Source organism: Xenopus tropicalis, chromosome 2 (assembly GCF_000004195.4).
Source record: "Xenopus tropicalis strain Nigerian chromosome 2, UCB_Xtro_10.0, whole genome shotgun sequence".
Lineage (NCBI taxonomy): Eukaryota > Metazoa > Chordata > Amphibia > Anura > Pipidae > Xenopus > Xenopus tropicalis.
Genome location: NC_030678.2, coordinates 22,488,738 through 22,560,826, shown reverse-complemented (window position 1 = coordinate 22,560,826; position 72,089 = coordinate 22,488,738). Strand labels below are relative to the sequence as shown.

The 72,089-nt window shown below is 39.7% G+C and overlaps 2 protein-coding genes across 3 annotated transcripts; both read left to right on the top strand.

The window, feature by feature from the left end:
• The first annotated feature begins 33,246 nt into the window (after positions 1 to 33,246).
• znf654 (zinc finger protein 654) lies at positions 33,247 to 55,430 on the top strand. Its single transcript, XM_004912076.4, has 9 exons — positions 33,247 to 33,507; positions 38,411 to 38,556; positions 39,673 to 39,754; positions 40,633 to 40,768; positions 41,276 to 41,478; positions 43,787 to 43,926; positions 48,209 to 48,350; positions 49,599 to 51,921; positions 55,199 to 55,430. The coding sequence occupies exons 1-9, from the start codon at positions 33,376 to 33,378 to the stop codon at positions 55,207 to 55,209; spliced, it is 3,315 nt and encodes a 1,104-aa protein (XP_004912133.1). The 5' UTR covers positions 33,247 to 33,375; the 3' UTR covers positions 55,210 to 55,430.
• Positions 55,431 to 63,878: 8,448 nt separating this feature from the next.
• Positions 63,879 to 71,450, top strand: c3orf38 (chromosome 3 open reading frame 38). 2 transcript variants are annotated; one of them, XM_018091317.2, is made up of 3 exons: positions 63,879 to 63,901; positions 67,724 to 67,965; positions 69,445 to 71,450. In XM_018091317.2, exons 2-3 carry the CDS (start codon positions 67,729 to 67,731, stop codon positions 69,991 to 69,993), a joined length of 786 nt encoding a protein of 261 aa, XP_017946806.1. In that variant the 5' UTR covers positions 63,879 to 63,901; positions 67,724 to 67,728; the 3' UTR covers positions 69,994 to 71,450.
• Positions 71,451 to 72,089: the final 639 nt, after the last annotated feature.

The window sequence follows — 72,089 nt, the reverse complement described above, 5'->3', positions numbered from 1 at the left end:
TAAACAAAAAATGGCTAAAGACATCTGTCATGACAGCTGCATGGTACTTGCTGTTCTTTTGAAGTAAAAAAGCAATAAAAATTACACATGGAAGGAAATGACTGAGCAACATTGAAAATGCCAACCCTGAAGAACAATATCACACTGTATTTTTAAATGCAGTTAGACGGCATTTGCCGGCTAACTGCATTTAAAAATACAGTGTGATATGGAAATTATTGATAAATATATAAACAGGAAAAAACGAAGAAGGATAAAAAGCTGCCAGTAAAAAAGTCGATTTTAGAGACAAATAACACTATCGTATCATATGACAATGAGTTATTAAACTATTCCATGCAAATTTCCCTGCAATTATAGAAAAATAGTCATCCAAATCATTATTTCATGACATGAAAGATTAATCAAAAACCGATTAATATAAGAAATATGTATCCGTAATGCATTTGCTAATATTAGTCTAATAGTAAAACTGCCAAATATAAAATGATTCTCATTTTTATGCAAACTGACTTCTCACGTAAATAATAAGAACTGATTGACTTTTCTGAAATAGAATAGACCAGAAGTTGTTCTAGTTAATATTCTAGATTACTCATGTTTTTGCCGACTTTTGTGTATGTGGGCTAAGGCAAACCTGCTGTTATAAGGGACCCTGAATTACGTTTAGATCTTGACTTAATATCATTCTTTGTCTGGCAGGGGAGAGAGACAAACTATGGACTGTTTAAAAGACAAATTGGACTGTTTAGAATCGATATATAATCGATATATAAATAGGTAGAATGCTGAAATACACCTCCCGTTGACGTCTATATAAGCTTGCCAGGTTGTAGGTGATAACAGGATCGGATTGAGGGGTGCAGGATGCACCGGGGCTGCCGCACCCCAAGGTGCCCCCGCCGGCCGCGTCCTCTTCACCCCCCCCACCGTGATCCCATAACCCACCTGTAGGGGCCCTGCCACCCGCCCGACATCCTCCCCTGAGCGCGTGTAAGTGAAACTCATCAGGGGAAGAAAAACAGCAGGGGAGCACCAACAGGAATCGGGTCAGGGTTGCCAGGGCCCACTGGGTTTTCCTCGGTGCCACGGCAGCCCAGTCCGACCCTGGGTGATACATTTATTATTTCGAATTGTCATACATTTGACCCTCAGGGGCCTAACTATTATGCTGTTAAAAGCTGTGTAAAAGAAATGGCAAATTTATCAAGGTGTGTTTTATATTAAGCCGACTGAACTCAAGATTTGACGCCGTTATTCCCTATTCCATTTTATTGCAGCAAAACTTGCCGATCCGTGGCAAATTTTGTCACTGTTTTTTACATCGCATAATAAATCTGTACCTCAAGTGCATCGCAAGTGTTTAGGGCTGATTAACCATAGCAGCCAATGATATCTTTCCTTTTATTATGTAACTTGTTGTTCAGTCTTGCTGAAGGGTCACTATGGGTAAACTCCCTGGTAGTCATAAGCAAATCCCGTTTCTCTTCGCAGACAAATTTTAGAAACATGGTGAATTTGCCATTGGCAGATTTTTCCGTGAAACGGCATAAAAATTCGCCACAGAAAAATTTGCGCACAACAAAAAATTGACACAATGGGGCTGACACCAGTAAGTAGTGATTGGCGGAATCTTTCAGTAGGCATGGGTCGTGTTTTTAACGCGTGCAACATTTTTTGTTTTGCTGCGATTTTTTCTGCGGCAAATTTTGTCACCCGTTTCACTGAAAATCCGCCAACGCTGAAATGCGGAAATTTGACGGGAATCCGTGCCTGGCGAAAAATTTCGCCCATCACTACTCACTGGTGTCACCTTTAGTATTAATCAGCCCCATTGGGACAATATCAGTGCAGCAGCTTCTTAAATCCAGATCTAATATTTTGAGCTTTCGATAAAGCCATTTCAAAAAGATAACATTCGAATGGACATTCACTAAAAACAAGATTGTGACTTTTTTTTTCAAATTGGTATGACTGTATATTACAGGCAGTACAAGCTAAAGCATATTTATTGGTAAAAGTATTTATACATAAGGGCTCATTTACAATCGCAAGCACTGTGGAAAACAGGAAATGATGCCAGGCATATTCAGTGCATTAGCGCCGATTTGCATTGAAGCACGTGATTCTATTTTGGCAAATGGGACACAATTGCAGTAGGTGCAGGGCAATAGCATCAAGAGAATTGACCATTTGGATCAGGAATGTTGCTGGAATTCTGGGGGAAATGCTGCATTGTGGGAAAAAACAAAGCAATTGCGCTCAAAATTGTACTTTGCTCACTTTGACTCGTATAAGGATAGAAGCTCAATATAATATTACAGCTGGATATATTCTGTGTTGGAGCAGAAGGCCTGTTACAGAAAAAGATCAATATCTACTTTATCTGCCCTATGTAGGAACGTATAAAAGAATTGTAAAGGGAGATAATATGTAATTGTACCCCAGCTGAGGGTGAACAGACCTTCCAAGTCACACGTGCTCACTTTGTCCTGGTTGCGCATACTGTTGTCCACGGGATGTTTCTCCAGTTTTTATGCATTTGAGCCCATGCACTGTTGCTTAGAACTAAGGCAGGTATAATAACCAGTGAAACTTTATCCTTTTATAGCACACAGCCGGCCTTATCCTTGTCCTTTCAACACAAATGCCAGCTGTGATCTCCATTATAGTACAAGGAAAATCTTTATTTCTTTTCGGTTACATTTATTTTAACAAGATTAAAACACGTTCCTTCTTGCCTGATCTGGCCCAATATCTAGAAAAAGACCTTAAAAGATATCGATTTCATGCAGTGCATCTTGCCATTTATCATTCAATCATAGACATTTTAGCACCAGAAGGATTCACTGGACTGCACTACCTGCAGCATCAAAGAGAATGTATTAATTCAGCATTTCTACGATTTCTGCTTTAGCAGAGTAGTACGATTGGATATTAAGAAGGCAAATACACTTTTATATGGCAGTCATCTAATTAAAGTGAAAGCTTGCCTTGTTTTTAGTGTTTTTACAGAAAGACCTATCCTAGTCAATGTTCTTCACATTAATATGATTTCAGGTATCCAGGGTCAGCAACCCTAACAACCAAAATCTCACAATTAGGCTGTGACAGGGAAAGAAACAGTAATATATATGTGTGCAAGTAAGAGAAAGGGTGTAAGAGATGAGTGTCTGTGTGTAGGTAGGGAGAGGGGTCTGACTTCCATAAATACAATTACCTGCAATGTTTAGACAGCAAATTCTGGATGCAAATTGCCATGATTTTTACCCACAATGGAATATTTTCCCAGAGTTCCACTGTATTTTGTGTGTGATTAGGAAAAAGTATTTTCATACTTAATGAAATTTTACGTTCCTAGCCACTATATATGTCAACATAAACACTGGGTTGGTTCCCTGCACCCATACTCAGGCCAGAAGTCCCTCCCCCACACAAGCTATAAAACTACCCCCCTCCCCCTTCTGAAATTTCAGGAGCAGCAGGAACCAAGAGGGACAATCAGAACTGCTTCCACTGCCGCGTTTTCATAAGGACGGCTAACATGGGAAGCACTAGGGGAAAGAGGTAGACAAGGGGTAAGTCCCAACTCTTAAGCAGAGCATCCACCACTGCTGCCCAAGGGTGAAATCTCCTTTAGATAACACTGTCCCACTGCTGAAGAAATACTTACTGAGCCATTCTCATGTGTCATTGGGCCCATATTGTGACTGGAGTAGTTAAAGCCATCAGACCCAGAACAGACATTAAAACTTTGGCTGGGACCGACTCTTCCCTAAGAAGAAGCAAGACTCTTTGGATCAACTTTCAGGCCTTTCGAGTATTGAAAAGAGCCCACAGATAGAACAGCAACTGAGATGGCTTTAGTGAACTCTTTTGAACATTTATTAACCAGCCATGAGCCAAAATGAATCATCTATAGGAAGCATGGTGTTCTTAGAAAAATGAATAACCCAACCCCCAAGACAAGCTTAACCACTTTAATCAAGGGTCCTACTAGATTAAAGAAAGGAGAAACCCATTTCCTCTTCATCTTCCAAAAACAGTTCCAATGGAAAAGAAAGATCTGCTCTCTCCATTGATGTATCATGAACTAAGTCACCCTCAGAGGACACCTGATCCCAGGCAGAATCGCCACAGGGCACCGAGGAAGTAGCCATAGAGGTACCCTGAGTTACTGCTTCAGATATGCCAACAAACTTGTAAATACAGCAGAGCCTGAATCTGATGAAGGAGACAGAGTGGAAGGATTCTGCTTTAGTAGAGAAAAACTGCATGGAATTTTTTTATTAGGCGGTGTAGGATTCATGCATCCCCGGCATTCCACAGACTCCTTTCTTTTACCGCCTTTTTTTTTGGAAAACTGCACCAAAAACAAAAGAAAAGAAAACTAGTAAGAAGAGAGGAGGAAAGAGAAAAAGAAAGAAGAGAGAAAAGAAGAAGGGACCTTGTGTAGGGAAGGGGCTTTCTGGTCTATTGGCAGGGAACCTACCCAGTGCTTATGTTGACATATAGTGGCAGGGAAACATCAGTTAGGACACATAGGTGGTTATTTATCAATGTAAGAATTCAAAGTTTTGGGGAGTTTTGTTACGCTAAAACTTCCAATATTTGAATTATGGTTCAAAAACTCACAATTCTTTCTCTCATGTCTTCACTTATGACCTTGGAGTATACTCCCAGTGTGTTAACGTGGCAAGCATATTGCACAGGTCAACTTGTCTATAGATATTCGGGGCCTGCAGCCAGGTAAACAGTAAAGAGGTATTGAAAGAGTGCCCAAAGGTAAAGTCACATCATAGGCCAAGTCAACCAGGGAGACAGTCAGTGCCAAACCATTTACCAGGATAGACTACCAATGAGAATAAGGGAACTGTCAAAACATACTCTTAAAGAACTTGCTACACTAGAATTACTAGAATGCTCATTGAACAACTAGCAACACTAGGAACCAAACTGATCTGGCAAGGATCATCATCAGCTGAGAGTTTAAGAAAACTGTGCGGTGATCTGACAGGTCTTTTAAAGAAAACATGTACTGATAGACTGAGCAGTAAGGTGCATTAACTCAGGCAGCACCAGTCCACATTATCGAGGATTCCTGAGAACTGGCGGGCTGTCCAATTGAATTTTTTAAATATTCTTTTTTGGACACTCAGGCCTCTGTGGGTGGCTACATAGACCAAAAACAGTTAAAGTGCCACTTTGCATCTTAAGGCATAATCCTGATTCAAATCCAAGGTTAGTCTTAGGGGCACATTTACTAATCCACGAATCCAAATCACTAATGGGAAAAAATCGGATTGGAAACGAAAATTTCTGAAGATCGCAAATATCACGAAAATGCTTACGAAAAAATAATATCGTATTGGAGATCCGAAAGTCACAAAATTTTTGTACCGAACAATTGTAAACAGCGGTAAAACCTTTCCGACTTTTTCGCGCGAGTGTCCGAAAAAGTTGTGCGGACGCCCGAAAAAATTGCCGAAAATATGCTCAGAGCATTCGCATGAACGCTTGAGCGTTCGTGCCTTTGTAAATGTGCCCCCTAGGGTAGCACAGAGATTGTACTCTCCAGTATTTGTTCAGCCTGCATCTCCCAGCATTCCAATGAGAGCCATAGACAGCTGGGGTGGATACTGAGAGCTGAAGTGCAACAACCCCATAGCAGATAGCACATTCCTGATCAGGAAGCCCAACCGGTCAGATGGCCCAGCATCTCAGCCTCTCCACTAATTCTGGTCATTTCCAAATCACACTGTCACAATGGGGATAGAAGAGTTAATAGCACTGGCAGCCTTATTGCCAGCACCTGATAACTGTTCCCATAATACTCTAAAAGAACCATTATTATAAGTTCTATTCCCAATCTATCTTTAGCCATCATATTAACATCAGAATCAATATATTATATAATCACCATGTCAAGCTGTGCAATGTTCAGAAGGTAACTATAAAGAGTATTTGTGCTTCAGAGATAAGCCTTATGCTAATCTGGCAGTCAAGTATTGAATGAATTTGGTAGTATTAGGACTGGTAATGAATTTGTTATCATGGGAATGTTATTAATTCCAGCTAAATATGCAGCCGTCATTCATAATCATTACAAAGCATATTTTATGGTTTCAGTTGTAGTCATGAATAATGGCAGTCTCAATCAGTTGTGGGTATAGCACAAACTGATATAATATCCCCATGGTAGAAAACAAAACATATTTGTCATGAACTAATAGCTATTGGCCCTGTATTAATATTGGAAACACTATGGGGCTCTTTTTGGAAGGGATGCAAGATGCAAAGTCGAAGGGGCAGATTTATCCGAGTGTGAAATAAGAGCTCATTACAGAAACATTCACCCACTTTCTATTCATTCCTATGGGAATGAAGCCTATTTATCAAATGGTGAACTCTATAGGGGGTATTTATTAGTCTGCGACTTTTTCAGGTCTGGCTTTTTGATGCTGAAAAAGTCCCAAACCCCAAAAAAGTCCCAGATTTATTATGCATTTTTTCGCAACAATTCAGAACCCAAAAACTCTCCACCTTAAAACTGTTGTGGTCTTGTAGAAGTCAATGGCAGATGTCCCTTCGCTCCCCTGGAAAATATTTTTTTGAATGGCAATGTCTTTTGCCAACAAAACAACTAGCACAATAGCGTTCTCTGCACTGGAGGTGCGGCTCACCTTCGTCCCCCTCTGACGTGAAAAAGCTAAACGCATGAGCAGCAAGGGGGGCAGCATCAACTTGCCCACCAACCTTTGTTTTTATACAGCATAGAAGACAAATACTTATACTTACTTAAAGGGGAACTCTGGCTTCCAAATCAAAATGTATTTAATAGCCCAACACAACACAGAAACCCCAATATACCTTAAACTGTAATCTGTTTCTTCAAAAAGTATGAATAAATACCATTTTATATGCTAAAATCCAGCTGCAAAACAGTTCTTCTCTTTCTGCATCATTTGAAATCCTGGCAGGGGAGGAGGGACTAAAACACTGATGTTACAAATTGAAACAACTTCTCCACAGCTGACAGACAGCATGCAGGAACTATATAACCCACAATGCATTGCACTGCTATGTTGCTTTCCTTATTGACATCACATGAGCAGGGAGAAACATGTTTTGTCTCTTAACCTCCTGTTCTGAGTTCAGTTTAACCATTACAGGGCACAATCCAAGCAGGACTTCTACTCAGAGTAAGTTCTGCCTGTGTAAGTTTGCATTTTTCACTGCATGAACTTTACAGTGTACATGTGCTGTTTTGAGATATACATGTAACTGATGATGTCAGAGGGAAAATGGCCACTGGGTAAAAGCTGCTATTTGTTTTTGGAAAATGTAATGGTGCTTCCAAATGGATATATACAGTACAAATAGTGTGGTTTGGGTGAAGGAGATGTGCCCAACTTATATAATTGGTAGGTGGGTGGAGTTCCCCTTTAAATTGCAATTATTGAAAACTGTAAATGACGATTTCCAGTTATGGTCAGTATTCAAATTTTTTTTGATGGAGAAATAATGAATTTAATGAAATAATGAATTTCATGAAATAATGAATTTCACCAAATCCCAATATTATTTTACTAAGATAACATTGTTACTAGTGATAGTTGTAATCATTATGAGATTGTCTGACCAATAGTTTTAAAACACTGACCTAACAATGAGTCATAAAAATGTAATTTCATTCACAACCTTCTCCTTCCATGCCCTTTCATTTCTGTTATTGAGGGAATGTCATGTTGCATGTCATGAGTGATCTCTCAACAAAGTGTACATAGCAACATCAAGACTAGATTTTATTAAGTGTCAGAAGTCACAACGTATAGCCAAAGGTTTTGTATCTACTAATATTGCTATTTGAAATTCCCCAGCATGGTTTGAGTTCTGATGTATCTCTCAGGAATGTATTTTCTAGGGTGTAATTTTCTTTTCCTATTAAAAAAAAAGGAACACATCAACAATTCCCAGTCACTTGAAGCATTACAGTATATGAAAGTGACTGTGACCCAAAGCCCCTGTCTCATTCAGCAGTCAGTACTACATCCAAAACTAGATGTCCCTGGTTGAAATGAAGGTACTATAGGTGCCAGGGACCCAATCCATTTAGTAAAACGACTCCACTCCCTGGAAGAAGGAGTATAAGCTGTTTAATACAAGAGAAATAGGGGGCACAGTTGCACTGCTATGTATGTGTAGCACAACAGGGGACTATGACAATGCACAGTTGACATCCCTAGGGATACAAGCGCAATATAAGCTCACACGTCGCTGGTTATAAAAGTAGTCCTAGCAATATACTGTACGTGCAATAGATAATAGCTACACAGGTCTGTAGCAAAGAATGAGTTCACTGGGATCAGGCAATGTATTAGTCATGGAGATATTCAGAATGTCAATATATCACTTCTTTAGTTCAATCATCATAGCCTCTTAATGCCAAAAGATCTATAAATGAACCAAAAATCAAACTGTAAATTGCTTTTCTTCTCCTTAACACAAGTCCTCTCAATGCATGTCCGCAAATTCTATAAAATGTGTTCAATAGAACCTGCCAGCGAATGTTATATTATCTATGTACGAATTTCCTCCTTGTATGTATATCTTTATTTATAAAGTGCTGCTTATATACGCAGTAGAATACATTAATACACAGTTGTTTATAAAGATAATAATATATAAATATAAAGACATAAGAAGATGGAGGTCCCTGGCCCGTAGAGCTTACAATCTAGATGGGAGGGTAACTTACAGACACAAATACGCAAATACAGTATAAGCGCCAAGGACCGGTATCAAGCCCAGTTTCCAAGAACCGGGGGGGGGGGTGTTGCGCACGACGCGAATTTCAGGCGCGCTATACACGCGATGCCTTTGTGCCTTTATATGCGTGCTGCATTTGTTTGCGTCTTTCTGTGCGCATACAAACACGCCTTTATGTGCCAAGCAGTCCGCGGCCCGGCGGTTGGGGACCCCTGCTGTAGGTCACAGTGGGTGACATTGCAATATAAGTGCCAGTTCCCAGATCAGGTGTGGTGCGAGTGCTCCAAAAGTTAGTCTTTAAGTTTAGTTTTGAAAAGACTGAGGGAGGATTCTCTCCGGAGGAAATCAGGAAGAGTCAACTTCCTAAGCCATTAAATGTTTCCATGACTATTTTCGGTTTCCTTGATTATTTATGGGGTATTACCTATTGCAATGTATTAATGTATTTTGCATCCTAAAATGAAATAATAATTAAGGATCATCAACAGTTATTGACTAAGATAGAAAGGGCAGCAGATTTTTCCTGATGATGTTGAAGGTACAGTTCTTACCTGCTCCTACAATGGGTTATGTTGAAGACATTTTTGCTTTTGTCCTTTAATATTTTTTCAATGGCAGTCATATTCATGAAAAGTGATGAGGCTCTTACTGAATAATGTTCTACTCATACAAGAAGCTACGGAACTTGAGCCTTTTTTACATCAATGTTGACCAGTTGTGGGTGAGAACAATATAAAGGGTCGGTGGCTTACTCATGTTCTGTTAAGCTTCTTAAATGTGGAAGAAAAACCAATTACATTTAGATAGCATTTTCATTTACTTATAATGCACCAAACTGATTTTATAGAGTACATGGGGGGAAAACCTATGGAATTGCATACAGATATGAATGGTAAGTACCTCCTTGAACAATACATTACAATGTAGAGAGGTTCAGAGGAAATATAAGATACAAGGAAATAACAAGTATGAATGATGGTTTAGGGAAGTATAGTTTAAGATAGTAACCTTGTATTAAAAATAAGTGTTGAATACAGAATAGAAGAATGGAAGGCATTAATGATAGGCAACCATGTGACAAAAGAATATCGGGAGATTATTACAGGTGCACATCAAGTGGGGTGTATTTAGAGATCAGAAGGAAATAATAAGAAGCACATCTGGCTCTAAAATAGATTCTGAAGTATAGCAGGGCCTACAGGAATTAGCACCATTGAGTAGCTGAAAAGGAGAGTTCAGAAGTTGAATAACACTGACAGATGCATTTACAATAGCATTTTATAAATTACTACAGGAGTACCATCTAGAAGTTATCTTATAGTTAGTTGCTCGTGTTTTACAAGGTATAGAGGATCTATGGGGGTACAGATTTATCAAAATGTGAAATTCGAGCTCAGCATTCATTTTCTATTCATTCCTATGGGATTCCTAGAAGCACATTTATCAAATAGTGAATTCTAGCTTTTACCCATTGATAAATACTCTTCTAAAAATTCCATCGGAATGAATGGAAAGTGGGTGATTTTTTTGTGTTAGGTAAAAAAACATGTTTCCCATTGTTCTTCTGTAATATCTTTTGTCAACTCCTTCTTCTATGTTTTAGTATAAGATAGAAGGCTTGCCCCCATATGTAATAAAAGGCACTACGTTTGCCCAGGAGCAGTAACCCATAGCAACAAATAAGATATTTTTTAAACAGGTGACCAGTAAATTTTACCTTCTTATTGGTTGTTATGAATTACTGCTCCTGGGCATTTTATTGCAAACCCTCATAACTCTGTTGTATGTTATTTAATATCTGGGACTAAATCTAAGCATTTCTACCCCTGCACACTCCTAAGGTGGCCACATACGTTTTTTTTCCCTTGTCCTCTTTTGAGGACAGTAAGGTGAATATTTTGGACCAAATGGACAGATGGTTTGAAAGAGGCCATTTATGCCAGCCTGGAAAAACCATCCCTGAACAGAGGAGGGGGCCTGCGTCACCCCTTGCCATGAACATACAATGCCGCTTTGGCATCCTTCCAGGCATGTACTTTGAAGGATTAACACCTTCATCAATGAGAATCATGGTACCATTGTGACTGGATCATACCTTCTTACACCTGTCAGTTTCAGCCAATACCTAACTGAATATGTTCAATGGAACCATTATGATTGGATGTCTGTGACTGTACTACCCTCAAGGGTTTAAATGCCAGGGAACTCCCTACCATGTTATTTAAACTGAAGAAGTGGTGAAACTTTTTCAAGAAAAAAAAAACTCACAAAAGTCCAGTTGTTTTAGACTTAATTCTACTAGATTCTGTAGCACATGTACACTTTATTGTTATATATAGTAACTTTCATGCCCTGAGTGACATTTTTAATAAATGCATAAAATCCGTTAACATATTCTACTTTGCTGTTTAAAAATGCCTGTTGAGATCACTTAGAGATAGAATGATCCAGTTTAAGATGATTCACCAAATATACATTACCCCTCTGAAACTTAAGGCCATGGGGAAATTAGAAAAATCCAAATGTGCGAAATGTAACATGGCAGAAGTAGGATTCCTCCACTTGATCTGGGATTGTCCCAAAGTACTAACGTATTGGACAGAAGTCACCCATTATATAGAGGAACACTTGTCTCTTCCTGGCATCAGGTCCCCCGAAGTATGTTTGTTAGGAATAATAGATGAATTAGTACCCCTTCAAAAATCCAGAGCATTACTACGCTTCCTTGTGTTCTATGCAAAAAAGGTAGTAATAATGAAGTGGATGAGCCCCATTCCTCCCACAATCCAACAATGGATAGAACTAATAAATGGAACACTACCGCTGATCAAACTGACATATAATGCCCGGGGCGCACCTGGGAAATTCGAAAAAATATGGGAACCCTGGCTAGATGCCAACCCTAATATTTCTCTATCGGATGATTAATCCACAAATAACCCCTGGTGTACCTTGACAAGTTGATACCACATGGAGTCTTATTTCAAAATTGTCACCAAATACGTAACGCAAATAACTATACTCAACAATGATGTAAGTGCCAATTTACTTTAAAAATGTTGTTTAAAAATGCAAAATAAAAACCTTTTAAAAAAAAAAAAAAATGCCTGTTGAGAATTCTTAAAATCGCTTCCGCTGATCCATTTTACTGTTGTTGTTTAAAACATATCTGCTACAAACATTAATGAAAAAGCCAAGTTGAGTTCATTATTCCTTCTTCTTAGGTAACTGGCAAGATGATGCCCTTTGAATATATATTTGTTGTAGTGTTCATACTCTTGGGAAAGAAAGGAACTGAAATAATTCACTCCAGTTTTCACCTTCTTCTAAACTATTGCACATAAAACCCTGAAACTGATTATAATGCAGAAAATATTAATGATGCTCAGACATGCCTAATTTTGTTAAATCCAAAATCTAATGTATTCCAACTATTTCCAAGAGTAATTACAGCAATATGCCCAATGCTGGCAGTTAATGATTCTGTTACACCAGAACTGGAGGGAAAAAAAGAAATATACAGTACTTGCAGAACTGATGCGCTTTGCACTTAAAACCTGCAGGGAACTCGGAAGAAAACAACCCTAAATCATGTCATTCAGCACGCCAAGCTAAAGTATCTCACCCCGACCAAAACATTGTTCGAGTATAATTATTGCTACATAGCGACAGATAGAAAGATCATATTGGCAGCAATTTGTTTCCAGTTGCCAAAGTCTTATAATATTTGAATTGACTTTTAGCCAATCTAAACGAACCGAGTTGGAAAACTGGAAAAAAACACCTGATAAATCATTCACTGCAACTGCATTCAACGTTGTAAAACCTTAGCATTTTGGTTCACCAGCCCTTTGTATGTATGCTTCTACCTATAAAACTTTAGAACCCCTCCAGAACTTGAGCTTGAAGAAGATAGAAGTCATTATTTATAACCAGTGATCCCCAACCAGTGGCTCGCGAGTAACATGTTGCTCCCCACCCCCTTGGATGTTGCTCCCAGTGGCCTCAAGTTAGGTGCTCATTTTTGAATTTCTGGCTTGGAGGCAAGTGTTGATTGCATAAAACCCAGTGTAAAGCCAAACAGAGTCTTCTATAGGTCGGTCCACATAGGGGCTACCAAATAGCCAATCATAGCTCTTATTTGCACCCCAGGAAATTTCCATGCTTGTGTTGCTCCCCAACACTTTTTCCATTTGAATTGAAATGACCCCTGGGATACACCTTAGTTACACTCTCACACTGCAATGGCAAACTTCCCAGTTAAAAGTAAAAACTGATTTCCCTAGTTTAGTGGATGGCTAGATGCCCTCACCAGTCTCGATGCCATTGCCCATTTGGAAATGGTGCATTAATGAGCTCTAACTTGTTGGACAATTGCTCACAATTCTGGTCCTAGCAAGAGTTTAAATCCATTCTTGTAAAAAGCAAAACCGATGGATTACAACCCATGCACATTACTGATTCCAGGATTAAAAACAAAACTGTCTTGGTAACTTGTGCTGAAGGGCATCAGGGGAGAGATAATACTGAAGCAAGGGAGCTCTCTGAGCTTGCAGTTTCAATCGCTAAACCTAAAGAAACACTTGTGAAGTGGATTGGTGGCAAGTTGTGGAAGCACAGAGACACAATTTTACTGCAGAGCCTTCTGCAGGCTAGGAGTCCACATGGGGCTACCAAATAGCCAATCACAGCCCTTATTTAGAATTCCCAAAGAACTCTTATCATGCTTGTGTGGCTCCCCAACACTTTTTACATCTGTATGTGCCTCACAAGTAAAAGAAGGTTGGGGATCCCTGATTTATAACCACTGTCAGAAACACAGATTTAAACAAGTGTAGCTATGAGCTGATGTTGGATCAGAAAGAATTTAATCACGATAGTCAGGCCAGCTAGCTAGCCAGGCTGTTGTGTGGATCAAAATTCCACCGTTGTCTTGCATAATTATAAGCTGGTGGCTGGCATTTGCTAAAAAACTTGTTATACTGTTTGTGTTACATTACACAGTATTGGTGAGTTTACCATAATACAGGTATGAGACATGTTATCCAGAATGGCCGGGACCTGGGTTTTCTAGATAAGGGATCTCTCCTCTTGGATCTTCATACTATAAGTCTGCTAAAAATCATTTAAATATTGAATAAACCCAATAGGATTGTTTTGCCTCCAATAAGGATTAATGATATCTTACTTAGGATCAAGTACAATGCACTGTTTTATTATTACAGAGAAAAAGGAAATCATATTCAAAAATTGGAATTATTTGCTTATTCAGAACTTTCTGGATAATGGGTTTCTAGATAACGGATCCCATACCTGTACTACAGTACAACCCTGATTTTATTATTCCCAGGTGACCACATCAAAATGGCATAAATTCCTGGAAAATGTGAAATCCAGGGATTAGTCTATCTCTATGGTTGAAAACAAAGTAAAATCATATCAACTCTAACATATCATCTCTAACACCTGGGGGCTGATTTACTAACCCACGAATCCGACCCGAATTGGAAAAGTTCCGACTTGAAAACGAACATTTTGTGACTTTTTCGTATGTTTTGCGATTTTTTCGGCGTCTTTACGAATTTTTCGTTACCAATATTGCGATTTTTCCGTAGCGTTAAAACTTACGCGAAAAGTTGCGCCTTTTTCGTAGCGTTAAAACTTAAAAGGTGCAAAGTTTCGCGTAAGTTTTAACGCTACGAAAAAAGCGCAACTTTTTGCGCAAGTTTTAACGCTACGAAAAATCGCAAGATTTTACGCAACTTTCGTAATGGCTACGAAAAACTCGCGTTTTTACGCAAAAATCGTATTGGTAACGAAAAATTCGTAAAGACGCCGAAAAAATCGCAAAACATACGAAAAAATCGCAAAATACCGATCTTTACGAAAAAAACGCAATCGGACTCATTTTGACCCGTTCGTGGGTTAGTAAATCAGCCCCCTGGTATCATTCTGAAGTTGTATAAGGAGCTCATCTCCAGTGAGCTGAACTGAGACATCTAAGGCTAATGCCAGATGAGGTGTAGGGCGGATATTTTCGGCAAGCGGAAAAGCACTTGCTGAAAATTCCACCCTACACCTCCTACATGTGCCAAACTCTCGCATTTTTATGTGTATTTCGGCTACATGTGCCTACACCCAAGCGTATTCCATTCATTCGGGTGCAGGCACATGTAGGAGGCGTAGGGAGGAATTTTCAGCAAGTGCTTTTCCGCTTGCTGAAAATATCCGCCCTACGCCTCGTCTGGCATTAGCCTTACCCTTTAAAATGATTTAAATTAGAAGACAGATTGATTACAGCCCATCCCATATAACAGCTGGCGAAATTATTATTAGCAAGTAATTTAGAAATGAACTCCCCAAAATTCTTGAACTTTCTGAAACAAGCCTCTAATCAAGGTGCAAATATAGCAATATTCGAATTAGCTTTTTTCTCAGCGATTCAAGAAAAAAATGGCAGGAATTAAATAAGCTCTCGTTTTTTAAGTGCGTCCATTAAAAAAAACAGCAAATAAAACCTGTTGAGCTTCAGCAGAAGTCAATCAGAGGTGTATTTTTAACATTCAAGCTATTTTATTTAAAAATATTAACAGGCAAATGTTTTACATTGAAAATGTCATGCTATCATTTTCACTTGCAATTGGGTTTTTTTTCTGCCACTTAATGGAACTGAGTTTTTCCAATTGTTTCCTTTTGTAAATATCCAACAATTGAGAAAAAGTTTAATCTTTTTTCGGAAAAAAACTTAAAACTGATAAATCACCCTCCCAACACTTGAGTCTGTTCTCTCCAGGAGCTGAGTTCAATCATATAAAAAGAATTAATTGTGATATCTTAAAAATAAAAATCATATTCGAAACAAGCGTCTAGGATACCCCACAGCTCAAAGTATCTTTTTGTTTTCCTTTAATCAAATGAGCACTGTATACCGGTGTGTAGAAAAATATAAAGCAAATTTCTTGCTGAAAAATGTATAATAATAAAAGGAGGCAGAGTGTAGTATTCTTCATATCAATATTTGTTTTAAAGACATAGTATATTAAGGTCTAAAAGGCTTGGGAGGTCAGAGTTGCGGAGAGTACAAAGAGCATTTCAAGCAGAAATCTACAGGAATCATTAGAACTGTCAACAATCTGTCTGCTGACCCACGGGTGCTGTTCTCTTTACCAGCAGAACATAATACATTTTTTACAATAATGAACTCATGGTTGAACCCAGTCTGCTGTATTCCAAGACACAAACATCAATGCCTATAAAAAAAAACAATGTTATCAGTCACCTGTATGTGACACTACAACACTTGCTGATATTTTGCTACCAAAGTCTATTTCTTTTTACAGCAAGTCTGCTATGGAAAAGAAATATAATACAACGTGTATGTTATGGACTGTAGTGTATAGGAGCCCGTACCTGCCTGGAGTAACCTCTTAGGCGAGACAGGAGAGTCCGGCCAACCCCAGTATTCACCGACGCCCTTTTGGGACCCCGGACTTTTTGCGGCGAGACTGACAGGGATCCTACTCACGGCCAAGGTTATTTCCAGAAATGCGGTACAGAGGGGATCAGGCACAAGTACAGTAAGGTCAAAGTCAGGCAAAGGTCAGTGGCAGGCAGCGAAGAATTGTAGTCCAAAAGTCAGGCAAGGAGACAAAACCTGTAAATCAATCAAATACAGAGCTTAGTGAGGATCTAGGAACACAGACCCAGCTTGGGTAATTCGGAACAAACAGTGAACCAGTTTTAAATTTAAATTTGGCACCAAAAGTGACGTCAGCACGTCCACCAATGTCACGGCGCAGTGGTGCGCCCATGTCGGAGCGCACCTACATAGAAGACAGCAGGGACTGGCACGCGGTAAGAATGTGCGCCGGTCTTCCAGGGCTCCTTACATTGTAGTAGCTTATTTGCCGGTTCCTATACTGATTAAATTTGTAGGGAAGTCACATAGGCATAAACTATTTCCCACATAACATTCAAACTTGTTACTAATGAGCAGGTGCTTGTGTCGCTACCCACTATAACCTATAGGCATTTCGATTGTGCTTAACACAGGAGAATATACATAGCATAGTTCAAGCTATATTTCTATACAGGTTACCTTGGAATGCAGGGTTCTTGTGTTCAATCCCAACTATAATGTTTGGAGCAAAAGAACCATATTGGATCGGGGGAGAGGGGCTAAAAGAAGCCAAATGCAAGACAAGCTCTGAGAGCCTCCTTAAAACATAAGGTATTCACGTGCCTCATGCTACACACATAGCACTGCCTTAAAACAAAAATGAAAGGCTTTGACCTCCACTTTAGGGAGTGATTCCTAACTGGTGGCTCATGAGCAACATGTTGCTTACCACCCTCTTTAATGTTGCTCCCAGTGTACTCAAAGTAGGTGCCCATTTTTAAATTTCTGGCTTGGAGGCAAGTTTTGGAAGCAGAGACAGTTTAACTCCAAACAGAGCCTCACAAGTAAAAAAGGTTGGAAATCCCTGCATTATAGGAGGACACAAGCAAACGACTCCTTAATGTCCCTGTAGCCAACTATGAATTCAGAACCATTAGTTAATTAGTACATATACAGCCTTATAGTTTAGAGCCATATATCCAAACTTGGAGACAGCCTGTTTCAATCTTCGTAGATCTCATTAGTGCAAGATATTAGCACATGGCTTCTGAGGGGTCGGAATTTGGAAAGCAGCAAAGCAAAAGAACCATATGATTAGAGAAAAACTTTTCTCCTAATTTGATTTTAGATTTTTTCCATATAGTGTGTTAAGTTTTTCTGAATTGAATAACTGAAGTGCATCTCAAATTCAACTGAATCTGGCTCTTTCTTGGAAACTATTTAAAGCTTTCTAAATTGTTAAAGTTGCTGCGTGCGAAACATTTTCCACCTCCGTGTTCATGGGGTGACATTTAATTACCATATGCCAGGACCGTGGTTTCGGCCGAATCCAAACCCCGCTCAAAATACCCGAACCGAATCCTGGATTCAGTGCATCCCTACTAGGAAGGGCATTCCCCAACCTCCCTGCCCTCACCGTGAAGAACCACCAAAGCTGCTTCAAATGAAAGCTCTGTTCCTCAAGTCTAAAGAGGTGGCCTCTGGTTTGTAGATCTTTTCTATAGAAAAAAAACTTGAAAAGTACTTGTAATGTGTGTCACAAAAATGATTCATGACTACTTTGCCACATTATAGCTAATTATTTAATCCTACTTAAATAGTAAAATAATAATAGAGCTTGCATTGACATTTTTAGTCCTTTTACCAAATGCTTGCTAACATAAGATAAAATGCCTTGCTTTAGCTGTGTTTAGCATAGGGGGCAAAATGCTAAATATAGTATGGGCTTTCTACCATTATTGATGGACATGCCATATTTCCCCCTCCAGACATGAAAGCAAACTGTTCAGTTGTAATAGGACTATCACATACACAGTGGCCACAGGAAAAGGCAGCAGAAGGCTCTGCTCCAGGAGTGGAAGTACACAGGATGGAATGATTATTTTGCCGTAGGCAATGTCCCACTGGCTCGATCTTGGGGAACTAAAGCACAAGCAAATAAAATGGAACATTTCAATACAAGACAGGTCTTTCTATACACAGTTAAACCTGAAATTCTCTGAGAAGGTTGACCAAGCAGTATCTCCGACTAACAGAGCGTGTAATCTTCTGTTTTCCCCAACCATGAAATGTGCATGTTAGGATTCTCCAAGAGCAATCAATTCTTTTAGATTCATGCCTCAAGCTTGATTCTGTCCTCAGTTTTTACTGGATGTGTTTTGTGACATGATTTTCTGTCAAGTACAACAATCTGAAAACCGAGACATTTTCACACAGAGATTCTCACATGGATGTCATGTATCACTTGATTATTTGTACACAAGCGGTGCTGGGTTTTTACTTGTGCGGCTGAAGAAACTAATCTTTTTTTTTTTTTAGTTTTGGTGTTTTGTAAAAGTGTTTTTTTTTCCAAAAATGTTTATGAATTCTTTGTTCTGCAGTAATATACTTAGGGGCCCATTTATTAATTTCTTTAAATTAAAAAAACACAAATTTGTTTGCTATTTATTATGCATTAAAGCCACGAAAAATGCAAATGTAAAAATATACCATCTGAAAGCTGTCAAAGTCACGTAGAAGTCAGTCAGAGTTGTCCTAGGCAAATTGTAACAATCTTTATTTAACTTGTGGATTTATTCATTTGTAAGCGCACGAAAATTCTTACACAAATGAAAAATGTGAGGTTTTTGTGTTCTCTTTGTCGGATCTTTAGAAAATTGACTTGACATTTGTTTTGGTGGAAATTTATTCCTGGTTTCAAAAAACTCTAAAACCACTAAAATCAGAATGTTGTGCCACTAAGGGGCATATATATTATACGGTGAGAAAATCTGCGTAATTTTTTTCTGCGTTTTTTTCTTCCTCCGGAACTTACGTAAAATAACGGCGTAAAATCGTCTTCTCTGTTTATTTTACACAGCTTTTTACATCGTTTTTTTTTGGCAAATTCGTATCACGCAGCATAATAAATATGCCCCTAAATGTCTGCATTTTTAGAATATACAGTAAAATAATTAGAACAAAATATTAACACTATTATTAAAACCCATTTTAGGATCTTCCATTTGGTAGAGTCAACTAAGGTCTCTTGCAAAGGGCAACCCCTCCGCATTTTATGCGAGTGCCATTGATGCCTGAGGATATTTAGCACATATGATGGGCATTATTAACATACTTATCAAAACAAATCATTATCTTAGAGAATTTGTTAAAACCTTTGAGAAAACAAATTAAAATAACAATAGTCTACTCATCAAAAAGCTACAAGAAAAAATAGTGCAGATTCTTGGAATGTCACAATTGTTACATTTTCCTTTATCTTTACCTGACCATATCATTTGAAAATGACAGATGACATATGAAAAAGAATATAAATTTCCATGGAAGCTCTCCCCAGGAAATACTGCTTCATAAAGACGGAACGGCAATTTGAATAACAGCCGACAGTGTTATTCTATTAATAAAAAGTTAAATGCCTGCTTAAGTGAATATTAAAGAGCATTTCCCATTGTAGTTCCCAGGTTAAAAAGCATTGTAATGGTCTGCCTACTGCAAATGTGATAAAAGTAAAGTTCAAGTAGAACATGAATTTCCGTACAAATCATGCCAAGGTATTTATATGTAGATTAATCCTATGGTCAGGGACTGGGTGACATAATTACGTAGCACAAGGCAGAACATTCGTACGGCTCTAAATAAAAGGCCACATAAGTAGCCAAATTAAAATGGACAATATTGGGAAAGGCACTTATACAACAGAAATGCCTTAGCCTTTAGAGAAATATCTTTATTTTGAATGTAATTCTTAACGAAGAACATACTGAATGACAGTTCCGATTTCCAAAACCATTTCAAGTGCCACCCATGGTGAATGAAATCATTAAAATATAGCTATTCCTGATAGCTATAGCAAATAGGTCTGTCCCAGTGGATCTGTCATGTGGTTTGGTTTCCATCAACTTGAGTCTGAAGAATGACAATATTTGTGGCTCATTATAAGCACCATACACAAATGCAGGCCCGGATTTGTGGTGAGGCCACTCCGTATGGGATTTTGAAAGTTTGCTGGGGTGCGCAGAATGGGGGCGGCCTCGGTGTGCCCGAAGTTGAAATACGGTGCTGCACAAACGAATCTATAAAACCACCTATATCGTCACCACAACAACCATGGCCTTAGAAAGATATGCCTTTTCTCCTTACCCAGGTCCCAGTAACAGTTTGTATAATATATACATTAACTGTTTAGCAATGACTCCCAGCAGCAGAAGGAAGATTGTGAATGTTATAGTTTGCCCAAGTGCACAGTGTATGTAATAAAAATTCTTACAGAAAAGTTATTTCTGCTCCAAACCTCCAAAAGTTATTTCTGCTCCACCCTCAAGCATGCCTCAAAATTCTCAAATAACTGTCTATAAAGAATATTACATTCTGAAATGGGATTTTTTAATGTTGTTTTTTCAGTTTTATTAAATTTCTCCCTATATTGTCAAAAGTATAAGGATTCTCCTTCTCCTAAAATAACATGTCCTCAGTTTAAATGCTCCTTATTGAGTGCCAAACACTTGTTTCTGGAAAACTGTTAACATTGCTCATTGAAATCAGTTTTTTTAAGGCCAAGCAGCTGCTAACAAGACTAACATCACCATGTACAGGTACAGAATCCTTTATCCGGAAACCCGTTATCCAGAAAGCTCCAAATTACTGAAAGGTTGTCTCCCATAGACTCCATTTTAATCAAGTGGTTCAGAATTTTAAACCTGATTTGCTTTTTCTCTGTAATAATGAAACAGTCCCTTGTACTTGATCCCAACTAAGATATAATTACCCCTTATTGGGGGCAGAACAGCCCTATTGGGTTTATTTAATGGTTAAATGATTCCCTTTTCTCTGTAATAATAAAACAGTACCTGTACTTGATCCCAACTAATATATAATTACCCCTTATTGGGGGCAGAACAATCCTATTGGGTTTATTTAATGGTTAAATGATTCCCTTTTCTCTGTAATAATAAAACAGTACCTGTACTTGATCCCAACTAAGATATAATTACCCCTTATTGGGGGCAGAACTGTCCTATTGGGTTTATTTAATGGTTAAATGATTCCCTTTTCTCTGTAATAATAAAACAGTACCTGTACTTGATCCCAACTAAGATATAATTACCCCTTATTGGGGGCAGAACTGTCCTATTGGGTTTATTTAATGGTTAAATGATTCCCTTTTCTCTGTAATAATAAAACAGTACCTGTACTTGATCCCAACTAAGATATAATTAATCCTTATTGGAAGCAAAACAATCCTATTGGGTTTAATTAATGTTTTATTGTTTTTTTAGTAGACTTAAGGTATGGAGGTCCAAATTACTGAAAGATCCCTTATCCAGAATACCCTTGGTCCAAAGCATTCTGGATAACAGATCGTAAGGGAATCATTTAACCATTAAATAAACCCAATAGGGCTGTTCTGCCCCCAATAAGGATTAATTATATCTTAGTTGGGATCAAGTACAGGTACTGTTTTATTATTACAGAGAAAAGGGAATCATTTAACCATTAAATAAACCCAATAGGGCTGTTCTGCCCCCAATAAGGGGTAATTATATCTTAGTTGGGATCAATTACAGGTACTGTTTTATTATTACAGAGAAAAGGAAATCAGTTTTAAAATTCTGAATGAATTGATTAAAATGGAGTCTATGGGAGACAGGCTTTCCGTAATTCGGAGCTTTCTGGATAATGGGTTTCCGGATAAGTGATCCCATACCTGTAATAACAGTACCTTTTACTTTATCCTAACTAAGATATAATGAATCCTTAATGAAAGCAAAACAATTCTGTTGGGTTTAATTAATATTTAAATTTTTTTTAGTAGACTTAAAGTATGGAGATCCAAATTACAGAAAGATCCCTTATTTTGAAAACTCCAAGTCCCATTCATTCTGGATCACAGGTCCCATACCTGTACTTTCATTTTTAACTATAGGAGTCCCCTTTACTCACATACATGACCTCCTGCATACATTACAGGGGGGATGTCAAGTATGTAAGTACTAAGTTGTGAAGCCATTTTTTCTTCTAGTTATTTGCTTTGTTCTTATGGCACAAATTCATTCATTTTGATTCCTGATATGTAAGTGGGACCCCATGATGAGAAACTTTCAGTTGAAACATTATTCCTAAGTGCATGTTTTACACTGAGCATGGCTTTCATTGTATTCTCCCCACTCTCTTTATTCCATTTGCAGGGTTAACTCTAGTTTCATCGATATAGAGACCTCATTAAACATGTCCAATTAAAGTGCCGGAAGGCGTTTACAGTCATTTCTACAGTCTCTTATTATGTTGTGTGGGCTCTGAGTGAAGCTTTACACTGAGACCGCCACAGGGCTTTAATTTAAAGAGAATTCTAATTTTATGCAGGGTTGACGTAGTTTGTCTTATGGTTTTCACATCTCCCAGCTACCTGCCTGGCCAGCTGTCTATCTGAGCGAACAAGCTACATTTTTATATAAATCTGTCAGCACAAGTTAAAATCCACTTTTCTAACTGTATAAAAAAAAGATGTTAACGATCTGGTTAAACTCAGACTTGAGTACAAATCCCAAATTGATATTTCTATGATATGGCAAAGTGGCAGAATCAGGATGTGAATATTATGCAGCTGCTCCTCTTAAACCCAGTCTGCTCAGTCGTCAAATTTATGATATCTAGTAGCTGTACTTTCAGACTTCACCGTGTCCAGTCACTGGGTATACAGGTTCCCCCAAGTGTTTATTTATGTACTATTAATTTTATTGTTACAGGAGAAGCTCATTTATATAAAGGTTACCACAAGTTTTTTTCATTTTGTGGTGTTACTGGCTATGTATGGTATGCTAGCACTTTAAGAAATTAATGCCCTTGGAATGTAATTGAAAATTACTTTGAGTTATAGGTCACCATACATAGACAGACTTAAAATGGAGATTTGGGCCCATTCAGACCAGCTTAACTGTATGTGCATGGGGCCCTCTGATTGGCTAACCTGACCAATATCTGGTCGAAAATCAGCCAGATGTCAATCAGGCATGTTTGATCTTTCCGTTGGATAGAGCAGGGGTCCCCAACCGCCGGGCCATGGACCAGTTCCAGGCCGTGGACAGCATGGCAGTAGGCCGCATCAGTTCCCGCAGTGCACAAAAACCACGTGACGCACACCTAAACGAGTTAATGAATAAAAAGATTGGGGACCCCTGGGATAGAGGACTGAATCAATTTGTTGATGTGGTCATCTCCATGCCGGCCTGAATCCCTGTTGTGATCATATTGTGCGTCCCTAGGCCCAAACGATTGGATCAGTTTGATATCGGCCACCTTAAAATAATTTTTTAAAAATATGCATGCTTAAGTGTGCTTATTCCTAATGAATGTCACTAACTGCAGTGTGCAAAGTGCTCCTGTAATGCAATTGTAATGTCTGCTGGACGTTGTCCAGTTGGCATAATTTCTAAGGTTTCGGCATTAGAATGATGTATGCCTCTGATCTTTTGGCCCAAGTGTGTTGCAATGAATGACATGGATGCTGTTGGAACTAATGCCAGAGGTGGCATTAGTTCCATGGCTCCCCTGCATCAATAGGCACACTGCACTCTCTACAGGAGGCGGGATGGACCAAGCAGTGCTGAGCTTAACTATACAAATGTGCAAATAGTGAATGAATGGATTGGATGGATGTCACCTACAAGCAAAGATCTGATTGGCTGCTCTGAGCAAAATCACCAGTGATGCTGGTTCACACACACTAGTATAAATATGCCCCTATACTGAGATTATTAGGAGGACTTTTGAGAACAATGTAACTTTACAGAAATATTGAGTAATCTTTGACATTTACTGTATATCATCATACATTCTTTTTTGTAATATTTCAATACCAGGTATGGGACCTGTTATCCAGAATGGCTGGGACCTGATATGCTTTTACAAGGTACTGTTTAATTATGAAAGAAAAAATATATTTTATATATATAAAATTTAAATTATTTGATTGAAATGGAGTCTATGGGAGATGGCCTTTCTATAATCCAGAACTTTCTAGATAACGGGTTTTTGGATAACAGATCCCATACCTGTACCAACAGAGGAAAGTTAAAGTTAACCTTTTGGAACTGTCCAATGACCTGCAACAATGCCATACACAAGAAGGGTCACTAATTTAATAGAACAGCCAACTTTTGGCTCTAAACCTAATGATGGTTTCATTTGTGTCTTAGGGTATTTTACCACTAGACAAACTGTGATAATACCCTTAGGATGGCACAGTTTAAGACACATAAAAAAGTTCCCATAATAATAACACGCATAATAAAACATGAGGGGCAGCACAGCAATGTGTTCACTGCAACATAGAGGTGCATTCATTGTTTCTAGTTCAATGGATAAACCAAGAAATGTTTTAATGAACACCGGCATATATTAAGGTGCCATTAACTGCACACAGGCATTAGACAGAATTGTACTAAGGGCAGCTCAGTGCCAAGAGAATGGAGGCACTCTGGACAATGTAATGACTTGCGTGGGTGAACAGTGAGGCTAGAGGCATGGGTAGAAGCAATGTAATTAACACACAGCTTGCACAGCTTTAATAGTAGGTCAAACAATTTTCTGGTTTGGACTGATAAACCCAAGACTTTTGATAGATACGAAGCCTCTACAAGTGCCCTTTCTATCTTTAATTTACAAGCACCCTTTTAGTGCAAAGAAGCTCACAGCTGGAATGTAAAGTTCTTTTCCTTATCTTCAAAAGAATATACATTTCCAGGTGTAGGCGGCTTGCTCATTAATATTGCTTATCGACCTTTACCAGCCTGCAGGTCAGCCCTAAGTACATCTGTGTAGGCTTTTACTTCCATTATTAGTGTCATTCTTTATTTCTTATAGCACTGACATGTTATGCAGCTCTAGTGCACCTTTGTTAAGTGTTAAAAGCAAGCAAAAGTCTGATCCTATAAGGTGCCTTAAAATAGGTTCAACAAGCAGAGGTCTAGAATGTGCAAAGGTGGCCATACACGGGCAGATTTAAGCTGCCGATTTGAGTCCTTTAGACCGATTCGGCAAGTGATCTGCCTGTGTATGGGGACCCTCAAAGGGCCTACCACCGATATCTGGTCGAAAATTCTCTAGGTATTAATCATGCAGGTTTGATTTTTTTAAGTCAGATCGAGGGCACCAGCTCATTGATGCAGTCCTCGCTCCGACGGCTCCCATGCCCGTTGTTATAATTCGATCATGTGGCCCTAGAGCCAACAATCAAATTAGCCCAATATCTCCCAGGAGCAATATCGGCTCATTTAGCAACCTCGCAAAACAAGCTGGAAAATGTATAAATATTTGAGGTTTTTTTGTTCAACAATATGATTAAACTGCTGCAAAAACACGTAAGCTCTAAACTATTTAAGTGTTTACAACGGTGGTTTTCAAATAAAAAATCTTGAACATTCAAATGAAAAATTCCACAATCAAAAACTTGTTGAGATTCAATAGAAGCCAATGGAATTATCTTCAGAATTCACAGTCATGATTTTTTTCCTCCTAGTTTATTAAAGGAGAAGGAAAGGCTAGTAAAGAGTTAATTTCAAGCTGCAGGCATACCTTCAGTTGTCTCAATAGTGCCCTTAAGTCTCCCCATATTTCTCCTGTTCAGAAGCCAAACTGGAAGAAAAAATGCTGAGCTGTGTAAAGAAAGTTCCCTTAATGCCTCACTCCTGCACAGGCACTCAGACCAAGTGAACATGCTCAGTTAGTTAGACTATGGGGCTGATTTACTAACCCACGAATCCGACCCGAATTGGAAAAGTTCCGACTTGAAAACGAACATTTTGCGACTTTTTCGTATGTTTTGCGATTTTTTCGGATTCTTTACGAATTTTTCGTTACCAATACGATTTTTGCGTAAAAACGCGAGTTTTTCGTATCCATTACGAAAGTTGCGTAAAAAGTTGCGCATTTTTCGTAGCGTTAAAACTTACGCGAAAAGTTGCGCATTTTTCGTAGCGTTAAAACTTAAAAGGTGCAAAGTTTCGCGTAAGTTTTAACGCTACGAAAAAAGCGCAACTTTTTGCGCAAGTTTTAACGCTACGAAAAATCGCCAGATTTTACGCAACTTTCGTAATGGCTACGAAAAACTCGCGTTTTTACGCAAAAATCGTATTGGTAACGAAAAATTCGTAAAGAATCGGAAAAAATCGCAAAAAATACGAAAAAATCGCAAAATACCGATAATTACGAAAAAAACGCAATCAGACTCATTTCGACCCGTTCGTGGGTAAGTAAATCAGCCCCTATGAGTCAGCTTCCTGCTGATTGGCTCAGATCCACATTCCTAAGAGGGAGTGAGCAGGAGAGAACAGAGAGCAGAAAGCTGCGTGTCTCTGGCACAGGAATTACAGACACAAGAAATCTTTTTTCAGAGAAGTCAGTGCAGTGTTTCTGTGAGTGCTTATGGCTGTATTTACATAGACATTTCTGATAAAGCTTACTTAGTTTTTACCTTTCTTTCTCCTTTAAAGAAGAAGTTAAAGAAGATGTTCACCTTTGGACAAATGATTGGCTGAATTGCTAGCCAATTGCATGGCAGATATGCAAACTAATTAGAAAGGTTTTTTTAGGATAATGTAGGAGTCAGGCCCAGAAAACTAAGTGGGACAGTGACTTGGACTGCAGCTGCAGAGGTAGCTATCCTGGAAATGATTTACTTTTGTAGGCCAAGGTCAATTAGGAAAAATGTTTTAGTGGCACTGGCTGTTTACTTTCAGACATGTCTCCAAAGGTGAACATCCTCTTTTAGTTAAGACTGCTGGAGTGAGCACCCTCTCTACAACCACACTGTGCTCCCCCAAAACAACCTTGTTTGCCCTACCTGTACCCCAAAAAGCAGTAGCAAGGGCAGCTCAGTGAGGTTTGAAAAATGAAATGCCATTTTTGTTTGCGCTCAATGCTTCTAATGAACCCATTGCAATGCAGTTATAAAATAGTTATAGATAAACTGGCTTTCCCATAGGGTTGCCACCTTTTTAGTTGAATAATATCAGCCTTGGGTCAGTGGTGACTGGGGATATCACTTGTGGGGGAAATTACATCAGGGGCGGGGAAAGAGGCAGGTAAAATTGGGGGACTGGCTGGGAAATAGGTAGGGCCTAGGTGGGCCTGTCCTTATAAGGGGGAATCTGGCAGCGGAAAGGGTCAGACAAGGGAGGAATTTATAGGGTATTACAAATACAATGGCAATTACATTGCTGGTTCATTTGTAATTGTGGCCCTGGCCGTGCTGGTATTTTACTGGCTGTGCCTGTAACCCTACTTCTCCATCTTGGCATCCTGCTCAGAAATCTTTCTCTGTTCACGTCCTTCCAGCCTGTCCTGCCATGTCAGAACTCCTTATTGTGACCCATGGTCTCCTGCCTTTCTGCCTAATGATTTCCATGCTTTAGCATGTACAGATACTAGACTAGCTTTCCTTTCATTGGCTTCCATGCCTGCCACTTACTGGGGAACCTTACATCTCTTTTCACTTTTGCCTACTATTCCCAAAGGATTCCTTCTGTTGCTTCTAACAGCATTAATATTTTACATTTGCAGATTAAACATAATTTCTACTTTGCAGATATAAGGATATAATACAAAATATGCCCCTGTAAAGCACGCTTGAGTGTAAATAATAAACTAAACAATTACGGAACGGCTCTCATGAATGTCTGAATAACCCAATCTATTACACAGGCTCTTCTAAAGCATAGATGGGGCCTCCAACGAACCATTCATAGACATATGCATTTTAATAGGAAGATTACAATGCCCGAAGGGGTGGCATGTCATCATTCAAATTATTAAGCAAAAAAACACACAAAAAACTCAAATGTAAATATTCAGCATCTAAAAGCTTGCAAGGTCATGTAGAAATCAATGGAAGTGCCCATGGCAAAATTTTAACTATTTAAGTCAATTCAAGTCTTTTTTTCAAGCTTTGCCACCAATTAAAAATGACATAAGCAAGGTATTCAAGGTATTTAAACGAGAGTAATTTTAGAGATTATTTTTAAAAAGTTTTACTTATTCTCTAAAAGTATTGATGGTTATAAAATATCTTACTATACTTTAACATATCTGCCGAATGAAATGTTTCCTCTGTTGACTGCGTGCTGTATGCCCCTAAATTAAAGGGGAGGTATCGCAACAAGGAACATTTAACAAGAGCTTAGAGATGAGAAAGGAATTACACTTTAATCACACAGTATTGATTGATAGTTTAGAATCATGCTGTAGGCGGCACGTTGGGCCATGTAGCAGGTATTTGGACAAACAAATTAGCCACACAGCATGTGGTTTAATATGTGTCTTGTTATAGGGTTGAGATGGGAGCCCCAAAAAGAGAGAGAGATTTATTGAAAAGTACCGGAGTGGGTATTTCAAGTACTGAAATGGGAAATATTGCTGTGGGCAGCTTTGATTAGCTAAATAGCATGTCGAGGGCTGACGGGCATTGAGATGGTGGGAAAGGGTAAAATTGAATTCATAGAATGATTAATGCTTTTCCTTTTTCTCCCTTTCACAGAAAATTGGAACTACCAATTAACACTCAGTGCTCCCTCTATCTGTAGCAGAGGGGAAAGAAAATCTTCCCTAGAAGCAAAACTTCTTATATTCCATATATTCCGTAAAGCAGCAGTGCATGGTGTATTAAATTCATTGCAGCTGCACATCAGCTGTTTTTGTTTATATGCAGCGATGCAGGCAAAACACCTGATGGGGCTTGCACACAGTCCAGAAGAGCAGACACTACTGCTTTTTAGTGCATTATGGCACGCAGTGTGGCATTCTAGGCACCATCACTGACAGGATGCCCTCAGTGTATGCAAGTTTCCAACTCAAGGGGAGCAAGACTAGAAGCATTTGCATCTAAATAGCTCTAAACAGCTACTGGACGGATATGGAAAATGCACATAATACTGGTGTAACACTTCTGCCTCAGAAGCTTATGATGGTTAATAAAAAGAAAGGCTAAGTTTGCCTGCCAGCAGTCTCTTTCTCTTAGTTACATTTATGGCTCCAGGACTTACATTCAAGCAGGTATTAAAGTCCAAGATAAAAGGGAGTTAAGGCCAAGAAGTGCAACATAAAAGGGGGGAGCAACATGTTGGGGATCACTGTTCTGTGCTAAAGGACAGTAAACTTTGTGAATAGTGATCAACCAACAGCATAATATTGCCCTCTTGTGGTGGAGGTGGTGCACCACAGGAGAAACTGCAGCATTGAATTTTCTAAGCTGTTAGCAGTCAGTAACCAAATAAATGACAAGAGGGGGGGCCATAGGAGACATCACTGTTCAGTTATTTTGTGAGCACGCAGGTCAGATTCAAAGGCAAACTAGCTAAACAGTTATGTCCCATAAGGGCCCCCCCCTCAAGACACTAACTTGGTCACTGACTGCTAACAGCTTAGAAAGCTGTAAAGCAGAAAGTAGTGTTCAGGCTATTATCTATCACATCCGTTGACTCCAGCCTTTATAGATTTAATTTTTGCCTACTATTTTGCGCTGTCTATTTTACTCAGTTCCATTTTTACACAGAACTATTTCTTTAAAGAAGAATAATAGCTTACAAAGGCAAAACGCTTGGCTCTCTCCTTAACAGGCCATGTGAGCGCGGCTTCCCAGTTTGGATATTTCACTTTTTGCAGCAATTTTTTTTGTGTCATTTCACAGATTCTTTCCTCTATATTTAGCTCATCAGAAACCATAGGTTTAATTCTTGCACAAACAAACACTGTTGGAATTGCTCTTCCCAGGCTTGCAAGTGCTTATCCTGTGCCCTCTCCTCCTAATCTTTAACCCTTTCCATACATGCCTGTTCCTGCCCTTCCCCACATTTACATTGAGGGGCACAGGGTGAGATGACCTATGGAGACCCAAAGGGTGCAAGTGGCGTGGGCTGCATTTAGCTGACTGTGGGCCCTTTATCAGACTTGGAAATAAGAGGTTCTAAACACAATCCATTTTTTTAAGACAGTGCTGATTTTTAGCCCCTATTAGTTTTAGCCCCCTAGATTCTGCAGTATTCCACTACATCCAGTGGTATAAATAGAAAGTTTGGACCTTACAGCAAAGTCATTTTAGGTGCCTTCCCTCACAGACTTTCAGAATAAGATGTATTCCATCTGAGCCCAACAGTAGCATGCTTCCTCTATAGTGATGCCCTTGGCTTCATGTATATATAAATAATAATCATATCGTGGCACTGGGCACAGATCTAGATGAGCAGCTGCTTTTCAGGTCATCACAGGAATTTGTTCAAGCCCCCAGCATACATACGCTGTGTATAATGTATATGGAATCTTACACTGCCCCCCTGTGGTCAAATTACAAACCCCCTTCTTTCAAAAATATTAGACATCCAGACAACTTATTTCATAGAATAACCACTTACTGTATATTGGATGTTGCAAATGACGTTGATGTTAAAAACAAGAAACTGTAATTGAATAAATGCTGTAATTAAAAGTTGCAACTTTTGCAAAGCTTGCATTCCTGTACCCTGGCATTTTTAATTCATTCCGGCAAATGGGACTCCAGCATCAAACACACTTGTGCTGTTATCCATGTTTTTTGGTCAATATTCATGTAAATATTACCTGTTCTAACTTTTAAGTTAGAAATCCTACAACTTCAGTGTATCCCAAGGGAAACTGATGTGAAAAAAATTTGACAACCAAAAGGTGACTGTATATAAACACTAACCCAACAGTGGCTATAGGCAACTGTTCCTGCAGTCACAGTCTGTTCACAGAGGCTATCCCTATGGCTACTATAGGCACCATCTCTCCCTACTATACCTGCTATTCCACAGCCACAGTCCCTTCCCAGAGGCTATTATCCTCCCACTGCTACTATAGGCACCATCTCTCCCTACTATACCTGCTATCCCACAGCCACAGTCCCTTCCCAGAGGCTATTATCCCCCCACTGCTAATATAGGCACCATCACTCCCTACTATACCTGCTATCCCACAGCCCCAGTCCCTTCCCAGAGGCTATTATCCCCCCACTGCTACTATAGGCACCATCTCTCCCTACTATACCTGCTATCCCACAGCCACAGTCCCTTCCCAGAGGCTATTATCCCACTGTTACTATAGGCACCATCTCTCCCTACTATACCTGCTATCCCACAGCCACAGTCCCTTCCCAGAGGCTATTATCCCCACTGCTACTATAAGCACCATCTCTCCCTACTATACCTGTTATCCCACAGCCCCAGTCCCTTCCCAGAGGCTATTATCCCCCCACTGCTACTATAGGCACCATCTCTCCCTACTATACCTGCTATCCCACAGCCACAGTCCCTTCCCAGAGGCTATTATCCCACTGCTACTGTAGGCACCATCTCTCCCTACTATACCTGCTATCCCACAGCCCCAGTCCCTTCCCAGAGGCTATTATCCCCCCACTGCTACTATAGGCACCATCTCTCTCTACTATACCTGCTATCCTACAGCCACAGTCCCTTCCCAGAGGCTATTATTCCACTGCTAATATAGGCACCATCTCTCCCTACTATACCTGCTATCCCACAGCCCCAGTCCCTTCCCAGAGGCTATTATCCCCCCACTGCTACTATAGGCACCATCTCTCCCTACTATACCTGCTATCCCACAGCCACACTCCCTTCCCGGAGGCTATTATCCCCCCACTGCTACTATAGGCACCATCTCTCCCTACTATATCTGCTATCCAACAGCCACAGTCCCTTCCCAGAGGCTATTATCCCACTGCTACTATAGGCACCATCTCTCCCTACTATACCTGCTATCCCACAGCCCCAGTCCCTTCCCAGAGGCTATTATCCCCCCCACTGCTACTATAGGCACCATCTCTCTGTACTATACCTGCTATCCCACAGCCCCAGTCCCTTCCCAGAGGCTATTATCCCCCACTGCTACTATAGGCACCATCTCTCCCTACTATACCTGCTATCCCACAGCCACAGTCCCTTCCCAGAGGCTATTATCCCACTGCTACTATAGGCACCATCTCTCCCTACTATACCTGCTATCCCACAGCCACAGTCCCTTCCCAGAGGCTATTATCCCCCCACTGCTACTATAGGCACCATCTCTCCCTACTATACCTGCTATCCCACAGCCCCAGTCCTTTCCCAGAGGCTATTATCCCCCCACTGCTACTATAGGCACCATCTCTCCCTACTATACCTGCTATCCCACAGCCACAGTCCCTTCCCAGAGGCTATTATCCCCCCACTGCTACTATAGGCACCATCTCTCCCTACTATACCTGCTATCCCACAGCCACAGTCCCTTCCCAGAGGCTATTATCCCCCCACTGCTACTATAGGCACCATCTCTCCCTACTATACCTGCTATCCTACAGCCACAGTCCCTTCCCAGAGGCTATTATCCCCCCACTGCTACTATAGGCACCATCTCTCCCTACTATACCTGCTATCCCACAGCCCCAGTCCCTTCCCAGAGGCTATTATCCCCCCACTGCTACTATAGGCACCATCTCTCCCTACTATCCCACAGCCCCAGTCCCTTCCCAGAGGCTATTATCCCACTGCTACTATAGGCACTATCCTACAGCCAATAATAGACGAATATTAGGGGCACAATAGTCCCAAGCCACTATGACAATGCAGCTCCATCTTAGACTAAACTTTCAGCTCCCTCAACTCCCAGCCACTCACACTCAGTCAAACTGATCAACCACAACACAGCACACGTAACACTCATCCAATCAACTAATCATTTCAGCGTAATTGAGAGGCCAGCCAATTAGAAACGACTGTGACTCAATGCCACGCCTTCTGCTTGCCGAATGTTGACGGATGTAGCTGTCATCCAATCACCCTTCTCGCGAGTACTTCCTCGTTGTTTGCGGTTCTGTATGTGATTGACAGCCATTCTCGCCAATGGCGGCTTAGACCTGGGCAAGGCAGGAAAGGGTGGGAGCAGCGGTTGCCTAGCGGTAGCAGTACGCGCAGGTCGGGCATAGCAGCATGGCGGAAGACGAGAGCGATCAAGAATCGGAGAGACTGGTAGAAGAGCTGGTAGCGATCGCGGATGAAGACGTGGGGAATGGCGACTTGTGCCGTGTGAACAGCAGGGAATACTGCCGGCGCTTTTGCGAGGTGAGCACCTGTGGGGGTTCTGTTAGAAGTAATAGTTCTCTGGGGTCCTGCTTCATTCTTTCTCTGCAGCAGCTTTATGATTTCCTCCCCATACCTACTCCCATCGCGGATGTAGAACGCCAAGTACTTTTCTCCTACTAACCCTCACTCCCTATTTGTCTTTAAATATCATTCCCATAAATGGTATCTATGTTCCTATAATCCATTTCCGGGTATTATCTCTTGCCTTTGGGAAGCAGATTTGATTTATATATATGTATCTCTTTGCCTCCTTATCTCATTCACTTTAATGTTTACATCAGCAGCAGGGTGGGTGTATGTTACAGCACATACACCAGTGCTGTCCCGACTACTCCTGTGCTGGGGGCCCACACCCTGACTGAACATATACAATGGTGATGTCATAAAAAGAAGTCTGTGGGCTTACTGGGGGCCATAGGCCTTAGGGTGAAGACACACAGAGCTACTAGTAGCAGCTACTAAAACAGACAGTGCTGATCATTTACTGATAATTGTACCTACGTGTGTTTTAGCAGTTCTGAGTATTGTCTTTGGCAGGGGATTTTCTGGCATTTAGTTACCTTGACAAGTAACTTCTAATAAGTAGCTTTGTCTTGACCGTAAGGCACTCTGGTGGCCCTCAGTCTGCCCATAGATTTCTTTTTAGGACATCACCATTTTCATATCTTCAGTTAGGGCAGTGGTCCCCAACCTTTTTTGCACCACGGACCGGTTTTAAGCAAGACAATTTTTCCAAGGACCGGGGATGAGGGGGGAGGGGTTTGGCGCAACTAAACCATAGTATATAATTTAATTATTACATACATAATGTAAATGTAATTATTACATTTTATGTTATGCCCTTTATTCTTATTATTACTACATAGAGCTTAAAGTAAAAAGTATAAAGTACTTTGGTCCTTGTCCTGATCAGTAGAAAGCTTCCTGGGCTTTGCCTAGCTGTTGTCATGGCTGTGTAACACATCGGAGAGTTGGGATCACAGGTGATTGGGACCAGAGGTGGCCCGATTCAGCACAACCCACGGCCCGGCACCGGACCCCGGCCCGGTGGCTGGGGACCCCTGAGTTAGGGTGTAGTAGTTGGGACAGCACTGGTGTATCTGCAAGTGGATGGGATGCAGCCCTCCGCCTAAGGGGGAAGACACATGGAGCTACTAGTAGCAGCTACTTTTTCATGGCTACTAAACTCCAGAAAATATCTTGCCATAGACCAGGGGTGTCAGACTCAATCACATAAGAGGGCCGAAATCTAAAACACAGGCTAAGTCGCGGGCGGAATTTTTTTAGTTACTATGTAAGGAGAATGGAAATTGATCAGGCTGGATGGTCAGACACACTTGCCAAGGGCCACATAAAACAGCCAGGCGGGCTGGATTTGGCCCGCGGGCCTTGTGTTTGACATATATGCCATAGACAATACTGAGAATTGCCTCTGCTAAAACACATGTAGAGACAGTTATCAGTAAATGACCAGCATTGTCTTTTATAGTAGCAATGACAAGTAGCTACTACTAAGTAGCTCTGTTTGTCTTGACACTTAGGCGGAGGGCTGCATCCTATCCACTGGCCACCTGTTGTACAGTCCTATGTGCCTTATGCTACTGGTGTGTTTTGACCTCCACAGTGTTTAGGCAGCAAGCATTAATGGTCTGAATGCCTGACTTGTCAGCTCATGTATGTGTATTACCCTGCCTTTGGCAAACTTGGTTGAGGCTACCCTTTAGGGCAGTCACAGACGGGGAGATTAGTTGCCCCGCATCAAATCTTCGTTGCCACGGACGACTAATTTCCCCACAATATGGTTTCCAGTAGTCGCCCAAAGTTGCCTTGAGAGGAAACTTTGGGCGACTTCCAGAAATCGTAGCAACACGTATGCCATACCACCGGCAATTTACATTCTTGCCAGTGGGATGGCGTTGCAGGGAGATTAGTCGCCCGCGGTAACAAGATTTGTCGCGAGGCAACTAATCTCCCTGTGTGCCACTGCCCTTAGGGTGAAGACACACTGAGCTACTAGTAGCAGCTACTTTTTCACAGCTACTAAACTCCAGAAAATCCCCTGCCATAGACAATACTGAGAATTGCGTCTACTAAAACACACATAGAGACAGTTATCAGTAAATTATCGGCATTGTCTATTTTAGTAGCTGCTACTAGTAGCTCCGTGTGTCTTCACACTTAGAAATATCGAAGCCAACTCTTATGAGCTCTGGGCAGATTGTTTTCTCTTCATGGTTTTAGAGTAGTTAAAAATAAAAAAGTTGGACCTTCAGGTTCAGCCTTTTACTCACTCTACATAACTTGTATTTAACTGAGTGGTAGGTGGAAACTTCTAGTTTTCCTCAAAAGAGGAAATTTTCCCAATATCCAATACGGATATTGGTCCAGTCCCTGGGTCAAAACCCTGCTCAGAGTATTAGTATGTGTTGCCTTGGATTTTTTTACTTGCTAAAAGAGCATCAACACTGCTTGAAACTTTCTCATGTATCTGCCAGTACAACCACTTTAGGCAGAGAATGCCAGATTATCTCTTCTCTGGGCTTACTTTCTAAATGTAATGTCTCTTTTGAATACTTGTGTCCAAAACTGCAAAGCAAAATCTTACTGGCCTTTGCTGCCACTGACTCTCATTGCTTGCTACAGCCTACAGTACTTCATCATAGATTCACTTGTATTAGTCCAATTAAGGGTAGCTGTTGCTAGGATATTTTTAAATAGCAATTATGTGACATTACGTTTATGTATGTATAAGCCACTTAACCAGTTTGTTAAAAGCTCCCCACAAGCATATCATCTCCTGGATGGATTCAGTTGTTCTGCAGATTTGTGTGTCATTGGCAAACATAGACACTTTGCTTTTAATGCCTTCCTACAAGTCATTAAAGGGGACCTGTCGCCCAGACTTGAAAAGCTGTATAATAATGTCCTTTGCAAATTAAACATAAAACCCAAAACTATTGTTGTTTTTTTTACTTTATTAAAACATCATACCTATTATAAATGTATTTCAAAATCTGAGCTGCGCCGCCTCCATTTAGTACTTTCTAGATGTCACTGTGCTCCTCATATCCCCCCTCTCTGCTCATGGCCCATAATTATGTAGCATGGTATTGGATAGTAGGTCCCCCATTCAGGGGTACACACAAGATTTTGGGAGTGATATAAAACAGTAAATAGTAACAGTGCCCAAACCTGTTTTTTTAATATTGGCATTATATCCACTTTTCTCTTGTTTATAGCATATAAATGGCCTTTTGAGATACATAATGGCCTTGCTACATTTGTAAGGGAAATGATGACAGGCACAGTTGCAGTCAAAATGCCTGTGTGCTTTGTAGGTTTTAGGGCTGATTATTGGGCATGGAATGATTTTTTATTACTTTTCCCTTTCCATTATGTCACATAGTAGGACTAATCCTTACCACATACCGCTTATCCTTACTGATGCATCTGAGAGAAGGAACTGTATTCTAAAGTCTATGAACAAAATTCATGTTGTATAATACAAATTGCTTGTTTTTAAAGTGTATTATCAAAATATTTTCTGTCAATGTTTGGATCCTCTTTAAAGGGAAAGTTCACCTTTGATTTAACTTTATGTTCGTCATAGATTGGCCTATACTTAGCAACGTTTTACCTGGTCTTCAGTTTGTCAAAACTAGACCACATCTGCTGCAGCCCTTTTGTCCAGCTTACTACATAACTGATAGCAAATAAATGTGGGCTGATTACTAATTATAATGACATAATCCCCAAAGTGATCTATTAACACACTTTCGTATATGTTCCCCATTGCAAATGTCAAGTTTACAGGGCTATAATTGCTAGACTTAGTAAGCATTCTAATAGTAATAAATAATGGCCTTGCTACATCTGCATTGGAAATGGTTACAGGCAGTTGACTACCTGAGCACAGTGGTCTAAATGTCTTTGTGCCATGGCTAATCATTAACACCAGTGATTGGAATGTTGGACATTTCACCTCCATGACAGTGAGAAGCAGCAAAATGGGCATAGGGCACTTTTCAGCCATCTGAAGAGATCTGTCTGAATAGCAATCCATGTCCCATTAAAGGAGAAGGAAAGATACAGTCAGCTGTAGGGCCAAATGATCAAATAGCCCAATATCGCCCACCCGTAGGTTGGCATATCAGGAGAAGATTCACTCGCTTGGCGACCTCGCGAGAGGAGCAGATCTTTTAGTGAGTATGGCAACCCCCCCAATGATTGTATCTTTCCTTCTCCCTTAAGCTTAAGTTCCTGGAAAGTCAGTTTAGGAATTCATTTTCGGCTGGTGCCGCACTTGTCTTTTCCTAGCCACTTCCTACTAGTCCACAGGATGTCTTTTTTTTTTATTATATGGCTGAATATCTTTCTGCTCTTAATACTATGAACCTGCAGTACGTCACCATATCACTGGAGGCAGGAATTTTTTTACTTTTGCTTTTATGCTGTTTTGGTGAAATTACAAATGATAGCAAAAGAAAAAGCTAAAGGCTATGTGCCCACTGCGTTTCCTCATATGACTGAGGTCCGATGTATCCACTATTCATATCTGAAAGTGCTGTAAATGCAGACAATTTAGTAAGAAAAGGTGGGTAAGTAAGAGCACAGTACCTACACATGGGGCACATAAATGGACCAGCGAGTAAGAGCACAGTACCTACACATGGGGCACATAAATGGACCAGCGAATAAGTAAGAGCACAGTACCCCCGTCAGGCGCAATGTCTTGTTGGTTGTGCAACTTGTATGTTCTGAAACAGATCTGTGTAATTCTTTAAAACTGCAGTACATATGTTTTTAAAGCTCTAGGTCAAGGCAGTCCATTGGAATCTGACTTAGAATGACTGCTGACTGCTGCATCTTATTCTACCTGCAGGTTGTTGAAGATTATACTTCAAGATGCCAGGTTCCTTTACCCCAACTCCAAGTCCTCCAAACAGCTCTGTGTTGCTTCACATCTGCCACCATATCCTTCCCAGCCGAATGTGAGCACGTACAGTATGTTTTGAGTAGACTAGCTTTGTAAGTACTCTTTTCCTAATAAAATATTTTATTGTTTTTGTTCTGTTTTGCCTTGAAGTGTTCTAAAAACAGCCACCCCAAGAAGGTGACCCTTTTTTTTTTTTTTAAATGGGTTAGCTGGAGTAATGTATGCCTGTTTATGGCTGTGCCTTGCCTGATGGTTTTCTATGTTGGAATATTATTGCTCATGCATTGGACAAATCTTTTGTTGTGACGGTCAGAGCTTATTGTGAATGGGAGAGATCCTTGCTGCACAATAAGTCTTTAACCTTTAGTACTGACCGAAATTATGTAAATGGAAAAAATGCATTTCTATATGTGTTGCAATTTTATCATTATGTTTTATTTTCTATTTAGTTTCCATGAATTAAATCCCAAAGAATTGTGGCATGTGAATAGTGGCTTAATGTATATACAGAATATTATTTTTAGTCCTTAACAATTACCTTTATATACTTTAGCCAAGAATTGCTGAATTGCTTGCGTTGGCAGAAACATTTTTCAGAGCAACCCACTGTGTTTTTAAAGGACAGTAACAAAAAAAATGAAAATACTTCCTTTACATTTAAAGTTTTTCTGTTTTATCCAAGACCTGCAATTAACAATTTATTGGCAACAAGAGTACTATTTTATATGAGAGCTGCTTTTAACCTGTACTCCAGCAGAGAACCATGAATAATGTTTGGCTGTTATCCCTGTGTAAGAACTAAACACATGTTATTCTATGCAGCTTATCTGTTATCTACCATGTAACATGTGCCTTTTTGTCCAGTTTAACTTGAATTGCTGCCCCCAGCTACTTATATATATTAAATTAGTAGTTTTTACCATATGTACAGTTGTATGTAAATGCAGTTAAAACACCTTCATTGTTTTAATGGTACTGTTCCCTTAAATACATGTCACTTCTTATAATGGTAAATAACTCAACTCCCTATTAAAAAAACTTCTGATCTCCAAGATTCTAACAAGAGACATGCCAGTAAATGTGTCTATGCCCATCCTTTGCTTGTGTGTGAGTTTCTCTTTATTCAAGAAGTAACAAAACACTTTGTTAGCTTTGCGTACATGACCTTCTGTTAATCTCATGTATGTGTTTTTATTTACCTGTTTTAGGAGTCTGTTTGAATTGTTACTCTTCTTTGGAAAAGATGAGTTTTACGAGGCTCCTCTGAAAGACATTCTTGGCTCGGTGCAGGTAATGGTCTTTGTTTATGTGGGGATGGAACATCTGCAGTGATGGGAAGTAAATCAATTTAAAAAAGAGGGCGACGTTCCCTTAAGGTGGCCATACATGGGCCGATAAAAGCTGTCGATTGTCGAATTGGCAACTCACTGGCCCATGTATGTGGCAATAAGATGGGAATACTCGATCAATATCCAGCCAAATATCGGCCAGATGTTGTTTGGGCAGGTTTACATTGAACTGTTCCTTTAAAGGGATTCTGACATGATTTTTATGGTATCATTTTTATTTCTAAATTACACTGTTTACATAGCAAATAATTTACCATTTAAAGTTTTATTCATGAACCAACAAACGTATTTTTTTAGCTGTAATATTGGTGTGTAGGCGCCATCTCAGTGCATTGTGCCTGAGTCTGAGCTTTCAGAAGGAGCCAGCGCTACACATTAGAACTGCTTTCAGCTAACCTATTGTTTCTCCTACTCCCATGTAACTGGAGGAGTCCCAAGATGGACTTTAATGTTGTTTGTTGAACCAAATATAGTTTGTCTTAGATTAAATGCAAAAAACACCACAGCAAAATTAATTTAGTAGGTATGTATAAATATATAATGGTTGCGTTGTTGCTTCCATATATTATCTTGGGAATGCCAGATGTAGTGTGTGCCCCTGCAATCATCAGTGGCTTATCCTCTATGCAAAGAGCTTTATCGCAAATAGATCTAAAGAGACTGGAGAGACAGAGGCTTTATGGGGAGAACGGTTAGCTTTGTAGTTGGAAATAACACAATATCCCTATGTCCTATAGCCTATAGTGGAACATTTTCAGGGGTTTACTTTTGTATTTTCAAAGATGTTGTATTTTCTCTGACAAAATATGTGTATTGTAGGAGTGCCACGACCACCTGATCCGATATGATAATACAGATTTAAAGCTGGTCACTTACGTCATTAAGGATGGCGGGCCTTGGGAGAATCCAGTATTACAAGCTATACTCAAGGGAAGATCGGAACCACAGGATATAGGTGATTGCTCATTAACAGTTTTCTTGCTTGAAAGTTTTTTGAAATCTACTACTTTAGATTGTTAATGTTTAGGGCAACTGTTCAGCTGAGCTCTAGACTAATGTGCCTGATACATGGTAGGTGCATGGATGTAGAATTAGGACCAAAGAAGTTCTTTATACTTGAGCTTCACAGGAACTGAACTTGTGACAGCAGTGGTGTGTACTCCATTGACTGTGTTTAGTACTTTTTGTATTTTTGTTGACATCAACCAAATTGTGCAACCATTGGTCAGTGTCTGAACTAATAGAATTTAAATGAACCTGTCGGAGGGGACTGAACTGGGTGGGTTGCTTGATATCCCTTGATCGCCCCAACATAAAAGAATTGTTGCGTCGATCTTTTTTTTTGCATAAATTTCATTTTATTTGCATATACAGTTGCTTTTGTGTTAAAGGGGTGGTTCACAAAAGGTGAACTGGCCCTTTAATTGTGTTTAAACTTTCTCCCATCTCTCTTTTTATACAGTCGACAGGTATTTGAGGTCTGAGAGTGAGTTCTTCTTTGAGTTGCGAGTGAGGTACCTCATTGCCTGTGAGCGTATCCCAGAAGCAGTGGCTCTCATCACAACTTGCCTAAGTAACAGCGATGTCAGTAAAAACCTGTACTACCATCAAGCGTACTTCATATGCCTACATATGACCCGATTAACTGACCAGCTTCTGCACGAGGTTTGATACCTTTTTCCTTGTTTGTCTATGCGTTTGTAAAGTAATTCCGCAAGCATTGTTAATGAATGGTTCCTTAAGTTAAAGGGTGTGCTGTTCTTTTATTCCTCCCTCTTGTTTTTTTTTTGGTTCTTTTTGTAACTTGGTTTTAGCTTTTTATTGAAAAGTTTTATCAAAAAGGAAAAGAGAAAAAAAAAAAACATTGTAATCTGTTGTACATTATAGTCTGAGCTGTTATACAATTTTGTTACATGGTACAGAAAGAAAAATTCCCGTGCAAAATTGTCATTTTCATTTAGCACATTGTTTCATCGTATTACTGTTTTAGGTCATATAAAAGGGGATTTAGACCCGGGTAGGTCATTAACATCTATAAGAACAGGGAGGAAACAAAACACAACAGGTCTTCGTTGTAAATGTTTTTTTTTGTTTGAGGGGCTGCTGCTTCTACTTCTAGGTCCAGGTTTCACATAGTTCTTTATACACATCTGTGGTTGTAAAGATGTCCCATCTAGCCCATATTGAATCGGGGAATTGTACCTATGATTCTGGCTGTCATATGTTCCATTCCTCTCATGGCAGTTATCCTGGGTATTATCTCTGAGTGTGTTGGTGGGTGTGGGTTTTTCAACCGCTATGTGATCCCCATTCTACATGCAGTCAGGATGTAATTTGTTAATCTCTGTTCATCTGTGGTATTAAGGTCAGATGGTTTCCCAGTCAAAGTAGTTAGTGGGTCTAGAGTATACTCTCTATAAAATACTTTATTTAGGAGTCTCCACCCTTCCCCAAAATGTGGCTAGGGAGGGGCAGTACCACATTATATTGGCAATGTCCCTATCTCCCCGCAGCGTCTCCAGCATTTCCCATTTGTGTTTTTATAATGGAAATAACATGAGTGTTACATTTTCTCCTGGCTTTTATGAAGGTTTTTTTTTTTTTTTTTTTACTGTTTTAGGTTCAAAAACATTTTGTTAGGCTTGCAGATTACTGCCTTCAGCATCACCTCACTCAGTACTCCTACACTCCTGTAGTGTGCTGCTGTTCTATAGTACCCTTCCCAGCACTGTAGTGTGGTCTTGGAAGCAGTTGAAATAGCTTGTACTGATGTGTGCTGTAGAACTATGCCAGTGTAGCTGATCTACTGTACTACCCCCCAGTGCAATAGAAAGATTTAAAGAGGACCTGTCACCCAGACATAAAAAGCTGTATAATAAAAGTCCTTTTCAAATTAAACATGAAACCCAAAATATTTTTTTTATTACCACATCCATACCCATTATAAAAGCATTTTAAAATCCCAGCTGTCAATCATATAATGCCTGCCCCGCCTCTATGCCTTAGGCATAGAGGTGGGGCAGACAGTTACTTTCACTTTCAATTCAGAACTTCTTAGATGTTGCTGCTCTCCTCACATTCCCCCTCTCTCCTCACCATCTAATTGTGTAACCAGTGCATGGACATGGGCATCAGGTCCCCCCATACTGGCACAGAAACAAGATTTTGGCATAATGCAATGCCTGCTTTGATAACAGTGTCCACAAAATGGCCCCTGCCTGCAATTGTGAATTCCAAGGCTGAAGAAAATAAGATTAATTTATATAGTGTAGGTGAAGTTTATTTTGCTTGCCAAACACAATAGAAAACAATTTGAAATTATTTCTTAAGGTGACAGGTCCGCTTTAAAGGACAAGGAATCCCAATCTTACACACTTAAGATACAAAGGCATCCACCATGCCTCCACATTCATTTCCTCCAAAAACCTCCATGGCCACTTTCTTAAGTACTAAGAGTATTAAGTTTATTGCACTGTGAAGAAAATAACAAAATGCACAATTAAATAATTTGGGCAGATGCATTTGAAATATATTTGCCATTTTTACTTGAAATGTTGTGCCTATTAAAGCTTATTAACTTCAGTTCCTGTCAATTCATAAAACAGTTCTTTTTACCAACTTAATTTTTAAGCAGAAATATTGTTCCATGGGGTAACAATGACGTGAGTTTCATTTCAGTTATGATCCATGTCCCTGCTGTATGGCTGAGTTATGGTTGGACCTTCACCTAGAAATAAGGGCAGTAGAATTTTTAAAAGATAATTGTGTCACTCTGCCTTACTTATGGGTAATTTCCTTTTGATGGTGGCTGTGTGCGATGCAAGCATTCAGTTTTTGTGTGGGCACACATCCAATGAACTAAAAAAAAAAAAAAAAAAAATCATCTTCAGCTTTTTGGACTATTTTAATGATAAAAAAAAATATTTTAGCTATGCCCTCTTAATATGTAGTCTTGTTGATTTATTTAATGCAGCATGTTCTAAGGATAAATGCAAGAGATGGGGTAGAAATTATCTGCAGCACTGAGCTGGAAGGTAAAACGGTACTGGCGTTGCAGCTGAGCGAAGCTTTCCTCCTCACACAGCTACAGACTGGGGAGATGGACTGCATTTGGTAAGTACTTTAGACTCCTTGCCAGAAATATGTTCTTTAATTGGGCAGTAAAGATTAATGATATAATTGTTAAAAAAAAAAAAAAAAAACAATGTTCTGCCCTATGTTCTTTTCCCTGCTATAGACTTTGTTACATAGACTGTGCTATTGATTAATATCCTTGCAGGCTTTTGAAATGGTAACATTATACCCCATCCACTGAACTGCATCATTCTTCACCTGTCATCTCTCTTTATTTTGTTTTTGGGCTTTTGTTTAGTGTTTCTGCAGCTGAGCTACAGAAGAGATGATTTTGAGGTTAGGTTAGATTAGGGGTGAAGAACCTGCTATGGTGTTTGCCAATTGTTCAGTCAGAAAAGTCAAGAAAGTAAGGTTTCCTCACAAATGAGTTTTTCAGCAGTACAGGTATGGGACCTGTTATCCAGAATGCTCGGGACCTGGGGTTTTCCGGATAAGGGGTCTTTCCATAATTTGAATCTCCATACATTAAGTCTGCTTAAAATCATTTGAATATTAAATAAACCCAATAGTATTGTTATGCCGCCAATATGGATTCATGCAGCTCAGTTGGCATCAAGTACAAGGTACTATTTTATTAACACAAAGAAAAAGGAAATCATTTTTAAAAATTAGACTTATTTGCTTTAAAATGGGAGGTGGCCGTTACGTATTTCGTTGCTTTCTGAAATACAGATATTATGAATAAAGCTGATCCTACATGGGTAGAGATGTATCTTTGCTGGATTTGTCAACCCGCTCAGGAAAGCACAACAGTGCAGTGTAGTCTCTTCCCTTCACAATTGAGAACATGGAACAGACTTCGGCGTGAAAATGCCACTCCTTTTGTATGTACATACGTGCATTATCATCATCATCATAATTAGTATTGTTATTAATATTAACATGTATTTATAAAATATATTCTAGACATATTCTTCAGCGCTGTACAATAAATGGGTGTATACATTAAACATTCAAAAACAACCAGAAATCAATAATTGGTTCTACAATCAAATGAAATTTTCATTATTTCAAGCTTTTGTCCATTTTTAACAGTTTAAAAATACATATTTAAGGGTTTTTTTTTGTACTTATTACCTTGTCTGTTTAGTAATCCAGATTGTCAGAGCTGATTAATGTATCAATTTTAAGATTGCATTGGCTGCATCCACTACTGTGAATGTTACAGACTTTGTTAAAGAGCATATGTTGTTATGCTTTATTGGCTGTGAGACATGGGGTCTTCTTTGCATTCTCCCATAATTAAGCTGGATTGCCGCAAATGCCATCCCCTTCCGAAAGGTAAGGCAAGGTGATGACCTGTTCAGAAGATTCTACGCCCTTGGTAGCACGGAGTTACCACAGAAAATCTCCCTATGTGCCAGGAACTTTAAGCATTGTTTCCATTTCAGTTTTGGTTTTGTGTTACAAATCTTTTCTGTTAGTTCTGCGTGTTTTTGACACTGCCTGGTAGATTATGCTTTTTTGTCTGACCCAGTGTCCTGGCAGTGATTTCCGGCTCATTGCCTGGGTCTACACATTGCTGCTTTTTCCTCAGTGGCCTCTCCATCAGTGTCTAATAACTTCTGTGTGCCAGTGCTGTTTTTTGATATGGCAGTAAATTGTAGGGGACGGGGGGTCATTGATTCATTGAAGCGCGTAAATCCTTCTAAGAAGAAGAAATCGGGACAGTTGCCATTACTAGGCATTTCCTTACACAAGTTTTCTGTTGACTTTAGTGGATCTTAACTGGTTTCAGCTTGCAAATTTTATTTGGAAAACACCATTGACGATTCTTGAAAAACAACGATAAGCACCAAAATGACCAATTCGCCTGGGAATAGCATTTTTTCTTTGAAATAAACCATCTAAACCTTTGAAGATCAACTTATTGGACTGCTTTAAAACTTTCCGATCTCTGAGGAGCTTGGATGTTGGGGAAGTAATGAATGCTTTTCTGGAGGGCCTGCTAAACTTCAGAGGAATTTATTCTCAGCTTGTGGTTTTAAAGTAGAAAAAGTTGATAAAACGGAAAACCATGGAGTTATAGGATCAATGGCATGGGAATTAGCTGCCATACAATTGAAAACTCACCTGATACTGGTTCTGTGACACTTTCTTTTTAACATTTTTAGATTCCAGAGCATAATAATTAATACAGAAGAGGTCTAATTTTTACTCTTCAACAATGCCATGTAGGAAATCCCTCAAACTGAGAAGCTCAAAGATACGCTGAAAATTGAATTTTTCTGCTGTATACGTTTTATATTATTGTAATAATATAATATAAAAATATGACATCTACATAGGACAGGGACATGCATGACTACTGGGTCCCACATATGAGGAAAATTACTAAAGCCATGGAAGATATTCACCAAGAAGAGATATTATCAAAAAAATGTGGCCTAAAATATTAGGTTGTTCTTATGACACAAATCAACTGGAAAATGACTTTATTAAATGCAAGATGGTGTAGAGCATAACTGAAGGGATGGGTTGGCTGTACCAGTGCCCTGGTATGTGCATTAATGGAAACTAACAGCCTTAGGGGCTGTATAGATGGTGGCAGATACTTGGCCATTGGTCTCCTATACAGAGGGCAGCTCAGCTTAGACTACTGTCTTTGCAAATGGCTAGTACTTTCCATAAGGGTTTCATGAAATGGCTGGCCCCCAGTAATCTACCGCTAGTGTCAGTTTGGGTGAAGGAGGGCGTGCTTCCTTGAAAGTGAGCTTGAAAGTAGTTCTTTCTTCTTTTTTAGGAAGGTGAAAGTAGAGAAGAAGAGAACATGGTGATTCAAAAATCGCCTGGAACTCTGAATAGCTGCCCCTTTTCACTCATAAATCAGCATATACCAACAGAATTGCCTCCGCTAAAGGTATGCCACACCATTTTGCATTTAATAAAACCAAATTTATATTTCTTATGGACTATTTTGAGATTTTTGGGTTATAGTTTAGGTTTATTTTTTTTTTTTTGTGAAAACCCTGCCCCCACTACTGGCTAACCTTGGCAATGAGTGAGCTGGGGAGAAATACACTTTTATTGAAATGTTATGAGAAGATACAGGTGTGGGATAACATCTAAAATTTCTGGACCAGATAATGCATCATTCCTTAAAGAAATACTGTCATGTTTTTTTCAAAACGCATGCGTTAATAGAGCTTCTTCAGCAGAATCCTGCATTGTAATCTGTTTTTCAAAAAGACAAACATATTTTTTATATTTAATTTTAAAGTTTCACATGGGGCTAGCCATATTCTTCATTTCCCCAGGGTGCCACAGCCATGTGACCTGTGCTCTGATAAACTTCAGTCACACTTTACTGCTGAGCTGGAAGTTGGAGTGATAGTCCCCCCTCCCAGCAGCCAATCAGCAGAACAATGGGAAGGGAGCAAGATAGCAGCTCCCAGTAGGTATCAGAATAGCACTCAATAGTAAGAAATCCAAGTCTGGCTTGGGACTCCTCCAGTTACATGGGAGTAGGAGAAACAATAGGTTAGCTGAAAGCAGTTCTAACGTGTAGCACTGGCTCCTTCTGAAAGCTCAGACTCAGGCACAATGCACTGAGATGGCGCCTACACACCAATATTTCAGCTAAAAAATACATTTGTTGGTTCAAGAATAGAATTTGAAATGGGAGAGTGAATTATTTGCTATGTAAACAGTGTAATTTAGAAATAAAAAATATACCATAAAAATCACGACAGTATCCCTTTAATGTGAAGCACCTTGAATTAAGGCTATCAGAATACATATGTAAATAAATCTTAAATTGTCCAGTTAACACTGGAATGTACGCTGGCTTAACATCAAAAGATTATGGCACAAAAATGAAGTTCAAAAATCAACAATAGTCTGTTTAAGAATGACACAGAAAATGTGCATAGCCAGCTAATGGAGCCTTTATCAGCAACATGTTCCTGGATAACGGATCCTGAATTTTCAGGATATTTAAAATACGGATTTCTGTAGGTCTTGTTAGGACTTTGTGTACCCAGGACAAGGTTTGCATATTGCATAAATTGTGTAAAATGAATGAACAAAAGTCATCTATGTGTGTGCTTTATGCTTGTCTGCTATTCCGACCACTTGCCTTCCTTGGATACCTCTGCCGCATTAGATGTTGGATATCCTATATTTATGTATTCAAAGGTTCATTGGCTTTGCCTGTTTAACTGTGAGCTCTCGTGGAGACAAGGGAATTACTTGGAATTACTGGGGTCCTGGGTGTGAATATGAAAAAAAGACATGTCCTTTTTCTTTTTATCTTTCTCAGGGATTTAATATTTATTTGGAGCAAGCTTCAGCTGAAAATGAACTCCTCGAAGCAAGCCTTTGTTGAGCAGTGCTATCAGATGTTAAGGATAGCCACCAACATTAAAGTCATCTTCCCTTTCATAAAAACAATTTTAAATGAAGTAAGTATCTACTCACATATCACTTTATTCATCCATACTTATACATTGCTCTGTTCAGTGTTATCAGCTCCACAGATGTGAACAGAAACCAACCATGAAAATGTAGGCAGCACAGGCATTGTAACTCTTTAAAGAGAAACTGACACAAGAATAAATAATTTTTTATCATAACAATGTATTTGGATGCTATTTGATTTTGTGATTTTTACCCAATGCTTTTACATTACCTATCTGATCCGTAACAGAAGACCTTCCTCACACACCCTTGGCTCTCCAGAACGCACTTGGTGCACACTGCTGGAGGGATCGGCACCCTCACAAAATTCCAAATAGCAAAAAAAGCACTGGCATACGGAGCTGGACTAGCCCTTTAAAAAATCTTTATTGCGGAGGTGCAACGTTTCGGGGCAAAGTGACCCCTTTATCATGCCTTTACCTATCTGATCCCCCATGTTTCTCTATGTGGCGGCTGCCATATTTGTAGGCCTTTAGCGTTAGAAGTAGGAATGCACCGAATCCAGAATTCGATTCTGCCTTTTTCGGCAGGATTCGGATTTGCCTGAATCCACGCTCCTGGCCGAACAGAATCCTAAAGAGCATGTGACTTTTTGTCACGTAAAGACGGAATTTGGATGAATCCTTTACAAAGGATTCAGGGGTTTGGCCGGATCCAAAAAAGTGGGTTTTGTGCATCCCTAATTAGAAGCTGTAAAAGGTTGAGAAGGGGGATGGTCAGGTTGGCAAAACAGTCAGGAATAGGAACTTCAAGTAACAATTACCTATAACAGTAGGCCTATTGGCTAAAAATGATCAACTTAAGTAAGATTTAATGTATATTCATATTAGTAGTTTTTAGTGTCATTATCATTTTAAAGAAAATATTCTTTAGCTTCTGCATTTTCTGATATGATTATAGCATTTTCAACACTGACACGGAATTAATAATTTTCTGATAAGGCGCAATTCTGTTACATAGAACAGTTAGTAACAGTTTATAATTGCACATGTAGGCAATTCATTAGGTGTGTGTCATCTGTACAGAGTATTCCTTTTCTCTTTTGCCACCCTGATTCTATAGAAAGAAAGCCTGGTAACATCAGTTAGAATTGGATGTCCAACTTCAGCTACAGAAAGAAACTAATATATCTGTTTTTCTAAAACCATTTTGTGGGTTTGTAGCTAAGTTGGTATGTTTTCTAGTGTGATACTTAACTAGATTTTTATGCTCTTACACTTATTTCATTGCAGGTTGGAGAAGTCGCTGGGCAGTTGGCTGTAGAGCTTTGTGGATGTGCATTACAATTAGACCTTCATGATAACCCAGAAACCAAATCATTAATTTATAAAACAATTGCTTACCTTTTGCCCACTGACTTGGAGATTTGCAGGGTCTGCGCTTTATCCGTTTTCTTCTTGGAGAGGACCGCCGAATCCTATGCTGCAGTCGAACGCTTGTACAAATGTTCCGACGAGGATTACAATGAATTTTTGAGCTGTGTTGAAAACCGGGTGCGTTTTGAATTGCTTCCCATTCTGAAAAGGGGGTTAATGTTTGATCCAGAGTTTTGGAATTTCTCTATGATCGAGGAAAAATGTACTTCTCTCCTTGGGGAAGATGAGCCTCCAGCATCATGTAATGCAAGTACACTGGATACTGAAAATTCAGATACCTCTAATATGGACTTGAAAAATGGGGTCATTGACAATGGAGAGTCCAGGAGCACCAGATCAAAAATCTCTCTTGTTAAAAAGAGTATTCCTCCTATGCTTGGCTCTTACAAGATAGATCATAATGTTCCCGTTCATCAGTGTACCCTGTGCAACAAGGTGATCCTTGGTGGCCATATTTTCAGACATGCTCAGGCTCATCAAAAAAAAGGCTGCTTTTCGTGTGTTTTATGCTCCAGGAAGTTCAGAAATCGCGTTAAAATCCTTAAACATTTAAAGAACCACATAAAGAAAATGCAGGTACAGCCAATGGCTGCACTTGACGCTGCTTCTGTTGGATTAACAGACTCTGCCTCAAGTGGAGATAAAGAAACATCGTGCTTGGAAAATGGAAATTCTAGTAGTTCCACCACTGATGTTTTAACTGTTGCCCCAGCCGTAAATATGACTTATCCAGAATCCATTCATCCCATAATTCCTGTTGAAAATCACTCAGCTGATCATATTAATCAGCCTGACGTAAATGATTCAGAGGACGCAGTTGATGTCACGTCCAGTGCTAACGATGCCTCTGACTGCATTAAAATAAATGGGTCTGTTTGCCCTCTTGCAGCAAAGCAGGCTGTAAAGGAGCAAGGTGTTTATAAATGCCCGGCTCAAGGGTGTATACGTCTTTTTACAAAGATGAGGTCTCTTAACAAGCATGCCAGGATAGCCCACCCAGCGGATGCGAGAGTGCAGCAACACTTAATGAAACACAACAAGGGAAAATGCAGATTCTGTCAGAGAAGGTTTGCCGATTCCAAACACTTTTTTGATCACATGAAGAGGCACATTTATCCCGAGGTCTATTTCTGCCAGCATTTAGATTGCAGTAAAAGGTTCAAGCTAGTGACCCATCTGGCAGAGCACCTGCTAAGCCATGAATCATTCCAAGCTCAGTGTAGCTTTGTTAACTGTTTTGAGATTTTTGATAAACTCTCCTCACTTTATGAGCATGAAGCTGTGCACTATAGTCAGAATCCCTGTGAAGCTGCCACTCCATATCCTGATGTGGAGATCATGGCCGGTGTTGCTGCTTCCAGTGCTTCTGTAGGCAATGCTCATTTAGATCAGGTTCCTTCAGATGGTTGTACAAAGGACCATATTCTTGCAGAGAATTCTTCCTTGGGGGAATTGCACGACTTGATGGACAATTACAAGCACTTCTCTAGGCTTTCTAAAGGAAAGAAACCTGAGGACAACACGGAGGTAGCAGACTTACCAGTACCTGTTTGGAAAGCAAGAAAGGACACAGTTGAACCAAAGACCTATACACAGACAGAGAAAAAAGTAAATGGGGACATCCAGAACGTTAATAGAAATTCACAAGAAAGTTCAAATCTGCAAGAGATTGAGCAGCCACAGCCTCCTGAGCAAGGAAACTTGGCACAAAGTGACATTGCCGATGGAAGTAGTCTGAATAAATGTAACGTGCAGGAGCAGACTGTAGTGCAAACACCTTGCTTGTTGGATACCGCACCACCTAATACGGAGACTGTTGCAAAAGAGGGTTTGGTTATGGATGACATGCAGGACGTCTTTGAAGAAAAAGGTGCTGCTGGGTTTGCTTGCTCCAAAAGGCCTCCAGGCTCTCCTCTTACAACATATGGTAGGGCTCCTAAGGCGCCATTTATCAGACCTCAGCCTCCAAGTTACCTAGATGAACAGTATATCAGTATGCCTAAGCGGAGAAAAAATGCTGAGGAACTGACGCATGAAAACGACAAAGTTTCTAAAAAATCATCAGAAAGATTCAGATGTGGGAAGTGCCTAACTAATTACTCTAGCTCAGAAGCACTTAATGAGCACACAGCACAAAACAAATGTCAGCTTTATTTTGGGTTTGACTCCGATGATGAAAGTAAGTTGATTTTTTTTTTTTCCTCAGTTTGCCATATGTATAGTTTTCATGGGTTATCCACAGGTATTCTACCCCCATCTGCCTTATGCTGGTTTATCATGTGCTCCATGGTGGTTTGATATGGGCTATTATAACTAGTGGATAGATATGAGGTTTTAGTTGTGGCAGACCTAGTAAAACGTTGCCTTTAGAATTTTCTTCATGTACCACATGTGCAACAATTTTTTTTTTTAATTTGTTTTTTATATTTCACAAATTTTATCTGTTGTCTTCCACGCAAGTGTTGGCCAGGTACTTGTATGGCAGCTACCATAGCTATATAGTAGCTTTCTTTCTTTTTCTTTATTTCTTTTCTTTCTTTCTTCCTTTCCTTTCCTTCCTTCCATGTAGTTCCTAATACTTAAAGCTGCAGTGTGTATTGGTTAACCTCAAGCTACAGCTACATTTTTAAACCCTGTATGACTGGGACTGTGTATGTGATGAGCCTCCAAAATGGTCACACCTGATGTCTGTGGCAGCCACTGGCAAGAATAATAAAAAAAAAAAACTCTGGAGATGTATGGCAAAATGATTTTAGCTTAACTTATGTTCACAGAATATGAGATGGGGAAACATAGACAGACCTTGCCACATCATGAGATTAAGGACCCCCCACCATATTTATTTGTGCCCTATTTTAAATCCTTACTGTACCTATATATTTGTTATTTTTTATATATGGGAAGCTTTAATGTTTGCTCCCTTCTTTTGAGCTGATGTGCCCCTTAGTTTTCTTTTAATTTACAGATGCCCAGTCTACTCCTTTTTCACTAAATATCCCTCCAACATTACATTCTAACTCTTGTTCTAGTTACTCGTTTTTCACCTCAACCCAATTTCTATTTCCCATTCATATTTTGTATGTTCCTTATTTGCCCACCATCTTTTTTGCCTTTTTCCCATCCTTTCCACCATTACTTGCTTCCTTCCCACTATTAAGTGCACTCTACTTTTCTCTTAACTCTCTTTACTCTTCTTTTCATTTCTCTTTTTGCCACCCTAATCCTTATATGACCCTACAACTTTCCTTTTTCTTTTATACCCACACATCTCACTCCGTTCTGCTTTATATTCTTGCACCCTCTTTTTTTTCATTTCTACTTCTTCTGTCCCTTTATTTCCTCCACTGTTCTCCCCTTTGTATCCTTCTGTGCAGAGAACACACTGTCAGTGATCCATAAAATTATTGGACGGGGTGCGGTAGCAACACACAACATAACAGGCCACAACCGGCTAGATGCCGATGGCCTTCACTATAATTTACGGGACTAAAATTATATGAATTTTGTGTTTTTCCAGCATTCTTCACACCATTGTTTGGTGTGGGTGCCGATTAAACAAGTGATTTAGATGATAGTGTCCTATGATCAGCATATTAACTGGCCTGAAAGTAAACCATAGCAGGAATAAGTTGCCTTGTACACAGCTATTGGTCAGTCGTTTAAATCCATTTAGTGTCGGGACATTCCCGTAAAGGCAAACACAACATTTGCATTGACTATAGTGCACATATTAAATACCTGCACACCACATTAAATTGCCATAATAATGCTAAAAAAAACATTTGCATAACCATTTTTTTTGTGTCAGATGCCCGGGGGTACACTCTTCTCTTCTCTTCTCTTCTTATGAGCACGCTTTAATGTTATTAAATGTTGCAGCAGTTTATTTCCGCTATTTCCTATGACAAATGTGGTTTTATTCTGGAATATAATAATCTAAGTTTTCAGCTGCTGTTGAATGAAAACAATTTTTGATTCTTTTGATCCACCTCTTCTGTGGGATCATTTAATAGATGCTTTAGATACCCTCCTACATCATATTGAGTTACTGATGCATTGTGTAGATTGTTCATCAGAATGTATCCAACTACTTTGGGGGTGTTACAACTAAGTATTGGCACTGAGCCCATTCCTGCGGTTTTGCAGGAGTTGCCTGCTTAAAAGGCAGTCATGTCATGTATGGCACCTTCTGTAATACAGCGATTTAGCCTGTGGGCTAGTTGGTCACATACCTATGAGTATTAGCTTGTGACTACTGCATTGTTAGAAGGCAATCCCAGTACCTATCCCTAGATGCTGTAATGCTAATGTTACACTTAGGGGTACATTTAATAACCTTGAAGCTAATCAGCCATATAGATGGTGGAAAACCCAAGGGAGTTCTTTAACCCGCTTATGCTTTCTGGCATCGAATGTTCATGGATCAAGGCTTCATGGATCTTTAATAGCCCTAAGGATTTAACTTACCATTGCATTTTTGGTTGGGAACACATTCACACCATTGGAGCCACTTCACTTTAGGAAGTTTTGCTTAAAAGGCCATGTGTGACATTAGCCTAAGTGACATAGGAAACTGCGCACACATTTTTGTAGCAGCTTTAAAACATGAGCAAATCTCCCTCTAAGCCCCCCTAGTTGCCACCTTGTACTTCCCAGGCAATATACCAACCCACGTACCTGTAACATCATGCACTTTGCACGTTTGTCAGCTTGACTTTGGGTGACTCTCTCTACCTGCATGACCCTGCCTTGACTCCTGAGGGCTTTATTAGGCTGATGCCAGACAGGGCATCAGCCTTTCCCTGTGCCGGCGCTCAGAGCCATTGTGTTGGGACACACAGCAGATTTTGGCACCAAAATGTATACTCGCTTGTTTTGGTGCTGAAGTTCACTCGATGTGCATACACCTGGGCCAATGCAGTGGCTCCAGGTACAGGCACTAGGAAAGGCTGATGCCAGCATAGGGGCTTATTCTTGGTCTGAGTTTATCCACATGCCAATCAGCCACACTTGGCATTATCCTTAAGGTGGCAACACATGTGGCGATTTTCGATCTTTTTGGTCGCACGGAAGATCGTTCCCACCCTCCACAGACCTTCAGGGCTGAATCGTCAGATATGGAGTTAGAAACAATAGGATTTCTACCTCTTTCTGCCGATTCAGCCCTGAAGGTAGATTTTGCTCAGGCGCCTTCAATGGCGCCCAATCAAAATCTTTTAACCTGCCCCTTTGGCGAGTCAATTGCCATACACGCACCGAATATCGCACGAAACAAGGTTTCATAGGATATCATTGGTGCATGTATGGCCGGCTTTAGACGTGGCAGCTTTGGCTTAATAAATCATAGCATCCATACAGAATAACAATGATTCAGGTTTAGGTTGTACTCTCTATAGATGAAATTATTTCAGTTTTAGGCACAAAGATATTAATGTCATGAACTGTTTTCTTTCCAGGTGCCTGGTAATTGCACGAAGAAGGAGGCAACAGTAAAGTTCATTTTTGTTCAGATTGGCCTTAAGGAGTTGTCATCTTTCACCAGTCCACAAATATCCGTGGAGTTCTAGATGTGTTTTACAAGTCCAGAAAATTACTTGGTTTTACTGGGAACAAAAAGGTGTGCCATGTAACTTCCAGTGTATCCTGCATTCATGACTGAATCAAATAAAAATATTTTATATTTACCAACATTGTTTATGTTGAGATTTCATGTCACCATGGACTTATTTATTCAGTAATTTTGTATTATGAAAAACTGTGAGGTGGTTAAAGATGTTTGAAATGGAAAATGGAACCCCAATTCTTATGATTGAATCCCCAGTGCACAAAGCACTTGACTTGCTGAAATTTTCTGTGTTAATGTGCCTTGGCACGTGTTGCAATATACAGACAGAAAGAGTAACACAAGTGTAAGGAAATGGATTCCTCCATTAAGAAGTAATGTAAAACATTTCCTGGATTATTGTAGGCCATTCTACATGTTCTAATACGCTACAAAGTAATGTAGTCTTGAAAGAAGTACAACCCCTTTATATATATATATTTTTTTTTTTTTACTGTATCCCTTAACCATTAACCCTTTTTACACTCCATTGCCTTTAATTTTTTTGGTCTCAATGGAAATATCAATCTCTTTATATTATACTTCCCCTTGCCCTTTTTATACTAAAGTTTTGAGGATTACAATGTAGAAATCCTATGCTTAATTCCCAAACTTTTTTGGGTGCTACCAAATTTGATGCTTTGGCTGAAACATTCATTGGAGACATAAATAGAACAGCCTGAGTTTTTTGATCAAAATAAGTGAGTATTATATAGCGGTTTGTTGGGACTGTCTCGCCCCATCTAGACTGAGTGCAGTTTATTATATGGTGCTGTCCCAGCAGTATCTTAAGGTGGCCATACACTTTAAGATCCGCTCGCTTGGCGAGGTTGCCGAGTGAACGCATCCTCTCCCGATATTCCCACCTACGGTTGGCGATATTGGGCGAATTTAGGCTAATTCAGTCGTTTAGCCAAGTGATCATTTTATAACGACGGTAATGGGCGCAGTCGGTTCAGGGACTGCATCAATGAGCCGATGTGGTCCCCGATCCGACTAGATTTTTTAACCTGCCCGATCAATATCTGCTCAATTTCAGGCCAGATGTTGGTTGAGCAGGCCTGTAGTTGCTGCCCCTACACGGGCCGGTAAGCTGCCGAATTGGTTTAAGAGACCGATATTGGCAGCTACAATCGGCCTGTGCCACGTGGCCAACAATCGACCAGGTTGCCAATCCCATTGTGGGCATGCAGTTTATTACTGGTCTCCATAGGCCCTTCATCCTGATATGATCATTGGCCCATCGCATAAGCCTGATTTTGCCTAACATGTAGGTGCCCAAATCGGACCCAGTATGAGGCAAGTAGTTTGACAGCAGCCCTTCCAATAGAAACAATGTTCAATTTAAGACCCAGTCAGATACCATATACCATATACTTATACTTAAGTGTGAGGTAAAAAGAAGGGCAGATTGCTCTCGTCATGTCTAACCTAGAAGAGAAAAACAATTTCTAAATTTTAGTGGCAGATCACATAAATCATACGTAACGAAAAGTGCACTTTTAAATAACTACCAAAGCAATTGCGTCAGTCTTTTGTTTACATGTACATTTATGTGAAAAGGCCACCAACCCTGCATAAAGAAGATACCCCAAATACATGTTAATATGACTTCTGTCAAGCATGATTGTTTTGTTTTTGTTCTGTTTGTGTGTTTTTATTTAATACCAGTTGGTTGCTTTTGATTACAGCTTTTGGGGAAGGTCATAAATATTACTTTTCCAATTAATACTTTTGTGGGGGGAGAAGGGTTGTGATTCTTCGAGTTTTCCTAGACACTTGGTTCCCTGTGAGTTACAGGAGCCTTTTTCATTTTGTTTATGGATTCGTAAAATTGAATTCTATTAGGTTTTGGAATAGATTGCTTTCAAAGTTCTGAAAATGAACCCCATTATTTAAAGCTAATTTTATTTTGTACAATCCTCTTAAACTCACTGCAATGAAGCTAAAAAAATTCATAACCATTAGATTTACTGCCACAAACAAGGATTTATGCGGCTTAGTTAGGAATAAGTGCAAGCTATTGCTAGATTGTTATGGGAAAAGAAAATTTATTTTTGAAGAAATGTCTTAAATAGTATTATGGTGTGTTTTGGAGATCTCTGGATTCTAAATCCTGTACCTATAAAGTGTAAGGCATCATCAGAGCATTATAGCATCCAACTAAAAAAAATGGGGTGACCAAAAAAATAGTAGGCACCACCCAGTGATTTTAATTTTTATGGGAAATTATCTGCCTCATTGATAATTTATATATAATTCATGTATGGGATCCCTTATCCTGAAACCCGTAATCCAGAAAGTTCAGAATTACGGAAAGGCCTTCTCCCATAGACTCCATTATAAGCAAATAATTCTAATTTTTAGAAATGATTTCCCTTTTCTCTGTAATAATAAAACAGTACCTGTACTTGATCCCAACTAAGATATAATTACCCCTTATTGGGGGCAGAACAGCCCTATTGGGTTTATTTAATGGTTAAATGATTCCCTTTTCTCTGTAATAATAAAACAGTACCTGTACTTGATCCCAACTAAGATATAATTACCCCTTATTGGGGGCAGAACAGCCCTATTGGGTTTATTTAATAGTTAAATTATTCCCTTTTCTCTGTAATAATAAAACAGTACCTGTACTTGATCCCAACTAAGATATAATTACCCCTTATTGGGGCAGAACAGCCCTATTGGGTTTATTTAATGGTTAAATGATTCCCTTTTCTCTGTAATAATAAAACAGTACCTGTACTTGATCCCAACTAAGATATAATTACCCCTTATTGGGGGCAGAACAGCCCTATTGGGTTTATTTAATGGTTAAATGATTCCCTTTTCTCTGTAATAATAAAACAGTACCTGTACTTGATCCCAACTAAGATATAATTACCCCTTATTGGGGGCAGAACAGCCCTATTGGGTTTATTCAATATTTGAATGATTTTTATCAGACAAGTTATGGAGATCCAAATTATGGAAAGATCCCTTATTCGGAAAACCCCAGGTCCCGAGCATTCTGGATAACCGGTCCCATACCTGTACATGCATTATACATATATAATGTGTATGTATAATACATATATAATGTCCTAAAAATATCTCATTTTTAGAGCATTTTATGAAGACTTTACCTTGTGCCTGTTAATATATCCAGCTGTTTTATTTTGATAATTGAGTTAAAATGTCACAGATCCACTTGAGTTCTCAATATTTTCTTGAATTGATCTCAAATAAAAAGTATTAACTCATCTATGCCAGTGTTTTAGTTAATCTTATTAACATTTAGAGGTTGGTTTTTGTAAAAGTTTTCATATTGTCACACTGGCCAAGTTACCCCTCAGAGCTGAAAACTCTAGGATGTTGTAAACAATGTGACAGTTAGCTTTAAAGGGATACTATCATGAAGACAAAAACATCTTCTTTCAGGAGGGGATACTTATAAGGGTGAAGACACACGGAGCTACTAGTTGCAGCTACTTCTCGCGACTACTAAAAAAAACAATGCTGATCATTTACTGATAACTGTCTCTACATGTATTTTAGCAGAGGCAATTCTCCGTATTGTCTATGGCAGGGGATTTTCTGGTGTTTAGTAACCTTGAAAACATATAGTTGTAGCTGCTACTAAGTAGCCCAGTGCATCTTCATCCTAACAGGTTAAAAGTTCTGTACCACGGCTTTGTGTCTTTGAGTTGTTTTTTTCTGATATTTTAAAACATTGGTCTAGATAAGGGCTCCTGGAAATCTTCTTAGAACCTTTTAGAAGTATTAGAAAATGTGGAAAAACATGAAATAGTGGGTAGTTGACCCACATTATAGAAACTCTTGGACAGAACTGCTTTAGATACTGTATTAGAGCTAAGCATCTTTAAAAACAATGACTCTGACACAAACCCTACCTGTAGAGAGACAGATTACTGAGAGGGTAGCTTGATTATTTCAGAAACCATACAAATTTTAATCATATTTGGAAGGTTTCTAATTTCCCTGAGATGAGGCTTGTATTAATATCATGATAGATCAAGAAATATTAGTGATGGTTGGTATAGCATCTTCTCTGATGCCTCTGGATGAGCCTTGTGTACTGTAGAAAGTCTTTTCTTCTGTGACATTGCAAGCTTGAGGTTCTAACCTTTCAACTGTCCTTGCAATACTGTGGTGGCCCCTTACTGCTCTCCTGAGCAGCATCTTCCACATATGTTCAACTGCTATAACTTGCCTGGGAAGGTGCCCAGCGTGAATTTGACCTTTATTAATTTGGGAAGAAAGCGGTCGTTCTGAATCCTATTCTTACTATAAAATTTTGTTTAATCTAAAATATTTGTAAGAAACACATAAAACAAAACACATATAGCTTGCAGTAGAAATTCTTATCCTTTGCTATGTTTTGTATGGTTGATGACTGAAGACACATGAGATATGACAAAAGTTCAAAATAGAAGTGAAAATCAGAGGAAGAGATAGTTGGCAAATAGTTTTTGGACCTTATTGGCCATGTTGTATTGACACAGTTCTATATTTCTTGCTGTCTTAATAGTGAGAATGGCAAGTGTAGAGTTAAAAAGGGATAGGGAGATAAAAGCTTCTCTCAGTGGTGGAAGAGATGGAATAATGGAGAGGACAGCATCTCCCGAAGGATAGAAAATTAAGGGAAAAGAGTGGGAAAGAAAAATCTTTGAGTGTTCTCAAACAAAAGTGCTATTGTGTGTGTATTGCACATGATACATGCCAGGGTTTTGTATGGGTACCCTACCCTACCACAATACTAGATACATGGGTTTGCCTACGTATTCTAATGTCCGAAACACAAGCAGCACCTCTCCTAGATATTTTAGAAATGCAAAAAGTAGAAACTCGTATAGAAGACTCTCCAAGCCAATTCCACCATTTCCAGTTGTTTATTGAAAATTAACCCCAAAGGTTCTCTTGTTTCTAAGAACCATCACAGTAAGGGGATGCAAGACAGCTTGGGGTAAACGTTTCATTGTGAAGTAAAATGGATCATGGATCTCCGAGCGGGAGGGTGGGAGTTAGAGAATGGGCATTCCATGGGGAATGTATACCGATGGATTAGTGTCATACGCCATGCTCTTACTGGGGATATACTGTGCATTAAATGACACATCAACATGTGTATTGTAACTCTATCTAAAGCTCTCCTTTTGCTTAATGAGTGAACGAAGATGCTGAGACCATCATTCTGGCCATAAAGATTCAGAAATACTTATATGCAGTAAGCAGCACTATGGGGGTTATGTAATAAAGAGCACTAAGTCTGCCCTGGAGCAGTAACCCATAGCAACCAATCAGCAGGTAATATTTTATGGTCCCCTGTTTAATAACCAGCATCTTATTGGTTGCTATGGGTCACTGCTCCTAGGCTAACGTAGTGCCTTATATTGCATAGGTATATCTGGATAGTAGGGGCAGTTGGCAGCAGGAAGAACAGTGTGTTGCAGTTATTAATGAGTGGGAGTTTCTGTGCTGTCTTGATTATTGTGCTGCCCCAACAAACTGAAATCCATTTGTATTATTATGGACAACTTTGTTAGACCAATTACTAACTAACATATATTTTGGGCCAGGTAATACAAGTGTATCTATTTTATTATCATGCCACAACCTAACTAGGGATTGTGTATAGTTATGTAAGTCCATGGTTGAAAATAGACAGGCTATATACTGTATATCTGCCAGCAGGGTATATACTTTAATTCTCTGTCCCAAAAAGCCAAGCAGTCTAATAATGCAGTTCATAAACTTCCAACAGCCCCTTGTTGGCTACCCAAGTATAGCTATGAATATAATGAGGTATATGAGAATGACTGAGCCAATACTATTTGCTTGCAACACAACACTTGTACATTGTTTGCATGTTAAACCGGTACCGTGCCAAATGGAAGTATAACGGGAAAGTATTTGATGCCCTAGACATTGTTTGCCTATTTCAGTATATATATTCATATATTTCCCTCCCATGATAGGAAACAATTCATTTTGACAGTGGGAATAATTCTTGGTATTTGCAATGAAAGTGCAATAAAATGTATCTGCCCTAGGCAAAGGTAAGTGGTTAAAAACCACCCTTTCAGCTGTGCTTTTTTGCTCTGAACTTCTTTTCCACCAAGTGGAATTGTAAATGGGGAGTGACATGTTTATAAACTTATTTATTCCCTAAAGTATTTGTAAGTAATTCATAAATTGAATAAAATGCATGTTTTTTTTTGCATTAAGAGCTTGTTTGTAATATTTTAGATTATGCCGACATCTTTTGTGCTTTCTTGTTTCAACTTCAATGATCTCTTTGATAACAAAATAAAAAAAAAAAAAAAACTGAGCCATTGGATCGCAATAAATCACTGGTGTTTTATTATTCATATTTTGTATGTACATAGTTTTTTCCCAATAAAATTGTCTTTGTTGATATATAAATGGGTTGTTCTGTAATAGCTGTGATTTGCTATGGGGTACAAAACTTCGGCACGCGGATAAAGGATTTATGAAGGCTCAATAAACGCGAGGACTTGCACCTATACATATGCTCATCACCAGGGCCATTACAGCTTGTGTGTAGCATTGGTTCAGCCTAGAACTGGGCTCAAGGTGCAAACTGCAGGGCTCTCAGACACAATTAACCCATGCCATGAGTTTGTTACTTATTGGGTAGGGATGCACCAAATCCACTATCTTAGGGTCCAGCCGATCCCCAAATCCTTTGTGAAAGATCTGGCCGAATACTGAACCAAATCCTAATTTGCAAATTAGGATAAGGAAGGGTTAAAGAGACGTTTTTCAACTCCCGTGTTTATGTGACATGATTTTAAGGATTCGGTTTGGCCGAATTTAAATCCTGATGAAAAAGGCCATAAAAGGAAAGGTAGAAACTAAGTAAGCTTTATCAGAAAGGTCTATGTAAATACAGCCATAAGCACTCACAGAAACACTGCACTGAGTCCTCTATTAAAAGAAATACAGGATTTCCTGTCTCCTTCTTTGGGAACATGTTCTTCTGTATCAGACCTCCTCTCTAAAAGCTTGTACGGATGAGCGGTTCCCCTGTGGTGCCGTTCTCCTGGGTTTCACTGCAGGGGAGCACAGGATGAAATACATCCCAGTCTTTTTTACGGGGCTGTACTAACACAGGTGTATGTGAGCGCCAAGCGCAGGTATAATGCTAAATTGTGTTCCACCTGCGTTTGGCGCTTACATGTACTTGTGTTAGTATTGGCACATAAGAAAAAATGGGATGCCACTGGAGGAGAAAAACGCACCCTAATCTTACGCAGTTTATGTAACTTATGCAAAACCTTTACGCATTACATCCATATGAAGCAATGACAGCGCTGAGCAGGGGCAGGTAGGTGGGAAGGAGTTAATCTTAGGGCAGACTCCACTGACCTCTAATGAACTGACTGACTAATTAGTATATTCATTATTCATTTTAACTATTTATATGAACTGTTTATTATAGAGTAACATCAGCTGTTTATATTGCACACACAAGGGAAGTGGCCAAAACTTTGGTGCTACACACTTGTGTCCATGGGGGCCCCATATAATCACTTCTTGGCTTCTTGTAGAGTGTAATGTCACTTCGGTATGAGTGATGTCACTTTGGTATGGGTGATGTCAAATGTGCTGTGTATCACAGCCAATCCCTTCACCAACCTAAGCTTTGGATTTTTGCAGAAACGTTCCAGGTAGCAGGTAGGGGATGGGCACAAAAGGGCAAGGACATGAAATGGGTGGAGTTATAGCACGGCGAGGGCCTGAGGGAGGGATAAGGAACGCATCCAGGACAGGGTTGCCAGATTGGTTGTTTTCCTGCCAAATTGGGCTACTAATTTAAAGCCCTGGCGGGTTTCCAAAGTACAATCCCGCCAAGGTACAGTTTTGGGCTATTATTTGGAGCCTTGGCGGGTTTTTAGTTTGAAAACTAGCCAAAGTTTTTTTCCCCCTAGTGTGCCTGTTCCACTGCATGCTGGGTAATGTAGTTTGTATCTAACAATTAGCCTACAGCTAGACTTAAAGGAACAGTAACATCAAAAAATTAAAGTGTTTTAAAGTAATTAAAATATAACGTGCTCTTGCTCTGCAAAAAACTGGTGTTTTTGCTACAGAAAAGCTACTATATAAATAAGCTGCTGTGTAGCCATGGGGGCAGCCATTCAAGCTGGAAAAAAGGAGAAAATGCACAGGTTACATAGCAGATAACTAGTAGATAAGCCCCATATAATGGGGGTTTATCTGTTATCTGCTAAGTAACCTGTGCCTTTTCTCCTTTGAATGGCTGCCCCCATGGCTACACAGCAGCTTATTTATATAAACGATAGTAGTCTTTCTGAGGCAAACACACCAGTTGTAGCAATGCAGGGCAACAGTACATTATATTGTAATTACTTTTATACACTTTCATTTTTTGGTGTTACTGTTCCTTTAATATAAAACTACAATACCCAGAATGCAATTGGACAGTATAGACAGAGGCTTTGTTTTGTATTTCTTTTTGCTCTTTCAGGCTCAACCTGTCAGCCCTACAACCTGCTCCCTGCTCTATAGGGTATGTGATTGTACTATTACTTTCTACTGTGATGTGGGGGCAGCTTTGCAGTTATCTTGGGACTGCTGAGAGTTGTAGTTCAACACACCCATATGTATATCATGTCTGGGGTTAATGCAACATTCTGAATCTATTTCTGTAGTGACTTCCCAGCTGGACTTGGCACAGAGGGAATTATCAGCCTTCCCAGTAACTGGAGAGGGGGCACAGAGCATGGGTAGTGATTATACACTTTAAAAAGGCAGGTTTTCCCATATATACTTTTATATTTTTAGACTTTTTTTCATTGCACATATTGGGCTATTTTTGGGCTACTTTCAAAGTGGCTTTTGGCTCGTTTTGGGCTGGTTTTAGAACTGACTTTGGCTACTTTGGAAAAATAAATCTGGCAACCCTGATCCAGGAGAAAATAAGGTAAGTTATCATCACATTGGGGCAGATAGAGGGCGGGCCAGGGGCCAAGCTTAAGAGTATTACAAATTTACCAACAGCTGCATTGTAATATCGGCCAGGCCAGTAAAATACCAGCTGGGTGGCACCCTTAGCTGGGGGGATTTTTATTATTTTTAGTAAATCTATTATATCCTCCTGCTGGCCTTTGGGTGCCTATATATAAATATGGCCCTGATAATAGGGCTTATTTTGAATCCAGGTCCAAGCGTGCAAACATCTTTTACACAATATATATGGCCTTGTTTTCATTCCCCCCAACCCCAATGTGGGAGCCCTTTAGGAAATGCTCTTCCAACCCTTCTCCAACAACTAGTGGGCTCATGAGTCCCGCTGCCTAAGCTGCACATTCACACTGGGACCCCAAACTCTACCCTGGGCAATACAGTAGCCTTAGCTCCAACTTAACATGCCTTTACATTAAGGTTTCATAGAATTTATGACTGCCCATACACTGCATAGTAACGGTTGCTAGGGAAGCAAGAATCGCTCTGCTTCCTGTTGCGTCAGCGGAAGTGCTTTTAGCGGTTGAAGCCAGAAGTAAAGAGTTTTGGTTTCGTTTCCGGCCCCGGGAGAGGCAGTAGTCTTGCTGTCACTTTTCCACCCATGGCGGGGCTGAATGGCAGGGAGAAGGCAGGATGCCGGCAGCTGCTGGGGGAGATGGCGGATTCCGACATCATGTCCCTGGCAGAGACCGTCACCAACCGGATGATCCGAGTGTTCAGCAGGGAAGGTGCGCTTTAGGAATGAATTTATACAAGGGGGGGGGGGGCAAAGTTCTTATTTCTGTGCTTTATCACGGCTGGCAGGGAATGCTGGGAGTTGTAGTGAAACTGCTGGGATAAAGGTGGGATTGAATTATTAGTTATTTTAAAAGTAGGAGTTGGGCAAATCCCCTGGGTGGGGGTGGTGCAAATAAGCAGTGCCCAGCATGTAACACTCCAGTTGTTATTGAACTATAACTCCCAGGGGGGGATCTATGTGTGATCCAGAGAGATAGGTATCAATAACTCAACAACTAAACACGACTCTCCTTAGAATAAGTAGAAGGTTGTCAACAGCACTCAGTTAATTCCTGTAATATCCTTTTCTACTAAAGAGGCAATGGATGCGATACTAACGTACAGCGAGACTGCCGCTGAACTCCTGAATCGGAGGAAGGTTTACCGCGATATCATATTTAAGTACCTGGCCTCAATGAAAATAACCGTATCACCTTTTAGTGATAAAAATCAGCTTATCCAGCACACCCTGGAGTTTTGGAGATAATCTGCTACAGTGAATTAATAGAATTGATATAAAACTACAATACCCAGAATGCAATTGGACAGTATAGACAGAGGCTGCTTTTTGTATTCCTTTTTGCTCTTTCAGGCTCAACCTGTCAGCGCTACAACCAGCTCCCTGCTCTATAGGGTATGTGATTGTACCGTTACTTTCTACTGGGATGTGGGGGCAGTTCTGCAGTTGATCCTTAAGCTATATCTCTCTGGATTGGGACTGCTGAGAGTTGTAGTTCAATGCACGCATATGTATATCATGTCTGGGGTAAATGCAACATTCGGAATCTATTTCTGTAGTGACTTCCTAGATGGACTGGGCACAGAGGGCAGAGAATTATCAGCCATCCCAGTAACTGTAGAGGGGGCACAGGGCATGGGTAGTGATTATACGCTTTAAAAAGGCAAGTTTTTCCATGTATACTTTTATTTTTTTTAGAATTTTTTTTCATTGTGCATATTGGGCTATTTTTGGGCTACTTTCAAAGTAGCTTTTGGCTAGTTTTGGGCTGGTTTTAGAACTGACTTTGGCTACTTTGGAAAAATAAATCTGGCAACCCTGATCCAGGAGAAAATAAGGTAAGTTATTATCACATTGGGGCAGATAGAGGGCGGGCCAGGGGCCAAGCTTAAGAGTATTACAAATTTACCGACAGGGAAGTGTTTTGGTTTCGTTTCCTGCCCCGGGAGAGGTAGGAGTTGCGCAAATCCCCTGGGTGGGGGTGGTGCAAATAAGCAGTGCCCAGCATGTAACACTCCAATTGTTATTGAACTATAACTCCCAGGGGGGGATCTATGTATGATCCAGAGAGATAGGTACGCATCAATAACTCAACAACTAAACACGACTCTCCTTAGAACAAGTAGAAGGTTGTCAACAGCACTCAGTTAATTCCTGTAATATCCTTTTCTACTAAAGAGGCGATGGATGCGATACTAACGTACAGCGAGACTGCCGCTGAACTCCTGAAGCGGAGGAAGGTTTACCGTGATATCATATTTAAGTACCTGGCCTCAATGAAAATAACCGTATCACCTTCTAGTGATAAAAATCAGCTTATCCAGCGCACCCTGGAGTTTTGGAGATAATCTGCTACAGTGAATTAATAGAATTGATATAAAACTACAATACCCAGAATGCAATTGGACAGTATAGACAGAGGCTGCTTTTTGTATTCCTTTTTGCTCTTTCAGGCTCAACCTGTCTGCGCTACAACCTGCTCCCTGCTCTATAGGGTATGTGACTGTACTGTTACTTTCTACTGTGATGTGGGGCAGTTCTACCCCCTGCTCCCTGCTCTATAGGGTATGTGATTGTACTGTTACTTTCTACTGGGATGTGGGGGCAGTTCTGCAGTTGATCCTTAAGCTATATCTCTCTGGACTGGGACTGCTGAGAGTTGTAGTTCAATGCACGCATGTGTATATCATGTCTGGGGCTAATGCAACATTCGGAATCTATTTCTGTAGTGACTTCCTAGATGGACTGGGCACAGAGGGCAGAGAATTATCAGCCATCCCAGTAACTGTAGAGGGGGCACAGGGCATGGGTAGTGATTATATGCTTTAAAAAGGCAAGCTTTTCCATGTATACTTTTATTTTTTTTTAGAATTTTTTTTCATTGTGCATATTGGGCTATTTTTGGGCTACTTTCAAAGTAGCTTTTGGCTCGTTTTGGGCTGGTTTTAGAACTGACTTTGGCTACTTTAAAAAATAAATCTGGCAACCCTGATCCAGGAGAAAATAAGGTAAGTTATTATCACATTGGGGCAGATAGAGGGCGGGCCAGGGGCCAAGCTTAAGAGTATTACAAATTTACCGACAGGGAAGTGTTTTGGTTTCGTTTCCTGCCCCGGGAGAGGTAGGAGTTGCGCAAATCCCCTGGGTGGTGGGGGTGGTGCAAATAAGCAGTGCCCAGCATGTAACACTCCAATTGTTATTGAACTATAACTCCCAGGGGCGGATCTATGTGTGATCCAGAGAGATAGGTACGCATCAATAACTCAACAACTAAACACGACTCTCCTTAGAACAAGTAGAAGGTTGTCAACAGCACTCAGTTAATTCCTGTAATATCCTTTTCTACTAAAGAGGCGATGGATGCGATACTAACGTACAGCAAGAATGCTGCTGAACTCCTGAATCGGAGGAAGGTTTACCGCGATATCATATTTAAGTACCTGGCCGCAAAGAAAATAGCCGTATCACCTTCTAGTGAAAAGAATCAGCTTATCCAGCGCGCCCTGGAGTTTTGGAGAGAATCTGCTACAGAGAGCGTTTCCTCAGCACCTGAGAGTAGCAGCTTCAATGGGCAAAACTCAGTGCCCTCACAGGTACAGTATGATCTGTATTAGTAAAGTAATGGCAGGGATGTCCAACTGAAGGCCCGCGTATGTGGCCCTCCGAAGGACTTCCTTACCCCCCCTTCTGTTTGTAGGCTCCAAAGACATCATCATTTGAATTTAATCCAGCCCTCGAACATACCACATGGAAAATAATCGTCCCACTTCATGTAATAAGTTGCCCTAGGGTGTGTGACTGATCGGCTTCCATATAAGTGGCCATTCTCATGTATGGCTGCCTTCATATGGTTCTGTTGGTTGACTAGAGCAATTAGAACTGAACTCCCTCTTCACTTTCTCATCTGCTCCCCACAACATTGGCAGATGAAATTTCTATCAAGTCCGATCTCTTGCCACAAGCTAGTCTGTTGAATGCCCCCCTGACACACATGCCCAAATAGGCATGTGTAGTAAAAAAAAGGGCCACACTGCCAAAAATTTCAAGAAATGTGTCCATCGGGTTGAGGATAAAATGAATTACCTTTTACTTTATATTCACTATTGTACAGGTATAGGATCCCTTAGTCGAAAACCTATATTTAGAAAGTTCAGAAATAAGGAAAGGCCATCTACCATAGACTCCATTATAAGCAAATAGTTCTAATTTTAAAAAATGATTTCCTTTTTCTCTGTAATAATAAAAAAGTACCTGTACTTGATCCCAACTAAGGTATAATTACCCCTTATTGGGGGCAGAACAGCCCTATTGGGTTTATTTAATGGTTAAATGATTCCCTTTTCTCTGTAATAATAAAACAGTACCTGTACTTGATCCCAACGAAGATATAATTACCCCTTATTGGGGGCAGAACAATCCTATTGGGTTTATTTAATGGTTAAATGATTCCCTTTTCTCTGTATTAATAAAACAGTACCTGTACTTGATCCCAACTAAGATATAATTACCCCTTATTGGGGGCAGAACAGTCCTATTGGGTTTATTTAATGGTTAAATGATTCCCTTTTCTCTGTATTAATAAAACAGTACCTGTACTTGATCCCAACTAAGATATAATTAATCCTTATTGGAGGCAAAACAATCCTATTGGGTTTAAATTATGATTAAATCATTTTTTAGTAAACTTAAGGTATGGAGAGCCCTTATCTGGAAAGCCCCAGGTCCGAGCATTCTGGATAACAGGTCCCATACCTGTACTTGATTCCAACTAATATATAATCAATCTTTACTGAAGGCAAATCAATCCTATTGGGTTTATTTAATGCTGAAATTATTTTTAGTAGATTTAAGGTATGGAGGTCCAAATTACCAAAACACTCCTTATCCAGAAACCCCCTGGTCCTGAGCATTCTGGATAATAGCTCCAATACCTGTAATCTAGAATATAATCACATGCCTCCTGCTATACACGTCTTTTTTTCTAAACAATAAATACATAATATACAATAACTTTATTGTGCTTTAGTTATATACAATATATGTGGATTTACTAACATTTACGTGTATTTTAGGACAAGAGCAATGACACATCACATTCTGGTTCGCTTGACTGTCAGCTGCTTGGAGAACATTTCTGCAGGTGGTTTTACCCACTCTTAAACTCACAGAATCCAATACTTGGCTGTGAAAAGGGTTACTGGGGACCCCAGCACTTCTGGGAGAACACCGTGCTGAAATTTGCCTATCGTACAACCCAGGAAAGTACAGAAGAGTACTGCGGGGCCCAGATGGCAAGCTTGCGCCTACTGGCGCTCACACGGGAGGAGAGACTGCTGTTCAACCCAAGTATTGACACAGGAGGGTTAAAATGTGCCATTTCTCGGCATGGTTTGGTGGTTGTGGCAGTGGCTGGTACCATTCACAGGGATAATCAGTGTTTGGGTATATTTGAACAGATCTTTGGACTCATTCGCTGCCCAGTTACTGCCAGCTGGAAGATTAAGAATGTTAATTTGAAAATCTTGGGACAGAGTGCTTTGGGTGCTTTGGGTTCAATTGAGTCAGCGCCAAGACCTTCTATTCAGTACAAGACTAAAGATTTAGAAGAATATTATAGCTAAAGGTTACTTTCTTGCTCTTTGCAATATAGGGACAATATTTTAAATTGCCTGTTCTAATTTCACTATATAACAAGCAGTCTAAGGATGATCTGGATCCAAGTGGAGAAGCCGACACAGTAACACAGTTTCCTTTACCATATCTTTTATTCTTTCAAGAAAGCCTTTTTTTAATGTGTTTAAGTTGTGTTTTGCTGAACTCTCTCCCTTTTTAGCTTTACAAAACATTGTCCCTGTGCCCACTCTGCCAGATAATTTCTTGGAAAGGCATCTTTTTCTTAAACGGGAACTCCACCCAAACATAACTTAAGCTCTTTGAAAACAATAGCAACTCTGCCATATACATCTGTTAAACAAGTATGCAGCCTTTTCATGACTTTTAATGTAATAATACGGTTTGGATCAGTTCCCTAAGCCCCGCCCCCTGTTCTCCTTCTGATCTGGCTGACTACTTTGAGACTGAACAAAAATGTAACAATAGTCTGCCTTCAGCCTGCATCCTCCGAATCCCACAATTTTTTGCACACATTATGTCAATAAGTAAAAGGAACATAACAGTGCAATTCATTGGGGGTTATGTAATTCCTGCATGCTGTCTGTAAGATGTGGAAAAGTTGTTACAATTGGTAACATCAGTGTTTTAGCCCCTCCTCCCCTGCCAGGATTTCAAATGATGCAGAAAGAGATGAACTGTTCTGCAGCTGGATTTCAGCATATAAAAATGATATTTATTCATACTTTTTGAAGGAGCAGAGTACAGGGATATGTCCCTTTAAAAAAAAAAAAAAATCTGCCTTCTCCACAAATAAGTGGGGTAGTAGTTTGGTCACTGCCTACTTTCTACAAATGCACAAGGGGGCAATTGTGCATTATTTTCTGTGTTTTCATGTATTATTTCCTTATTCATCTCTGATCTGTGACACCCAGCAAATCACAGCATATGTATTTTGGGGTCAAGTTTGTGTTTTTTATTTTCCTTTTTTTATTTTTGTCACTTTTCAGCTTGGAATTGAATTTACAAAAACCATAAAAAGGAGACTTGCAAAATGCTACTTTCACTGCCTACTGAAGCTTAGTAATAATTCATACTGAGGTGTCATCCCTTTTTATTCCCCTAGGTCCTGTGTTTAAGACCTGAGAGGATTGCTGCATGCCAGGACCCAAAGCACATTTCCTGTTGTCTTAATATGGATTCTTACTTAGTAGGGATTTGCTTTTAAAGTTTTAAGCTTGAATGGAAAGTTCTATGATTAGACTTCTTGCTTTTGTTTAATATGCCCAGAAGCTGCTTTATTGGAACTGCAATAAGGGGACAACTGGTCAAGTCTGGGGGTGCGAGGTCTCCGGCCTGTATGTAAATAGTGCTGCAGTCTCAGAAAATGGATATTAGTCAATACAAACCATATTGTTTTGAAATATTTTTTAATGGTATTTTAATAATAAATATATGTTAAATTATCTCTATTTTCCCCGTCTAATAATACATATTAAGTTATCCATGTGGCTAAACCTAAGGAGCAGCAGAGCATTGAATCCTAGGTTTTTTTTTTCATTTTATATATGAAGCCTCTTTTTTGTCTCAGTCCACCTTCCTTCAGATTAATTTTTATTATGTTATAGAATGACCTATTCTTAGCAACTTTTCAGTTGGTCTTCATTTTTTACTTTTAAAGTTCTTAAATTATTTGCTTCCTCTTCAGATTCTTTTAAGCTTTCAAATAGGGATCACTCACCATAGCAGCCAAAAAAGCTTTTGCTCTCCAAAGCTTCAGTTTAGGCCCCTCTCCTATTCATATTCCTGTCTCTCTTTCAAACCACTGCTTGGTTTCTAGGTTAATTTGGACTATAGCTTCCAGATAGGGTCTTACATTTCTAAATGAAGAGCTTCTGAACAAATAGCAAAATAATGAAAAAAACACATAAAATGAAGACCAATTGCAGATGCTCTCAAAACAACCTCTTTAATGCCAGCTGATTGTAGTCTTCCCATGAATTGAATATGAAGGTTCTTTAAGGTTGAGCAGATTTTACAAGCTTTTACTAAAAGCCATTCTCCTGTAGATGTTATGTGTACATGTTGATTATACTTTCTTTCATAT

Coding starts and splice junctions, on each gene's coding strand:
- znf654 (XM_004912076.4), top strand. CDS start 33,376: ATGGCGGAAGACGAGAGCGATCAAGAATCGGAGAGACTGGTAGAAGAG. Junction 39,755..40,632: donor ACATTCTTGGCTCGGTGCAG/GTAATGGTCTTT, acceptor TGTGTATTGTAG/GAGTGCCACGACCACCTGAT. Junction 43,927..48,208: donor GGGGAGATGGACTGCATTTG/GTAAGTACTTTA, acceptor TATCTTTCTCAG/GGATTTAATATTTATTTGGA.
- c3orf38 (XM_018091317.2), top strand. CDS start 67,729: ATGGATGCGATACTAACGTACAGCAAGAATGCTGCTGAACTCCTGAAT. Junction 67,966..69,444: donor AAAACTCAGTGCCCTCACAG/GTACAGTATGAT, acceptor CGTGTATTTTAG/GACAAGAGCAATGACACATC.